Raw genomic sequence first — 70,931 nt, forward strand, 5'->3', positions numbered from 1 at the left:
TGAATGGATGGGTGAATGGAGCGGTGAATGGAGGGGTGAATGGAGCGGTAAAATGGAGCGGTGACTGAAGCGGTGAATGGAGCGGTGAATGGAGGGGTGAATTGAGCAGTCAATGGAGCGGTGAATGGAGCAGTGAATAGAGCAGTGAATGGAGCGGTGAATGGAGCGGTGAATATGGCGTTGAATGGAGCGGTGAATGGAGAAGTGAATGCATTGGTGAATGGAGCGGTGAGAATGGAGCGGTGAATGGAGCGGTAAATAGAGCAGTGAAAGGAGTGATGAATGGAGCGCTGAGAATGGAGCGGTGAATGGAGCGGTGAATGGAGCGGTAAATAGAGCGGTGAATGGAGTGGTGAATGGAGTGGTGAATGGAGCAGTGAATGGAGCGGTGAATGAAGCGGTGAATGGGGCAGAAAATTGAGTGGTGAATGGAGGGTGAATGGAGCGGTGAATGGAGCGGTGAATGGAGCGGCGAATGGAGCGGCGAATGGAGCGGTGAATGGTGCGGCGAATGGAGCGGCGAATGCAGCGGTGACTGGAGCGGTGAATGGGGTGGTGAATGGGGTGGTGAATGGAGCGGTGAATGGAGCGGTGAAAGGAGCTGTGAATGGAGCGGTAAAATGGAGTGGTGAATGGAGCAGTGAATGGAGCGATGAATGGAGCGGTGAATGGAGCGGTGAATGGAGTGGTGAATGGAGTGGTGAATGCAGTGGTGAATGGAGCGGTGAATATGGCGGTGAATGGAGCGGTGAATAGAGCGGTGAATGGAGCAGTGAATAGAGCGGGGAATGGAGCGGTGAATGGAGCGGTGACTGATTTGGTGAATGGAGCGGTGAATGGAGCAGCGAATGGAGCGCTGAATGGAGCGGTGAATGGAGCGGTGAATGGAGCGGTGAATGGTGCGGTGAATGGAGCAGAGAATGGAGCGGTGAATGGAGCGGTGAATGGAGCGGTGAATGGAGCGGAGAATAGAGTGGTGAATGGAGTCGTGATTGGAGTGGTGAATGAAGCGGTAAATGGAGGATGAATGGAGTGGTGAATGGAGCGGTGAATGGAGTGGTGAATGGAGCGGTGAATGGAGCGGTGAATTGATCGGTGAATGAATCGGTGAATGGAGCAGTGAATGGAGTGGTGAATGGAGCGGTGAATGGAGTGGTGAATGGAGCGGTGAATGGAGCGGTGAATTGATCGTTGAATGAATCGGTGAATGGAGCAGTGAATGGAGTGGTGAATGGAGCGGTGAATGGAGCGGTGACTGGAGCGGTGAATGGAGCGGTGAATGGAGCATTGAATGCAGCAGTGAATGGAGCGAGGAATGGAGCGGTGAATGGAGCGGTGAATGGAGCGGTGCATGGAGCGGTGAATGGAGCGGTGAATGGAGCGGTGAATAGAGCGGTGAATGGAGCGGTGAATGATGCGGTAAATGGAGGATGAATGGAGAGGTGAATGGAGCGGTGAATGGAGCAGTGAATGGAGCGAGGAATGGAGCGCTGAATGGAGCGGTGAATGGACCGGTGAATGGAGTGGTGAATAGAGCGGTGAGTGGAGCGGTGAATGGAGTGGTGAATGAAGCGGTAAATGGAGGGGTGAATGGAGCGGTGAATGGAGCGGTGAATGGAGGGGTGAATGGAGCGGTGAATGGAGCAGTGAATGGAGGGGTGAATGGAGCGGTGAATGGAACGGTGAATGGAGCGGTGAATGGAGTGGTGATTGGAGCGGTGAATGGAGCGGTGAATGGAGCGGTGAATGGAGCAGTGAGAATGGAGCGGTGAATGGAGCGGTGAATGGAGCGGTGAATAAAGTGGTGAATGGGGCGGTGAATTGAGCGGTGAATGGAGCGGTGAATGGAGTGGTGAATGGAGCGGTGAATGGAGCGGTGAATGAAGCGGTAAATGGAGAATGAATGGAGCGGTGAATGGAGCGGTGAATGGAGCGGTGAATGGAGCGTTGAATGGAGCTGTGAACGGAGCGGTGAACGGTGCGGTGAATGGAATGGTGAATGTTGCAGTGAATGGTGCGGTGAATGGAGCGCTGAATGGAGCGCTGAATGGAGCGGTGAACGGTGCGGTGAATGGTGCGGTGAATGGTGCGGTGAATGCAGCGGTGAATATGGTGGTGAATGGAGCAGTGAATGCATCGGTGAATGGAGCGGTGAATGAAGTGGTGAATGGGGCGGTGAATTGAGCAATGAATGGAGCAGTGAATGGAGCGGTGAATGGAGCGGTGAATGGAGCGGTGAATGGAGCGGTGAATATAGCGGTGAATAGAGCGGTGAATTGAGCGGTGAATGGAATGGTGAATGGTGCGGTGAATGGAGCGGTGTTTGGAGTGGTGAATAGAGCGGTGAGTGGAGGGGTGAATGGAGCGGTGAATGGAGCGGTGAATGGAGGGGTGAAAGGAGCGGTGAATGGAGCGGTGAATGGAGGGGTGAATGGAGGGGTGAATGGAGCGGTGAAAGGAATGGTGAATGGAGCGGTGAATGGAGTGGTGATTGAAGCAGTGAATGGAGCGGTGAATAAAGTGGTGAATGGGGCGGTGAATTGAGCGGTGAATGGAGCGGTGAATGGAGCGGTGAAAGGAGCGGTGAAAGAAGCGGTAAATGGAGGATGAATGGAGCGGTGAATGGAGCGGTGAATGGAGCGTTGAATGGAGATGTGAAAGGAGCGGTGAATGGTGCGGTGAATGGAGCGGTGAATGGAGCGGTGAACGGAGCGGTGAATGGTGCGGTGAATGGTGCGGTGAATGCAGCGGTGAATATGGCGGTGAATGGAGCAGTGAATGCATCGGTGAATGGAGCAGTGAATGGAGTGGTGAATGGAGCAGTGAATGGAGCGGTGAATGGAGCGGTGAATGATGCGGTGAATATAGCGGTGAATAGAGTGGTGAATTGAGCGGTGAATGGAATGGTGAATGGTGCGGTGAATGGAGCGTTGAATGGAGAGTTGAATGGAGCGGTGAATGGAGCAGTGAATGGAGCGGTGAATGGAGCGGTGAATGGAGCGGTGAATGGAGTGGTGAATGGAGCGTTGAATATAGCGGTGAATAGAGTGGTGAATTGAGCGGTGAATGGAATGGTGAATGGTGCGATGAATGGAGCGGTGAATGGAGCGGCGAATGAAGCGGTGAATAAAGTGGTGAATGGAGCGGTGAATGGAACGGTGAATGGAGCAGTGAATGGAGCGGTGAATGGAGCGGTGAATCGAGAGGTGAATGGAGCGGTGAATGGAGCGGTGAATGGATCGGTGAATGGAGCGGTGAATGGAGCGGTGAATGGAGCGGTGAATCGAGAGGTGAATGGAGCGGTGAATGGAGCGGTGAATAGTGCGGTGAATGGAGCGGTGAATGGAGTGGTGAGAATGTAGTGGTGAATCGAGAGGTGAATGGAGCGGTGAATGGAGCGATGAATGGAGCGGTGAATTCAGCGGTGAATGGAGCGGTGAATGGAGCGGTCAATAGTGCGGTGAATGGAGCGGTGAATGGACTGGTGAGAATGGAGCGGTGAATCAAGAGGTGAATGGAGCGGTGAATGGAGCTGTGAATGGAGTGGTGAATGGAGCGGTGAATATAGCGGTGAATAAAGTGGTGAATGGAGCGGTGAATGGAACGGTGAATGGAGCGGGGTGAATGGCGAGGTGAATGGATCGGTGAATATGGCGGTGAATAGAGCGGTGAATTGAGCGGTCAATGGAATGGTGAATGGAGCGGTGAATGGAGCAGTGAATGGAGCGATGAATGGAGCGGTGAGAATGGAGCGGTGAATGGAGTGGTGAATGTAGCGGTGAATGGAGCGGTGAATGCAGCGGTGAATGGAGCAGTGAATGGAGCGGTAAATGGAGCGGTGAATGGAGTGGCGAATGTAGCGGTGAGTGGAGCGGTGAGAATGGAGCGGTGAGAATGGAGCGGTGAATGGAGTGGTGAATGTAGCGGTGAGTGGAGCGGTGAATGGAGTGGTGAATGGTGCAGTGAATGGAGCGGTGAATGGAGTGGTGAGAATGGAGCGGTGAATCAAGAGGTGAATGGAGCGGTGAATGGAGCGGTGAATGGAGCAGTGAATATAGCGGTGAATAAAGTGGTGAATGGAGCGGTGAATGGAACGGTGAATGGAGTGGGGTGAATGGCGAGGTGAATGGATCGGTGAATATAGCGGTGAATAGAGCGGTGAATTGAGCGGTGAATGGAAAGGTGAATGGAGCGGTGAATGGAACAGTGAGAATGGAGCGGTGAATGGAGCGGTGAATGCAGCGGTGAATGGAGCAGTGAATGGAGCGGTGAATGGAGCGGGGAGAATGGAGCGGTGAATGGAGTGGTGAATGGAGCGGTGAATGGAGCGGTGAATGGTGCGTTGAATGGTGCGGTGAATGCAGCGGTGAATATGGCGGTGAATGGAGCAGTGAATGCATCGGTGAATGGAGCGGTGAATGCAGCAATGAGAATGGAGCTGTGAGTTGAGCGGTGAATTGAGCGGTGAATGGAGCAGTGAATGGAGCGGTGAATGGAGCAGTGAATGGAGTGGCAAATGAAGCGGTGAAAGATGCGGTGAATGGAGGGTGAATGGAGTGGTGAATGGAGAGGTGAATGGAGCGGTGAATGGAGCGGTGAAAGGAGCGGTGAATGGAGCGGTGAATGGAGCGGTGAATGCAGCGGTGAATGCAGCGGTGAATGCAGCGGTGAATGGAGCGGTGAATGGAGCGGTGAATGGAGCGGTGAATAGAGCGGTGAATTGAGCAGTGAATGGAATGGTGAATGGCGCGGTGAATGGAGCGGTGAATATAGTGGTGAATATAGTGGTGAATGGAGCGGTGAATGGAACAGTGAATGGAGCGGGGTGAATGGAGAGGTGAATGGATCGGTGAATATAGCGGTGAATAGAGCGGCTAATTGAGCGGTGAATGGAAAGGTGAATGCAGCGGTGAATGGAGCAGTGAATGGAGCGGTGAATGGAGCGGTGAATGGAGAGGTGAATGGAGCGGTGAATGGTGCGGTGAATGGAGTGGTGAATGTTGCGGTGAATGGAGTGGTGAATGGAGCGGTGAATGGAGCGGTGAATGGAGTGGTGAATAGTGCGGTGAATGGAGCGGTGAATGGAGTGGTGAGAATGGAGTCATGAATCGAGTGGCGAATGGAGCAGTGAATGGAGTGGTGAATCGAGAGGTGAATGGAGCGGTGAATGGAGCGGTGAATGGAGCGGTGAATGGAGCGGTGAGAATGGAGCGGTGAATGGAGTGTTGAATGGAGCGGTGAATGGAGCGGTGAATGGAGCGGTGAATATAGCGGTGAATAAAGGGGTGAATGGAGCGGTGAATGGAACGGTGAATGGAGTGGGGTGAATGGCAAGGTGAATGGATCGCTGAATATAGCGGTGAATAGAGCGGTGAATTGAGCGGTGAATGGAAAGGTGAATGGAGCGGTGAATGGAGCAGTGAGAATGGAGCGGTGAATGGAGTGGTGAATGCAGCGGTGAATGGAGCAGTGAATGGCGCGGTGAATGGAGCGGTGAGAATGGAGCGGTGAATGGAGTGTTGAATGGAGCGGTGAATGGAGCGGTGAATGGAGTGGTGAATGGTGTGGTGAATGGAGCGGTGAATGGAGCCGTGAATGGAATGGTGAATGGATCGGTGAATGGAGCAGTGAATGGAGTGGTGAATGGAGCGGTGAATCGAGAGCTGAATGGAGCGGTGAGAATGTAGCGGTGAATCGAGAGGTGAATGGAGCGGTGAATGGAGCGATGAATGGAGCGGTGAATTGAGCGGTGAATGCAGCAATGAATGCAGCGGTGAATCGAGAGGGGAATGGAGCAGTGAATGGAGTGGTGAGAATGGAGCGGTGAATCAAGAGTTGAATGGAGCAGTGAATGGAGCTGTGAATGGAGCGATGAATGGAGCGGTGAATGGAGCGGCGAATGGAGCGGTGAATGGCGTGGTGAATGGAGCGGAGAATGGAGCGGTGAATGGAGCGGTGAATGAAGCGGTGAATGGAGCAGTGAATGGATGGGTGAATGGAGCGGTGAATGGAGGGGTGAATGGAGCGGTAAAATGGAGCGGTGACTGAAGCGGTGAATGGAGCGGTGAATGGAGGGGTGAATTGAGCAGTCAATGGAGCGGTGAATGGAGCAGTGAATAGAGCAGTGAATGGAGCGGTGAATGGAGCGGTGAATATGGCGTTGAATGGAGCGGTGAATGGAGAAGTGAATGCATTGGTGAATGGAGCGGTGAGAATGGAGCGGTGAATGGAGCGGTGAATGGAGCGGTAAATAGAGCAGTGAAAGGAGTGATGAATGGAGCGCTGAGAATGGAGCGGTGAATGGAGCGGTGAATGGAGCGGTAAATAGAGCGGTGAATGGAGTGGTGAATGGAGTGGTGAATGGAGCAGTGAATGGAGCGGTGAATGAAGCGGTGAATGGGGCAGAAAATTGAGTGGTGAATGGAGGGTGAATGGAGCGGTGAATGGAGCGGTGAATGGAGCGGCGAATGGAGCGGCGAATGGAGCGGTGAATGGTGCGGCGAATGGAGCGGCGAATGCAGCGGTGACTGGAGCGGTGAATGGGGTGGTGAATGGGGTGGTGAATGGAGCGGTGAATGGAGCGGTGAAAGGAGCTGTGAATGGAGCGGTAAAATGGAGTGGTGAATGGAGCAGTGAATGGAGCGATGAATGGAGCGGTGAATGGAGCGGTGAATGGAGTGGTGAATGGAGTGGTGAATGCAGTGGTGAATGGAGCGGTGAATATGGCGGTGAATGGAGCGGTGAATAGAGCGGTGAATGGAGCAGTGAATAGAGCGGGGAATGGAGCGGTGAATGGAGCGGTGACTGATTTGGTGAATGGAGCGGTGAATGGAGCAGCGAATGGAGCGCTGAATGGAGCGGTGAATGGAGCGGTGAATGGAGCGGTGAATGGTGCGGTGAATGGAGCAGAGAATGGAGCGGTGAATGGAGCGGTGAATGGAGCGGTGAATGGAGTGGAGAATAGAGTGGTGAATGGAGTCGTGATTGGAGTGGTGAATGAAGCGGTAAATGGAGGATGAATGGAGTGGTGAATGGAGCGGTGAATGGAGTGGTGAATGGAGCGGTGAATGGAGCGGTGAATTGATCGGTGAATGAATCGGTGAATGGAGCAGTGAATGGAGTGGTGAATGGAGCGGTGAATGGAGTGGTGAATGGAGCGGTGAATGGAGCGGTGAATTGATCGTTGAATGAATCGGTGAATGGAGCAGTGAATGGAGTGGTGAATGGAGCGGTGAATGGAGCGGTGACTGGAGCGGTGAATGGAGCGGTGAATGGAGCATTGAATGCAGCAGTGAATGGAGCGAGGAATGGAGCGGTGAATGGAGCGGTGAATGGAGCGGTGCATGGAGCGGTGAATGGAGCGGTGAATGGAGCGGTGAATAGAGCGGTGAGTGGAGCGGTGAATGGAGCGGTGAATGATGCGGTAAATGGAGGATGAATGGAGAGGTGAATGGAGCGGTGAATGGAGCAGTGAATGGAGCGAGGAATGGAGCGCTGAATGGAGCGGTGAATGGACCGGTGAATGGAGTGGTGAATAGAGCGGTGAGTGGAGCGGTGAATGGAGTGGTGAATGAAGCGGTAAATGGAGGGGTGAATGGAGCGGTGAATGGAGCGGTGAATGGAGGGGTGAATGGAGCGGTGAATGGAGCGGTGAATGGAGGGGTGAATGGAGCGGTGAATGGAACGGTGAATGGAGCGGTGAATGGAGTGGTGATTGGAGCGGTGAATGGAGCGGTGAATGGAGCGGTGAATGGAGCAGTGAGAATGGAGCGGTGAATGGAGCGGTGAATGGAGCGGTGAATAAAGTGGTGAATGGGGCGGTGAATTGAGCGGTGAATGGAGCGGTGAATGGAGTGGTGAATGGAGCGGTGAATGGAGCGGTGAATGAAGCGGTAAATGGAGAATGAATGGAGCGGTGAATGGAGCGGTGAATGGAGCGGTGAATGGAGCGTTGAATGGAGCTGTGAACGGAGCGGTGAACGGTGCGGTGAATGGAATGGTGAATGTTGCAGTGAATGGTGCGGTGAATGGAGCGCTGAATGGAGCGCTGAATGGAGCGGTGAACGGTGCGGTGAATGGTGCGGTGAATGGTGCGGTGAATGCAGCGGTGAATATGGTGGTGAATGGAGCAGTGAATGCATCGGTGAATGGAGCGGTGAATGAAGTGGTGAATGGGGCAGTGAATTGAGCAATGAATGGAGCAGTGAATGGAGCGGTGAATGGAGCGGTGAATGGAGCGGTGAATGGAGCGGTGAATATAGCGGTGAATAGAGCGGTGAATTGAGCGGTGAATGGAATGGTGAATGGTGCGGTGAATGGAGCGGTGTTTGGAGTGGTGAATAGAGCGGTGAGTGGAGCGGTGAATGGAGCGGTGAATGAAGTGGTAAATGGAGGGGTGAATGGAGCGGTGAATGGAGCGGTGAATGGAGGGGTGAAAGGAGCGGTGAATGGAGCGGTGAATGGAGGGGTGAATGGAGGGGTGAATGGAGCGGTGAATGGAATGGTGAATGGAGCGGTGAATGGTGCGGCGAATGGAGCGGCGAATGCAGCGGTGACTGGAGCGGTGAATGGGGTGGTGAATGGGGTGGTGAATGGAGCGGTGAATGGAGCGGTGAAAGGAGCTGTGAATGGAGCGGTAAAATGGAGTGGTGAATGGAGCAGTGAATGGAGCGATGAATGGAGCGGTAAATGGAGCGGTGAATGGAGTGGTGAATGGAGTGGTGAATGCAGTGGTGAATGGAGCGGTGAATATGGCGGTGAATGGAGCGGTGAATAGAGCGGTGAATGGAGCAGTGAATAGAGCGGGGAATGGAGCGGTGAATGGAGCGGTGACTGATTTGGTGAATGGAGCGGTGAATGGAGCAGCGAATGGAGCGCTGAATGGAGCGGTGAATGGAGCGGTGAATGGAGCGGTGAATGGTGCGGTGAATGGAGCAGAGAATGGAGCGGTGAATGGAGCGGTGAATGGAGCGGTGAATGGAGTGGAGAATAGAGTGGTGAATGGAGTCGTGATTGGAGTGGTGAATGAAGCGGTAAATGGAGGATGAATGGAGTGGTGAATGGAGCGGTGAATGGAGTGGTGAATGGAGCGGTGAATGGAGCGGTGAATTGATCGGTGAATGAATCGGTGAATGGAGCAGTGAATGGAGTGGTGAATGGAGCGGTGAATGGAGTGGTGAATGGAGCGGTGAATGGAGCGGTGAATTGATCGTTGAATGAATCGGTGAATGGAGCAGTGAATGGAGTGGTGAATGGAGCGGTGAATGGAGCGGTGACTGGAGCGGTGAATGGAGCGGTGAATGGAGCATTGAATGCAGCAGTGAATGGAGCGAGGAATGGAGCGGTGAATGGAGCGGTGAATGGAGCGGTGCATGGAGCGGTGAATGGAGCGGTGAATAGAGCGGTGAGTGGAGCGGTGAATGGAGCGGTGAATGATGCGGTAAATGGAGGATGAATGGAGAGGTGAATGGAGCGGTGAATGGAGCAGTGAATGGAGCGAGGAATGGAGCGCTGAATGGAGCGGTGAATGGACCGGTGAATGGAGTGGTGAATAGAGCGGTGAGTGGAGCGGTGAATGGAGTGGTGAATGAAGCGGTAAATGGAGGGGTGAATGGAGCGGTGAATGGAGCGGTGAATGGAGGGGTGAATGGAGCGGTGAATGGAGCGGTGAATGGAGGGGTGAATGGAGCGGTGAATGGAACGGTGAATGGAGCGGTGAATGGAGTGGTGATTGGAGCGGTGAATGGAGCGGTGAATGGAGCGGTGAATGGAGCAGTGAGAATGGAGCGGTGAATGGAGCAGTGAGAATGGAGCGGTGAATGGAGCGGTGAATGGAGCGGTGAATAAAGTGGTGAATGGGGCGGTGAATTGAGCGGTGAATGGAGCGGTGAATGGAGTGGTGAATGGAGCGGTGAATGGAGCGGTGAATGAAGCGGTAAATGGAGAATGAATGGAGCGGTGAATGGAGCGGTGAATGGAGCGGTGAATGGAGCGTTGAATGGAGCTGTGAACGGAGCGGTGAACGGTGCGGTGAATGGAATGGTGAATGTTGCAGTGAATGGTGCGGTGAATGGAGCGCTGAATGGAGCGCTGAATGGAGCGCTGAACGGTGCGGTGAATGGTGCGGTGAATGGTGCGGTGAATGCAGCGGTGAATATGGTGGTGAATGGAGCAGTGAATGCATCGGTGAATGGAGCGGTGAATGAAGTGGTGAATGGGGCGGTGAATTGAGCAATGAATGGAGCAGTGAATGGAGCGGTGAATGGAGCGGTGAATGGAGCGGTGAATGGAGCGGTGAATATAGCGGTGAATAGAGCGGTGAATTGAGCGGTGAATGGAATGGTGAATGGTGCGGTGAATGGAGCGGTGTTTGGAGTGGTGAATAGAGCGGTGAGTGGAGCGGTGAATGGAGCGGTGAATGAAGTGGTAAATGGAGGGGTGAATGGAGCGGTGAATGGAGCGGTGAATGGAGGGGTGAAAGGAGCGGTGAATGGAGCGGTGAATGGAGGGGTGAATGGAGGGGTGAATGGAGCGGTGAATGGAATGGTGAATGGAGCGGTGAATAAAGTGGTGAATGGGGCGGTGAATTGAGCGGTGAATGGAGCGGTGAATGGAGCGGTGAAAGGAGCGGTGAAAGAAGCGGTAAATGGAGGATGAATGGAGCGGTGAATGGAGCGGTGAATGGAGCGTTGAATGGAGCTGTGAAAGGAGCGGTGAACGGTGCGGTGAATGGAGCGGTGAATGGAGCGGTGAACGGAGCGGTGAATGGTGCGGTGAATGGTGCGGTGAATGCAGCGGTGAATATGGCGGTGAATGGAGCAGTGAATGCATCGGTGAATGGAGCAGTGAATGGAGTGGTGAATGGAGCAGTGAATGGAGCGGTGAATGGAGCGGTGAATGATGCGGTGAATATAGCGGTGAATAGAGTGGTGAATTGAGCGGTGAATGGAATGGTGAATGGTGCGGTGAATGGAGCGGTGAATGGAGAGTTGAATGGAGCGGTGAATGGAGCAGTGAATGGAGCGTTGAATGGAGCGGTGAATGGAGCGGTGAATGGAGTGGTGAATGGAGCGTTGAATATAGCGGTGAATAGAGTGGTGAATTGAGCGGTGAATGGAATGGTGAATGGTGCGATGAATGGAGCGGTGAATGGAGCGGCGAATGAAGCGGTGAATAAAGTGGTGAATGGAGCGGTGAATGGAACGGTGAATGGAGCAGTGAATGGAGCGGTGAATGGAGCGGTGAATCGAGAGGTGAATGGAGCGGTGAATGGAGCGGTGAATGGAGCGGTGAATGGATCGGTGAATGGAGCGGTGAATGGAGCGGTGAATGGAGCGGTGAATCGAGAGGTGAATGGAGCGATGAATGGAGCGGTGAATAGTGCGGTGAATGGAGCGGTGAATGGAGTGGTGAGAATGTAGTGGTGAATCGAGAGGTGAATGGAGCGGTGAATGGAGCGATGAATGGAGCGGTGAATTCAGCGGTGAATGGAGCGGTGAATGGAGCGGTCAATAGTGCGGTGAATGGAGCGGTGAATGGACTGGTGAGAATGGAGCGGTGAATCAAGAGCTGAATGGAGCGGTGAATGGAGCTGTGAATGGAGTGGTGAATGGAGCGGTGAATATAGCGGTGAATAAAGTGGTGAATGGAGCGGTGAATGGAACGGTGAATGGAGCGGGGTGAATGGCGAGGTGAATGGATCGGTGAATATGGCGGTGAATAGAGCGGTGAATTGAGCGGTGAATGGAATGGTGAATGGAGCGGTGAATGGAGCAGTGAATGGAGCGATGAATGGAGCGGTGAGAATGGAGCGGTGAATGGAGTGGTGAATGTAGCGGTGAATGGAGCGGTGAATGCAGCGGTGAATGGAGCAGTGAATGGAGCGGTAAATGGAGCGGTGAATGGAGTGGCGAATGTAGCGGTGAGTGGAGCGGTGAGAATGGAGCGGTGAGAATGGAGCGGTGAATGGAGTGGTGAATGTAGCGGTGAGTGGAGCGGTGAATGGAGTGGTGAATGGTGCAGTGAATGGAGCGGTGAATGGAGTGGTGAGAATGGAGCGGTGAATCAAGAGGTGAATGGAGCGGTGAATGGAGCGGTGAATGGAGCAGTGAATATAGCGGTGAATAAAGTGGTGAATGGAGCGGTGAATGGAACGGTGAATGGAGTGGGGTGAATGGCGAGGTGAATGGATCGGTGAATATAGCGGTGAATAGAGCGGTGAATTGAGCGGTGAATGGAAAGGTGAATGGAGCGGTGAATGGAACAGTGAGAATGGAGCGGTGAATGGAGCGGTGAATGCAGCGGTGAATGGAGCAGTGAATGGAGCGGTGAATGGAGCGGTGAGAATGGAGCGGTGAATGGAGTGGTGAATGTAGCGGTGAATGGAGCGGTGAATGGAGTGGTGAATGGTGCGGTGAGTGGAGTGGTGAATGGAGCGGTGAATGGAGCGGTGAATGGAGCAGTGAGAATGGAGTGGTGAATCGAGAGGTGAATGGAGAGGTGAATGGAGCGGCGAAAGGAGCGGTGAATGGAGCGGTGAAAGAAATGGTGAATGGATCGGTGAATTGAGCAGTGAATGCAGCAGTGAATGGAGCGGTGAATCGAGAGAGGAATGGAGCGGTGAATGGAGCGGTCAATAGTGCGGTGAATGGAGCGGTGAATGGAGTGGTGAGAATGGAGCGGTGAATCAAGAGGTGAATGGAGCGGTGAATGGAGCTGTGAATGGAGCGATGAATGGAGCGGTGAATGGAGCGGCGAATGGAGTGGTGAATGGCGTGGTGAATGGAGCGGAGAATGGCGCGGTGAATGGAGCGGTGAATGGAGCGGTGAATGGAGCAGTGAATGGATGGGTGAATGGAGCGGTGAATGGAGGGGTGAATGGAGCGGTAAAATGGAGCGGTGACTGAAGCGGTGAATGGAGCGGTGAATGGAGCGGTGAATTGAGCAGTGAATGAATCAGTGAATGGAGCAGTGAATGGAGCGGTGAATGGAGCGGTGAATGGAGCGGTGACTGGAGTGCTGAATGGAGCGGTGAATGGAGCGGTGAATGGAGCAGTGAATGGAGCGAGGAACGGAGCGGTGAATGGAGCGGTGAATGGAGCGGTGAATGGAGCGGTGAATGGAGCGTTGAATAGAGCGGTGAGTGGAGCGGTGAATGGAGCGGTGAATAGAGCGGTGAGTGGAGCGGTGAATGGAGCGGTGAATGAAGCGGTAAATGGAGAGGTGAATGGAGCGGTGAATGGAGCAGTGAATGGAGCGGTGAATGGAGCGGTGAATGGAGCAGTGAATGGAGCGGTGAATGGAGCGGTGAATGGAGCGGTGAATGGAGCGGTGAATAGAGCGGTGAGTGGAGCGTTGAATGGAGCGGTGAATGAAGCGGTAAATGGAGGATGAATGGAGCGGTGAATGGAGCGGTGAATGGAGCGGTGCATGGAGAGGTGAATGGAGCGGTGAATGGAGCGGTGAATGGAGCGGTGAATAGAGCGGTGAGTGGAGCGGTGAATGGAGCGGTGAATGAAGCGGTAAATGGAGGATGAATGGAGCGGTGAATGGAGCGGTGAATGGAGCGGTGAATGGAGCGGTGAATGGAGCGGTGAATAGAGCAGTGAGTGGAGCGGTGAATGGAGCGGTGAATGAAGCGGTAAATGGAGGATGAATGGAGCGGTGAATGGAGAGTTGAATGGAGCGGTGAATGGAGCGGTGAATGTAGCGGTGAATGGAGGGGTGAATGGAGCGATGAATGGAGGGGTGAATGGAGCGATGAATGAAGGGGTGAATGGAGCGGTGAATGGAGGGGTGAATGGAGCGATGAATGGAGGGGTGAATGGAGCGGTGAATGGAGTGGTGAATGGAGGGGGGAATGGAGCAGTGAATGGAGTGGTGATTGGAGCGGTGAATGGAGCGGCGAATGGAGCAGTGAATGGAGCAGTGAGAATGGAGCGGTGAATGGAGCGGTGAATGGAGCGGTGAATGAAGTGGTGAATGGGGCGGTGAATTGAGCGGTGAATGGAGCGGTGAATGGAGCGGTGAATGAAGCAGTAAATGGAGGATGAATGGAGCGGTGAATGGAGCGGTGAATAGAGCGGTGAATGGAGCGGTGAATGGAGCTGAGAACGGAGCGCTGAATGGTGCGGTGAATGGAACGGTGAATGTTGCGGTGAATGGTGCCGTGAATGGAGCGGTGAATGGAGCGTTGAATGGAGCGGTGAACGGAGCGGTAAATAGTGCGGTGAATGGAGCGGTGAATGGAGTGGTGAGAATGGAGCGGTGAATCAAGAGGTGAATGGAGCGATGAATGGAGCTGTGAATGGAGCGATGAATGGAGCGGTGAATGGAGCGGCGAATGGAGTGGTGAATGGAGCGGAGAATGGAGCGGTGAATGGAGCGGTGAATGGAGCGGTGAATGGAGCAGTGAATGGATGGGTGAATGGAGCAGTGAATGGAGGGGTGAATGGAGCGGTAAAATGGAGCGGTGACTGAAGCGGTGAATGGAGCGGTGAATGGAGCGGTGAATTGAGCGGTGAATGAATCGGTGAATGGAGCAGTGAATGGAGCGGTGAATGGAGCGGTGAATGGAGCTGTGACTGGAGTGCTGAATGGAGCGGTGAATGGAGCGGTGAATGGAGCAGTGAATGGAGCGAGGAATGGAGCGGTGAATGGAGCGGTGAATGGAGCGGTGCATGGAGCGGTGAATAGAGCGGTGAGTGGAGCGGTGAATGGAGCGGTGAATGGAGCGGTGAATAGAGCGGTGAGTGGAGCGGTGAATGGAGCGGTGAATGGAGCGGTGAATAGAGCGGTGAGTGGAGCGGTGAATGGAGCGGTGAATGAAGCGGTAAATGGAGAGGTGAATGGAGCGGTGAATGGAGCAGTGAATGGAGCACTGAATGGAGCGGTGAATGGAGCAGTGAATGGAGCGGTGAATGGAGCGGTGAATGGAGCGGTGAATGGAGCGGTGAATAGAGTGGTGAGTGGAGCGGTGAATGAAGCGGTGAATGAAGCGGTAAATGGAGGATGAATGGAGCGGTGAATGGAGCGGTGAGTGGAGCGGTGAATGGAGCGGTGAATGAAGCGGTAAATGGAGGATGAATGGAGCGGTGAATGAAGCGGTGAATGGAGCGGTGAATGGAGCGGTGCATGGAGAGGTGAATGGATGGGTGAATGGAGCGGTGAATGGAGGGGTGAATGGAGCGGTAAAATGGAGCGGTGACTGAAGCGGTGAATGGAGCGGTGAATGGAGCGGTGAATTGAGCGGTGAATGAATCGGTGAATGGAGCAGTGAATGGAGCGGTGAATTGAGCGGTGAATGGAGCGGTGACTGGAGTGCTGAATGGAGCGGTGAATGGAGCAGTGAATGGAGCGAGGAATGGAGCGGTGAATGGAGCGGTGAATGGAGTGGTGCATGGAGCGGTGAATGGAGCAGTCAATGGAGCGGTCAATGGAGCGGTGAATGGAGCGGTGAATAGAGCGGTGAGTGGAGCGGTGAATGGAGCGGTGAATGGAGCGGTGAATAGAGCGGAGAGTGGAGCAGTGAATGGAGCGGTGAATGAAGTGGTAAATGGAGAGGTGAATGGAGCGGTGAATGGAGCGGTGAATGGAGCAGTGAATGGAGCGGTGAATGGAGCGGTGAATGGAGCGGTGAATGGAGCGGTGAATGGAGCAGTGAGAATGGAGCGGTGAATGGAGTGGTGAATGGAGCGGTGAATGAAGTGGTGAATGGGGCGGTGAATTGAGCGGTGAATGGAGCGGTGAATGGAGCGGTGAATGAAGCGGTAAATGGAGGATGAATGGAGCAGTGAATGGAGCGGTGAATGGAGCGGTGAATGGAGCGGTGAATGTAGCAGTGAATGGAGCGGTGAATTGAGCGGTGAATGGAGCGGTGAATGGAGCGGTGAATAGAGCGGTGAGTGGAGCGGTGAATGGAGCGGTGAATGAAGCGGTAAATGGAGGATGAATGGAGCGGTGAATGGAGCGGTGAGTGGAGCGGTGAATGGAGCGGTGAATGAAGCGGTAAATGGAGGATGAATGGAGCGGTGAATGGAGCAGTGAATGGAGCGGTGAATGAAGCGGTAAATGGAGGATGAATGGAGCGGTGAATGGAGCGGTGAGTGGAGCGGTGAATGGAGCGGTGAATGAAGCGGTAAATGGAGGATGAATGGAGCGGTGAATGGAGCAGTGAATGGAGTGGTGAATAGAGCGGTGAGTGGAGCGGTGAATGGAGCAGTGAATGAAGCGGTAAATGGAGGATGAATGGAGCGGTGAATGGCGCGGTGAATGGAGAGTTGAATGGAGCGGTGAATGCAGCGGCGAATGGAGCGGTGAATGGAGCGGTGAATAGAGCGGTGAGTGCAGCGGTGAATGGAGGATGAATGGAGCGGTGAATGGAGCGGTGAATGGAGAGTTGAATGGAGCGGTGAATGGAGCGGTGAAAGTAGCGGTGAATGGAGGGGTGAATGGAGCGATGAATGGAGGGGTGAATGGAGCGATGAATGGAGGGGTGAATGGAGCGGTGAATGGAGGGGTGAATGGAGCGATGAATGGAGGGGTGAATGGAGCGGTGAATGGAGCGGTGAATGGAGGGGTGAATGGAGCGGTGAATGGAGTGGTGATTGGAGCGGTGAATGGAGCGGTGAATGGAGCGGTGAATGGAGCAGTGAGAATGGAGCGGTGAATGGAGCGGTGAATGGGGCGGTGAATGAAGTGGTGAATGGGGCGGTGAATTGAGCGGTGAATGGAGCGGTGAATGGAGCGGTGAATGAAGCGGTAAATGGAGGATGAATGGAGCAGTGAATGGAGCGGTGAATGGAGCGGTGAATGGAGCATTGAATGGAGCTGTGAACGGAGCGGTGAATGGTGCGGTGAATGGAACGGTGAATGTTGCGGTGAATGGTGCCGTGAATGGAGCGGTGAATGGAGCGTTGAATGGAGCGGTGAACGGAGCAGTGAATGGTGCGGTGAATGGTGCGGTGAATGGAGCGATGAATGAAGTGGTGAATGGAGCAGTGAATGGAGCGGTGAGAATGGAGCGGTGAATGAAGTGGTGAATGGAGCGGTGAATGGAGCGGTGAATATAGCGGTGAATAGAGCGGTGAATTGAGCAGAGAATGGAATGGTGAATGGAGCAGTAAATGGAGCGGTGAATGGAGCGGTGAATATAACGGTGAATAAAGTGGTGAATGGAGCGGTGAATGGAACAGTGAATGGAGCGGGGTGAATGGAGAGGTGAATGGATCGGTGAATATAGCGGTGAATAGAGCGGTAAATTGAGCGGTGAATGGAAAGGTGAATGGAGCGGCGAATGGAGCAGTGAGAATGGAGCGGTCAATGGAGCAGTGAATGCCGCGGTGAATGGAGCAGTGAATGGAGCGGTGAATGGAGCGGTGAGAATGGAGCGGTGAATGGAGAGGTGAATGGAGCGGTGAATGGAGAGGTGAATGGAGCGGTGAATGGAGCGGTGAATGGAGCGGTGAATGGAGGGGTGAATGGAGCGATGAATGGAGCGGTGAATGGAGGGGTGAATGGAGGGGTGAATGGAGGGATGAATGGAGCAGTGAATGGAGGGGTGAATGGAGCGGTGAATGGAGCGGTGAAAGGAGCGGTGAATGGAGCGGTGAATGGAGGGGTGAATGGAGGGGTGAATGGAGCGGTGAATGGAGCAGTGAATGGAATGGTGAATGGAGCGGTGAATGGAGCGGTGAATGGAGTGGTGAATTTAGCGGTGAATAAAGTGGTGAATGGAGCGGTGACTGGAACAGTGAATGGAGCAGGGTGAATGGAGAGGTGAATGGATCGGTGAATATAGCGGTGAATAGAGCGGTTAATTGAGTGGTGAATGGAAAGGTGAATGGAGCGGTGAATGGAGCAGTGAGAATGGAGCGGTGAATGGAGAGGTGAATGGAGCAGTGAATGGAGCGGTGAATGGAGAGGTGAATGGAGCGGTGAATGGAGCGGTGAATGGAGCGGTGAATGGAGGGGTGAATGGAGCGATGAATGGAGCGGTGAATGGAGGGGTGAATGGAGGGGTGAATGGAGGGATGAATGGAGGGGTGAATGGAGCGGTGAATGGAGCAGTGAATGGAGGGGTGAATGGAGCGGTGAATGGAGCGGTGAAAGGAGCGGTGAATGGAGCGGTGAATGGAGGGGTGAATGGAGGGGTGAATGGAGGGGTGAATGGAGCGGTGAATGGAGCAGTGAATGGAATGGTGAATGGAGCGGTGAATGGAGCGGTGAATGGAGTGGTGAATATAGCGGTGAATAAAGTGGTGAATGGAGCGGTGACTGGAACAGTGAATGGAGCAGGGTGAATGGAGAGGTGAATGGATCGGTGAATATAGCGGTGAATAGAGCGGTTAATTGAGTGGTGAATGGAAAGGTGAATGGAGCGGTGAATGGAGCAGTGAGAATGGAGCGGTGAATGGAGAGGTGAATGGAGCAGTGAATGGAGCGGTGAATGGAGAGGTGAATGGAGCGGTGAATGGAGCGGTGAATGGAGCGGTGAATGGAGGGGTGAATGGAGCGATGAATGGAGCGGTGAATGGAGGGGTGAATGGAGGGGTGAATGGAGGGATGAATGGAGGGGTGAATGGAGCGGTGAATGGAGCAGTGAATGGAGGGGTGAATGGAGCGGTGAATGGAGCGGTGAAAGGAGCGGTGAATGGAGCGGTGAATGGAGGGGTGAACGGAGGGGTGAACGGAGGGGTGAATGGAGCGGTGAATGGAGCGGTGAATGGAGCGGTGAATGGAGCGGTGAATGGAGCGGTGAATGGAGCGGTGAATGGAGCAGTGAGAATGGAGCGGTGAATGGAGCGGTGAATGGAGCGGTGAATGCAGTGGTGAATTGGGCGGTGAATTGAGCGGTGAATGGAGCGGTGAATGGAGCGCTGAATGAAGCGGTAAATGGAGGATGAATGGAGCGGTGAATGGAGCGGTGAATGGAGCGGTGAATGGAGCGTTGAATGGAGCGGTGAACGGAGCGGTGAACGGTGCGGTAAATGGAATGGTGAATGTTGCGGTGAATGGTGCGGTGAATGGAGCGGTGAATGGAGTGTTGAATGGAGCGGTGAACGGAGCGGTGAATGGTGCGTTGAATGGTGCGGTGAATGCAGCGGTGAATATGGCGGTGAATGGAGCAGTGAATGCATCGGTGAATGGAACGGTGAATGGAGCAATGAGAATGGAGCTGTGAATTGAGCGGTGAATTGAGCGGTGAATGGAGCAGTGAATGGAGCGGTGAATGGAGCAGTGAATGGAGTGGCAAATGAAGCAGTGAAAGATGCGGTGAATGGAGGGTGAATGGAGTGGTGAATGGAGAGGTGAATGGAGCGGTGAATGGAGCGGTGAAAGGAGCGGTGAATGGAGCGGTGAATGCAGCGGTGAATGCAGCGGTGAATGCAGCGGTGAATGGAGCGGTGAATGGAGCGGTGAATAAAGCAGTGAATTGAGCAGTGAATGGAATGGTGAATGGAGCGGTGAATGGAGCGGTGAATATAGCGGTGAATATAGTAGCGAATGGAGCGGTGAATGGAGCGGTGACTGAATTGGTGAATGGAGCGGTGAATGGAGCAGCGAATGGAGCGGTGAATGGAGCGGTGAATGGTGCGGTGAATGGAGCGGTGAATGGTGCGGTGAATGGAGCGGAGAATGGAGCGGTGAATGATGCGGTGAATGGAGCGGTGAATGGAGCGGTGAATAGAGTGGTGAATGGAGCGGTGAATGAAGCGGTAAATGGAGGATGAATGGAGCGGTGAATGGAGCGGTGAATTGAGGGTTGATTGGAGCGGTGAATGGAGCGGTGAATGGAGCGGGGAATTGAGCGGTGAATGAATCGGTGAATGGAGCAGTGAATGGAGTGGTGAATGGAGCGAGGAATGGAGCAGTGAATGGAGCGGTGAATGGAGCGGGGAATGGAGCTGTGACTGGAGCGGTGAATGAGGCGGTGAATGGAGCATTGAATGGAGCAGTGAATGGAGCGAGGAATGGAGTGGTGCATGGAGCGGTGAATGGAGCGGTGAATGGAGCGGTGAATGGAGCGGTGAATGGAGCGGTGAATAGAGCGGTGAGTGGAGCGGTGAATGGAGCGGTGAATGAAGCGGTAAATGGAGGATGAATGGAGCGGTGAAAGGAGCGGTGAATGGAGAGGTGAATGGACCGGTCAATGGAGCAGTGAATGGAGCGAGGAATGGAGCGGTGAATGGAGCGGTGAATGTAGCGGTGCATGGAGCGGTGAATGGAGCGGTGAAAGGAGCGTTGAATGGAGCGGGGAATGGAGCGGTGAATAGAGCGGTGAGTGGAGCGGTGAATGGAGCGGTGAATGAAACGGTAAATGGAGGATGAATGGAGCGGTGAATGGAGCGGTGAATGGAGAGGTGAATGGAGCGGTGAATGGAGCGGTGAATTGAGCGATGAATGGAGGGGTGAATGGAGCGGTGAATGGAGCGGTGAATGGAGGGGTGAATGGAGGGGTGAATGGAGGGATGAATGGAGGGGTGAATGGAGCGGTGAATGGAGCAGTGAATGGAGGGGTGAATGGAGGGGTGAATGGAGCGGGGAATGGAGCGGTGAATGGAGCGGTGAATGGAGCGGTGAATGGAGCGGTGATTGGAGCGGTGAATGGAGCGGTGAATGGAGCGGTGAATGGAGCAGTGAGAATGGAGCGATGAATGGAGCGGTGAATGGAGCGGTGAATGGAGCACTGAATGAAGCGGTAAATGGAGGATGAATGGAGCGGTGACTGGAGCGGTGAATTGAGCGGTGAATGGAGCGTTGAATGGAGCGGTGAACGGAGCGGTGAACGGTGCGGTGAATGGAACGGTGAATGTTGCGGTGAATGGTGCAGTGAATGGAGCGGCGAATGGAGTGGTGAATGCAGCTGTGAATGAAGCGGTGAATGGAGGGTGAATGGAGCGGTGAATGGAGCGGTGAATGGAACAGTGAATGGAGCGGGGTGAATGGAGAGGTGAATGGATCGGTGAATATAGCGGTGAATAGAGTGGTAAATTGAGCGGTGAATGGAAAGGTGAATGGAGCGGTGAATGGAGCAGTGAGAATGGAGCGGTCAATGGAGCAGTGAATGCAGCGGTGAATGGAGCAGTGAATGGAGCGGTGAATGGAGCGGTGAGAATGGAGCGGTGAATGGAGAGGTGAATGGAGCGGTGAATGGAGCGGTGAATGGAGAGGTGAATGGAGCGCTGAATGGAGCGGTGAATGGAGCGGTGAATGGAGGGGTGAATGGAGCGATGAATGGAGCGGTGAATGGAGGGGTGAATGGAGGGGTGAATGGAGGGATGAATGGAGGGGTGAATGGAGCGGTGAATGGAGCAGTGAATGGAGGGGTGAATGGAGCGGTGAATGGAGCGGTGAAAGGAGCGGTGAATGGAGCGGTGAATGGAGGGGTGAATGGAGCGGTGAATGGAGCGGTGAATGGAGCAGTGAGAATGGAGCGGTGAATGGAGCGGTGAATGGAGCGGTGAATGCAGTGGTGAATTGGGCGGTGAATTGAGCGGTGAATGGAGCGGTGAATGGAGCGGTGAATGGAGCGCTGAATGAAGCGGTAAATGGAGGATGAATGGAGCGGTGAATGGAGCGGTGAATGGAGCGGTGAATGGAGCGTTGAATGGAGCGGTGAACGGAGCGGTGAACAGTGCGGTAAATGGAATGGTGAATGTTGCGGTGAATGGTGCGGTGAATGGAGCGGTGAATGGAGTGTTGAATGGAGCGGTGAACGGAGCGGTGAATGGTGCGTTGAATGGTGCGGTGAATGCAGCGGTGAATATGGCGGTGAATGGAGCAGTGAATGCATCGGTGAATGGAACGGTGAATGGAGCAATGAGAATGGAGCTGTGAATTGAGCGGTGAATTGAGCGGTGAATGGAGCAGTGAATGGAGCGGTGAATGGAGCAGTGAATGGAGTGGCAAATGAAGCAGTGAAAGATGCGGTGAATGGAGGGTGAATGGAGTGGTGAATGGAGAGGTGAATGGAGCGGTGAATGGAGCGGTGAAAGGAGCGGTGAATGGAGCGGTGAATGCAGCGGTGAATGCAGCGGTGAATGCAGCGGTGAATGGAGCGGTGAATGGAGCGGTGAATAAAGCGGTGAATTGAGCAGTGAATGGAATGGTGAATGGAGCGGTGAATGGAGCGGTGAATATAGCGGTGAATATAGTAGCGAATGGAGCGGTGAATGGAGCGGTGACTGAATTGGTGAATGGAGCGGTGAATGGAGCAGCGAATGGAGCGGTGAATGGAGCGGTGAATGGTGCGGTGAATGGAGCGGTGAATGGTGCGGTGAATGGAGCGGAGAATGGAGCGGTGAATGATGCGGTGAATGGAGCGGTGAATGGAGCGGTGAATAGAGTGGTGAATGGAGCGGTGAATGAAGCGGTAAATGGAGGATGAATGGAGCGGTGAATGGAGCGGTGAATTGAGGGTTGATTGGAGCGGTGAATGGAGCGGTGAATGGAGCGGTGAATTGAGCGGTGAATGAATCGGTGAATGGAGCAGTGAATGGAGTGGTGAATGGAGCGAGGAATGGAGCAGTGAATGGAGCGGTGAATGGAGTGGGGAATGGAGCTGTGACTGGAGCGGTGAATGGGGCGGTGAATGGAGCATTGAATGGAGCAGTGAATGGAGCGAGGAATGGAGTGGTGCATGGAGCGGTGAATGGAGCAGTGAATGGAGCGAGGAATGGAACGGTGAATGGAGCGGTGAATGTAGCGGTGCATGGAGCGGTGAATGGAGCGGTGAAAGGAGCGTTGAATGGAGCGGGGAATGGAGCGGTGAATAGAGCGGTGAGTGGAGCGGTGAATGGAGCGGTGAATGAAGCGGTAAATGGAGGATGAATGGAGCGGTGAATGGAGCGGTGAATGGAGAGGTGAATGGAGCGGTGAATGGAGCGGTGAATTGAGCGATGAATGGAGGGGTGAATGGAGCGGTGAATGGAGCGGTGAATGGAGGGGTGAATGGAGGGGTGAATGGAGGGATGAATGGAGGGGTGAATGGAGCGGTGAATGGAGCAGTGAATGGAGGGGTGAATGGAGGGGTGAATGGAGCGGGGAATGGAGCGGTGATTGGAGCGGTGAATGGAGCGGTGAATGGAGCGGTGAATGGAGCAGTGAGAATGGAGCGATGAATGGAGCGGTGAATGGAGCGGTGAATGGAGCACTGAATGAAGCGGTAAATGGAGGATGAATGGAGCGGTGACTGGAGCGGTGAATTTAGCGGTGAATGGAGCGTTGAATGGAGCGGTGAACGGAGCGGTGAACGGTGCGGTGAATGGAACGGTGAATGTTGCGGTGAATGGTGCAGTGAATGGAGCGGCGAATGGAGTGGTGAATGCAGCGGTGAATGAAGCGGTGAATGGAGGGTGAATGGAGCGGTGAATGGAGCGGTGAATGGAACAGTGAATGGAGCGGGGTGAATGGAGAGGTGAATGGATCGGTGAATATAGCGGTGAATAGAGTGGTAAATTGAGCGGTGAATGGAAAGGTGAATGGAGCGGTGAATGGAGCAGTGAGAATGGAGCGGTCAATGGAGCAGTGAATGCAGCGGTGAATGGAGCAGTGAATGGAGCGGTGAATGGAGCGGTGAGAATGGAGCGGTGAATGGAGAGGTGAATGGAGCGGTGAATGGAGCGGTGAATGGAGAGGTGAATGGAGCGCTGAATGGAGCGGTGAATGGAGCGGTGAATGGAGGGGTGAATGGAGCGATGAATGGAGCGGTGAATGGAGGGGTGAATGGAGGGGTGAATGGAGGGATGAATGGAGGGGTGAATGGAGCGGTGAATGGAGCAGTGAATGGAGGGGTGAATGGAGCGGTGAATGGAGCGGTGAAAGGAGCGGTGAATGGAGCGGTGAATGGAGGGGTGAATGGAGGGGTGAATGGAGCAGTGAATGGAGCAGTGAATGGAATGGTGAATGGAGCGGTGAATGGAGCGGTGAATGGAGCGGTGAATATAGCGGTGAATAAAGTGGTGAATGGAGCGGTGACTGGAACAGTGAATGGAGCGGGGTGAATGGAGAGGTGAATGGATCGGTGAATATAGCGGTGAATAGAGCGGTTAATTGAGTGGTGAATGGAAAGGTGAATGGAGCGGTGAATGGAGCAGTGAGAATGGAGCGGTGAATGGAGAGGTGAATGGAGCGGTGAATGGAGCGGTGAATGGAGAGGTGAATGGAGCGGTGAATGGAGCGGTGAATGGAGTGGTGAATGGAGGGGTGAACGGAGGGGTGAATGGAGCGGTGAATGGAGCGGTGAATGGAGCGGTGAATGGAGCGGTGAATGGAGCGGTGATTGGAGCGGTGAATGGAGCGGTGAATGGAGCGGTGAATGGAGCAGTGAGAATGGAGCGGTGAATGCAGTGGTGAATTGGGCGGTGAATTGAGCGGTGAATGGAGCGGTGAATGGAGCGGTGAATGGAGCGGTGAATGGAGCGCTGAATGAAGCGGTAAATGGAGGATGAATGGAGCGGTGAATGGAGCGATGAATGGAGCGGTGAATGGAGTGTTGAATGGAGCGGTGAACGGAGCGGTGAACGGTGCGGTAAATGGAATGGTGAATGTTGCGGTGAATGGTGCGGTGAATGGAGCGGTGAATGGAGTGTTGAATGGAGCGGTGAATGGAGCGGTGAATGGTGCGTTGAATGGTGCGGTGAATGCAGCGGTGAATATGGCGATGAATGGAGCAGTGAATGCATCGGTGAATGGAGCGGTGAATGGAGCAATGAGAATGGAGCTGTGAATTGAGCGGTGAATTGAGCGGTGAATGGAGCAGTGAATGGAGCGGTGAATGGAGCAGTGAATGGAGTGGCAAATGAAGCGGTGAAAGATGCGGTGAATGGAGGGTGAATGGAGTGGTGAATGGAGAGGTGAATGGAGCGGTGAATGGAGCGGTGAAAGGAGCGGTGAATGGAGCGGTGAATGCAGCGGTGAATGCAGCGGTGAATGCAGCGGTGAATGGAGCGGTGAATGGAGCGGTGAATGGAGCGGTGAATAGAGCGGTGAATTGAGCAGTGAATGGAATGGTGAATGGCGCGGTGAATGGAGCGGTAAATGGAGCGGTGAATATAGCGGTGAATATAGTGGTGAATGGAGCGGTGAATGGAACAGTGAATGGAGCGGAGTGAATGGAGAGGTGAATGGATCGGTGAATATAGCGGTGAATAGAGCGGCTAATTGAGCGGTGAATGGAAAGGTGAATGCAGCGGTGAATGGAGCAGTGAATGGAGCGGTGAATGGAGCGGTGAATGGAGAGGTGAATGGAGCGGTGAATGGTGCGGTGAATGGAGTGGTGAATGATGCGGTGAATGGAGTGGTGAATGGAGCGGTGAATGGAGCGGTGAATGGAGTGGTGAATAGTGCGGTGAATGGAGCGGTGAATGGAGTGGTGAGAATGGAGTCATGAATCGAGTGGCGAATGGAGCAGTGAATGGAGTGGTGAATCGAGAGGTGAATGGAGCGGTGAATGGAGCGGTGAATGGAGCGGTGAATGGAGCGGTGAGAATGGAGCGGTGAATGGAGTGTTGAATGGAGCGGTGAATGGAGCGGTGAATGGAGCGGTGAATATTGCGGTGAATAAAGGGGTGAATGGAGCGGTGAATGGAACGTTGAATGGAGCGGGGTGAATGGCAAGGTGAATGGATCGCTGAATATAGCGGTGAATAGAGCGGTGAATTGAGCGGTGAATGGAAAGGTGAATGGAGCGGTGAATGGAGCAGTGAGAATGGAGCGGTGAATGGAGTGGTGAATGCAGCGGTGAATGGAGCAGTGAATGGCGCGGTGAATGGAGCGGTGAGAATGGAGCGGTGAATGGAGTGTTGAATGGAGCGGTGAATGGAGCGGTGAATGGAGTGGTGAATGGTGTGGTGAATGGAGCGGTGAATGGAGCCGTGAATGGAATGGTGAATGGATCGGTGAATGGAGCGGTGAATGGAGTGGTGAATGGAGCGGTGAATCGAGAGCTGAATGGAGCGGTGAGAATGTAGCGGTGAATCGAGAGGTGAATGGAGCGGTGAATGGAGCGATGAATGGAGCGGTGAATTGAGCGGTGAATGCAGCAATGAATGCAGCGGTGAATCGAGAGGGGAATGGAGCAGTGAATGGAGTGGTGAGAATGGAGCGGTGAATCAAGAGTTGAATGGAGCAGTGAATGGAGCTGTGAATGGAGCGATGAATGGAGCGGTGAATGGAGCGGCGAATGGAGCGGTGAATGGCGTGGTGAATGGAGCGGAGAATGGAGCGGTGAATGGAGCGGTGAATGAAGCGGTGAATGGAGCAGTGAATGGATGGGTGAATGGAGCGGTGAATGGAGGGGTGAATGGAGCGGTAAAATGGAGCGGTGACTGAAGCGGTGAATGGAGCGGTGAATGGAGGGGTGAATTGAGCAGTCAATGGAGCGGTGAATGGAGCAGTGAATAGAGCAGTGAATGGAGCGGTGAATGGAGCGGTGAATATGGCGTTGAATGGAGCGGTGAATGGAGAAGTGAATGCATTGGTGAATGGAGCGGTGAGAATGGAGCGGTGAATGGAGCGGTGAATGGAGCGGTAAATAGAGCAGTGAAAGGAGTGATGAATGGAGCGCTGAGAATGGAGCGGTGAATGGAGTGGTGAATGGAGCGGTAAATAGAGCGGTGAATGGAGTGGTGAATGGAGTGGTGAATGGAGCAGTGAATGGAGCGGTGAATGAAGCGGTGAATGGGGCGGAAAATTGAGTGGTGAATGGAGGGTGAATGGAGCGGTGAATGGAGCGGTGAATGGAGCGGCGAATGGAGCGGCGAATGGAGCGGCGAATGGAGCGGCGAATGGAGCGGTGAATGGTGCGGCGAATGGAGCGGCGAATGCAGCGGTGACTGGAGCGGTGAATGGGGTGGTGAATGGGGTGGTGAATGGAGCGGTGAATGGAGCGGTGAAAGGAGCTGTGAATGGAGCGGTAAAATGGAGTGGTGAATGGAGCAGTGAATGGAGCGATGAATGGAGCGGTGAATGGAGCGGTGAATGGAGTGGTGAATGGAGTGGTGAATGCAGTGGTGAATGGAGCAGTGAATAGAGCGGGGAATGGAGCGGTGAATGGAGCGGTGACTGATTTGGTGAATGGAGCGGTGAATGGAGCAGCGAATGGAGCGCTGAATGGAGCGGTGAATGGAGCGGTGAATGGAGCGGTGAATGGTGCGGTGAATGGAGCAGAGAATGGAGCGGTGAATGGAGCGGTGAATGGAGCGGTGAATGGAGTGGAGAATAGAGTGGTGAATGGAGTCGTGATTGGAGTGGTGAATGAAGCGGTAAATGGAGGATGAATGGAGTGGTGAATGGAGCGGTGAATGGAGTGGTGAATGGAGCGGTGAATGGAGCGGTGAATTGATCAGTGAATGAATCGGTGAATGGAGCAGTGAATGGAGTGGTGAATGGAGCGGTGAATGGAGTGGTGAATGGAGCGGTGAATGGAGCGGTGAATTGATCGGTGAATGAATCGGTGAATGGAGCAGTGAATGGAGTGGTGAATGGAGCGGTGAATGGAGCGGTGACTGGAGCGAGGAATGGAGCGGTGAATGGAGCGGTGAATGGAGCGGTGCATGGAGCGGTGAATGGAGCGGTGAATGGAGCGGTGAATAGAGCGATGAGTGGAGCGGTGAATGGAGCGGTGAATGATGCGGTAAATGGAGGATGAATGGAGAGGTGAATGGAGCGGTGAATGGAGCAGTGAATGGAGCGAGGAATGGAGCGCTGAATGGAGCGGTGAATGGACCGGTGAATGGAGTGGTGAATAGAGCGGTGAGTGGAGCGGTGAATGGAGTGGTGAATGAAGCGGTAAATGGAGGGGTGAATGGAGCGGTGAATGGAGCGGTGAATGGAGGGGTGAATGGAGCGGTGAATGGAGCGGTGAATGGAGGGGTGAATGGAGCGGTGAATGGAGCAGTGAGAATGGAGCGGTGAATGGAGCGGTGAATGGAGCGGTGAATAAAGTGGTGAATGGGGCGGTGAATTGAGCGGTGAATGGAGCGGTGAATGGAGTGGTGAATGGAGCGGTGAATGGAGCGGTGAATGAAGCGGTAAATGGAGAATGAATGGAGCGGTGAATGCAGCGGTGAATGGAGCGGTGAATGGAGCGTTGAATGGAGCTGTGAACGGAGCGGTGAACGGTGCGGTGAATGGAATGGTGAATGTTGCAGTGAATGGTGCGGTGAATGGAGCGCTGAATGGAGCGCTGAATGGAGCGGTGAACGGTGCGGTGAATGGTGCGGTGAATGGTGCGGTGAATGCAGCGGTGAATATGGCGGTGAATGGAGCAGTGAATGCATCGGTGAATGGAGCGGTGAATGAAGTGGTGAATGGGGCGGTGAATTGAGCAATGAATGGAGCAGTGAATGGAGCGGTGAATGGAGCGTTGAATGGAGCTGTGAACGGAGCGGTGAACGGTGCGGTGAATGGAATGGTGAATGTTGCAGTGAATGGTGCGGTGAATGGAGCGCTGAATGGAGCGCTGAATGGAGCGGTGAACGGTGCGGTGAATGGTGCGGTGAATGGTGCGGTGAATGCAGCGGTGAATATGGCGGTGAATGGAGCAGTGAATGCATCGGTGAATGGAGCGGTGAATGAAGTGGTGAATGGGGCGGTGAATTGAGCAATGAATGGAGCAGTGAATGGAGCGGTGAATGGAGCGGTGAATGGAGCGGTGCATGGAGCGGTGAATGGAGCGGTGAATGGAGCGGTGAATAGAGCGATGAGTGGAGCGGTGAATGGAGCGGTGAATGATGCGGTAAATGGAGGATGAATGGAGAGGTGAATGGAGCGGTGAATGGAGCAGTGAATGGAGCGAGGAATGGAGCGCTGAATGGAGCGGTGAATGGACCGGTGAATGGAGTGGTGAATAGAGCGGTGAGTGGAGCGGTGAATGGAGTGGTGAATGAAGCGGTAAATGGAGGGGTGAATGGAGCGGTGAATGGAGCGGTGAATGGAGGGGTGAATGGAGCGGTGAATGGAGCGGTGAATGGAGGGGTGAATGGAGCGGTGAATGGAGCAGTGAGAATGGAGCGGTGAATGGAGCGGTGAATGGAGCGGTGAATAAAGTGGTGAATGGGGCGGTGAATTGAGCGGTGAATGGAGCGGTGAATGGAGTGGTGAATGGAGCGGTGAATGGAGCGGTGAATGAAGCGGTAAATGGAGAATGAATGGAGCGGTGAATGCAGCGGTGAATGGAGCGGTGAATGGAGCGTTGAATGGAGCTGTGAACGGAGCGGTGAACGGTGCGGTGAATGGAATGGTGAATGTTGCAGTGAATGGTGCGGTGAATGGAGCGCTGAATGGAGCGCTGAATGGAGCGGTGAACGGTGCGGTGAATGGTGCGGTGAATGGTGCGGTGAATGCAGCGGTGAATATGGCGGTGAATGGAGCAGTGAATGCATCGGTGAATGGAGCGGTGAATGAAGTGGTGAATGGGGCGGTGAATTGAGCAATGAATGGAGCAGTGAATGGAGCGGTGAATGGAGCGTTGAATGGAGCTGTGAACGGAGCGGTGAACGGTGCGGTGAATGGAATGGTGAATGTTGCAGTGAATGGTGCGGTGAATGGAGCGCTGAATGGAGCGCTGAATGGAGCGGTGAACGGTGCGGTGAATGGTGCGGTGAATGGTGCGGTGAATGCAGCGGTGAATATGGCGGTGAATGGAGCAGTGAATGCATCGGTGAATGGAGCGGTGAATGAAGTGGTGAATGGGGCGGTGAATTGAGCAATGAATGGAGCAGTGAATGGAGCGGTGAATGGAGCGGTGAATGGAGCGGTGAATGGAGTGGTGAATGGTGTGGTGAATGGAGCGGTGAATGGAGCCGTGAATGGAATGGTGAATGGATCGGTGAATGGAGCGGTGAATGGAGTGGTGAATGGAGCGGTGAATCGAGAGCTGAATGGAGCGGTGAGAATGTAGCGGTGAATCGAGAGGTGAATGGAGCGGTGAATGGAGCGATGAATGGAGCGGTGAATTGAGCGGTGAATGCAGCAATGAATGCAGCGGTGAATCGAGAGGGGAATGGAGCAGTGAATGGAGTGGTGAGAATGGAGCGGTGAATCAAGAGTTGAATGGAGCAGTGAATGGAGCTGTGAATGGAGCGATGAATGGAGCGGTGAATGGAGCGGCGAATGGAGCGGTGAATGGCGTGGTGAATGGAGCGGAGAATGGAGCGGTGAATGGAGCGGTGAATGAAGCGGTGAATGGAGCAGTGAATGGATGGGTGAATGGAGCGGTGAATGGAGGGGTGAATGGAGCGGTAAAATGGAGCGGTGACTGAAGCGGTGAATGGAGCGGTGAATGGAGGGGTGAATTGAGCAGTCAATGGAGCGGTGAATGGAGCAGTGAATAGAGCAGTGAATGGAGCGGTGAATGGAGCGGTGAATATGGCGTTGAATGGAGCGGTGAATGGAGAAGTGAATGCATTGGTGAATGGAGCGGTGAGAATGGAGCGGTGAATGGAGCGGTGAATGGAGCGGTAAATAGAGCAGTGAAAGGAGTGATGAATGGAGCGCTGAGAATGGAGCGGTGAATGGAGTGGTGAATGGAGCGGTAAATAGAGCGGTGAATGGAGTGGTGAATGGAGTGGTGAATGGAGCAGTGAATGGAGCGGTGAATGAAGCGGTGAATGGGGCGGAAAATTGAGTGGTGAATGGAGGGTGAATGGAGCGGTGAATGGAGCGGTGAATGGAGCGGCGAATGGAGCGGCGAATGGAGCGGCGAATGGAGCGGCGAATGGAGCGGTGAATGGTGCGGCGAATGGAGCGGCGAATGCAGCGGTGACTGGAGCGGTGAATGGGGTGGTGAATGGGGTGGTGAATGGAGCGGTGAATGGAGCGGTGAAAGGAGCTGTGAATGGAGCGGTAAAATGGAGTGGTGAATGGAGCAGTGAATGGAGCGATGAATGGAGCGGTGAATGGAGCGGTGAATGGAGTGGTGAATGGAGTGGTGAATGCAGTGGTGAATGGAGCAGTGAATAGAGCGGGGAATGGAGCGGTGAATGGAGCGGTGACTGATTTGGTGAATGGAGCGGTGAATGGAGCAGCGAATGGAGCGCTGAATGGAGCGGTGAATGGAGCGGTGAATGGAGCGGTGAATGGTGCGGTGAATGGAGCAGAGAATGGAGCGGTGAATGGAGCGGTGAATGGAGCGGTGAATGGAGTGGAGAATAGAGTGGTGAATGGAGTCGTGATTGGAGTGGTGAATGAAGCGGTAAATGGAGGATGAATGGAGTGGTGAATGGAGCGGTGAATGGAGTGGTGAATGGAGCGGTGAATGGAGCGGTGAATTGATCAGTGAATGAATCGGTGAATGGAGCAGTGAATGGAGTGGTGAATGGAGCGGTGAATGGAGTGGTGAATGGAGCGGTGAATGGAGCGGTGAATTGATCGGTGAATGAATCGGTGAATGGAGCAGTGAATGGAGTGGTGAATGGAGCGGTGAATGGAGCGGTGACTGGAGCGAGGAATGGAGCGGTGAATGGAGCGGTGAATGGAGCGGTGCATGGAGCGGTGAATGGAGCGGTGAATGGAGCGGTGAATAGAGCGATGAGTGGAGCGGTGAATGGAGCGGTGAATGATGCGGTAAATGGAGGATGAATGGAGAGGTGAATGGAGCGGTGAATGGAGCAGTGAATGGAGCGAGGAATGGAGCGCTGAATGGAGCGGTGAATGGACCGGTGAATGGAGTGGTGAATAGAGCGGTGAGTGGAGCGGTGAATGGAGTGGTGAATGAAGCGGTAAATGGAGGGGTGAATGGAGCGGTGAATGGAGCGGTGAATGGAGGGGTGAATGGAGCGGTGAATGGAGCGGTGAATGGAGGGGTGAATGGAGCGGTGAATGGAGCAGTGAGAATGGAGCGGTGAATGGAGCGGTGAATGGAGCGGTGAATAAAGTGGTGAATGGGGCGGTGAATTGAGCGGTGAATGGAGCGGTGAATGGAGTGGTGAATGGAGCGGTGAATGGAGCGGTGAATGAAGCGGTAAATGGAGAATGAATGGAGCGGTGAATGGAGCGGTGAATGGAGCGGTGAATGGAGCGTTGAATGGAGCTGTGAACGGAGCGGTGAACGGTGCGGTGAATGGAATGGTGAATGTTGCAGTGAATGGTGCGGTGAATGGAGCGCTGAATGGAGCGCTGAATGGAGCGGTGAACGGTGCGGTGAATGGTGCGGTGAATGCAGCGGTGAATATGGCGGTGAATGGAGCAGTGAATGGAGCGGTGAATGAAGTGGTGAATGGGGCGGTGAATTGAGCAATGAATGGAGCAGTGAATGGAGCGGTGAATGGAGCGTTGAATGGAGCTGTGAACGGAGCGGTGAACGGTGCGGTGAATGGAATGGTGAATGTTGCAGTGAATGGTGCGGTGAATGGAGCGCTGAATGGAGCGCTGAATGGAGCGGTGAACGGTGCGGTGAATGGTGCGGTGAATGGTGCGGTGAATGCAGCGGTGAATATGGCGGTGAATGGAGCAGTGAATGCATCGGTGAATGGAGCGGTGAATGAAGTGGTGAATGGGGCGGTGAATTGAGCAATGAATGGAGCAGTGAATGGAGCGGTGAATGGAGCGGTGAATGGACCGGTGAATGGAGCGGTGAATATAGCGGTGAATAGAGCGGTGAATTGAGCGGTGAATGGAATGGTGAATGGTGCGGTGAATGGAGCGGTGTTTGGAGTGGTGAATAGAGCGGTGAGTGGAGCGGTGAATGGAGCGGTGAATGAAGTGGTAAATGGTGGGGTGAATGGAGCGGTGAATGGAGCGGTGAATGGAGGGGTGAAAGGAGCGGTGAATGGAGCGGTGAATGGAGGGGTGAATGGAGGGGTGAATGGAGCGGTGAATGGAATGGTGAATGGAGCGGTGAATGGAGTGGTGATTGGAGCAGTGAATGGAGCGGTGAATAAAGTGGTGAATGGGGCGGTGAATTGAGCGGTGAATGGAGCGGTGAATGGAGCGGTGAAAGGAGCGGTGAAAGAAGCGGTAAATGGAGGATGAATGGAGCGGTGAATGGAGCGGTGAATGGAGCGTTGAATGGAGCTGTGAAAGGAGCGGTGAACGGTGCGGTGAATGGTGCGGTGAATGGTGCGGTGAATGCAGCGGTGAATATGGCGGTGAATGGAGCAGTGAATGCATCGGTGAATGGAGCAGTGAATGGAGTGGTGAATGGAGCAGTGAATGGAGCGGTGAATGGAGCGGTGAATGGAGCGGTGAATGGAGCGGTGAATATAGCGGTGAATAGAGTGGTGAATTGAGCGGTGAATGGAATGGTGAATGGTGCGGTGAATGGAGCGGTGAATGGAGAGTTGAATGGAGCGGTGAATGGAGCAGTGAATGGAGCGGTGAATGGAGCGGTGAATGGAGCGGTGAATGGAGCGGTGAATGGAGTGGTGAATGGAGCGTTGAATATAGCGGTGAATAGAGTGGTGAATTGAGCGGTGAATGGAATGGTGAATGGTGCGGTGAATGGAGCGGTGAATGGAGCGGCGAATGAAGCGGTGAATAAAGTGGTGAATGGAGCGGTGAATGGAACGGTGAATGGAGCAGTGAATGGAGCGGTGAATGGAGCGGTGAATCGAGAGGTGAATGGAGCGGTGAATGGAGCGGTGAATGGAGCGGTGAATGGATCGGTGAATGGAGCGGTGAATGGAGCGGTGAATGGAGCGGTGAATCGAGAGGTGAATGGAGCGGTGAATGGAGCGGTGAATAGTGCGGTGAATGGAGCGGTGAATGGAGTGGTGAGAATGTAGTGGTGAATCGAGAGGTGAATGGAGCGGTGAATGGAGCGATGAATGGAGCGGTGAATTCAGCGGTGAATGGAGCGGTGAATGGAGCGGTCAATAGTGCGGTGAATGGAGCGGTGAATGGACTGGTGAGAATGGAGCGGTGAATCAAGAGGTGAATGGAGCGGTGAATGGAGCTGTGAATGGAGTGGTGAATGGAGCGGTGAATATAGCGATGAATAAAGTGGTGAATGGAGCGGTGAATGGAACGGTGAATGGAGCGGGGTGAATGGCGAGGTGAATGGATCGGTGAATATGGCGGTGAATAGAGCAGTGAATTGAGCGGTGAATGGAATGGTGAATGGAGCGGTGAATGGAGCAGTGAATGGAGCGATGAATGGAGCGGTGAGAATGGAGCGGTGAATGGAGTGGTGAATGTAGCGGTGAATGGAGCGGTGAATGCAGCGGTGAATGGAGCAGTGAATGGAGCGGTGAATGGAGCGGTGAATGGAGTGGCGAATGTAGCGGTGAGTGGAGCGGTGAGAATGGAGCGATGAGAATGGAGCGGTGAATGGAGTGGTGAATGTAGCGGTGAGTGGAGCGCTGAATGGAGCGGTGAACGGTGCGGTGAATGGTGCGGTGAATGGTGCGGTGAATGCAGCGGTGAATATGGCGGTGAATGGAGCAGTGAATGCATCGGTGAATGGAGCGGTGAATGAAGTGGTGAATGGGGCGGTGAATTGAGCAATGAATGGAGCAGTGAATGGAGCGGTGAATGGAGCGGTGAATGGACCGGTGAATGGAGCGGTGAATATAGCGGTGAATAGAGCGGTGAATTGAGCGGTGAATGGAATGGTGAATGGTGCGGTGAATGGAGCGGTGTTTGGAGTGGTGAATAGAGCGGTGAGTGGAGCGGTGAATGGAGCGGTGAATGAAGTGGTAAATGGAGGGGTGAATGGAGCGGTGAATGGAGCGGTGAATGGAGGGGTGAAAGGAGCGGTGAATGGAGCGGTGAATGGAGGGGTGAATGGAGGGGTGAATGGAGCGGTGAATGGAATGGTGAATGGAGCGGTGAATGGAGTGGTGATTGGAGCAGTGAATGGAGCGGTGAATAAAGTGGTGAATGGGGCGGTGAATTGAGCGGTGAATGGAGCGGTGAATGGAGCGGTGAAAGGAGCGGTGAAAGAAGCGGTAAATGGAGGATGAATGGAGCGGTGAATGGAGCGGTGAATGGAGCGTTGAATGGAGCTGTGAAAGGAGCGGTGAACGGTGCGGTGAATGGAGCGGTGAATGGAGCGGTGAACGGAGCGGTGAATGGTGCGGTGAATGGTGCGGTGAATGCAGCGGTGAATATGGCGGTGAATGGAGCAGTGAATGCATCGGTGAATGGAGCAGTGAATGGAGTGGTGAATGGAGCAGTGAATGGAGCGGTGAATGGAGCGGTGAATGGAGCGGTGAATGGAGCGGTGAATATAGCGGTGAATAGAGTGGTGAATTGAGCGGTGAATGGAATGGTGAATGGTGCAGTGAATGGAGCGGTGAATGGAGAGTTGAATGGAGCGGTGAATGGAGCAGTGAATGGAGCGGTGAATGGAGCGGTGAATGGAGCGGTGAATGGAGTGGTGAATGGAGCGTTGAATATAGCGGTGAATAGAGTGGTGAATTGAGCGGTGAATGGAATGGTGAATGGTGTGGTGAATGGAGCGGTGAATGGAGCGGCGAATGAAGCGGTGAATAAAGTGGTGAATGGAGCGGTGAATGGAACGGTGAATGGAGCAGTGAATGGAGCGGTGAATGGAGCGGTGAATCGAGAGGTGAATGGAGCGGTGAATGGAGCGGTGAATGGAGCGGTGAATGGATCGGTGAATGGAGCGGTGAATGGAGCGGTGAATGGAGCGGTGAATCGAGAGGTGAATGGAGCGGTGAATGGAGCGGTGAATAGTGCGGTGAATGGAGCGGTGAATGGAGTGGTGAGAATGTAGTGGTGAATCGAGAGGTGAATGGAGCGGTGAATGGAGCGATGAATGGAGCGGTGAATTCAGCGGTGAATGGAGCGGTGAATGGAGCGGTCAATAGTGCGGTGAATGGAGCGGTGAATGGACTGGTGAGAATGGAGCGGTGAATCAAGAGGTGAATGGAGCGGTGAATGGAGCTGTGAATGGAGTGGTGAATGGAGCGGTGAATATAGCGGTGAATAAAGTGGTGAATGGAGCGGTGAATGGAACGGTGAATGGAGCGGGGTGAATGGCGAGGTGAATGGATCGGTGAATATGGCGGTGAATAGAGCAGTGAATTGAGCGGTGAATGGAATGGTGAATGGAGCGGTGAATGGAGCAGTGAATGGAGCGATGAATGGAGCGGTGAGAATGGAGCGGTGAATGGAGTGGTGAATGTAGCGGTGAATGGAGCGGTGAATGCAGCGGTGAATGGAGCAGTGAATGGAGCGGTGAATGGAGCGGTGAATGGAGTGGCGAATGTAGCGGTGAGTGGAGCGGTGAGAATGGAGCGATGAGAATGGAGCGGTGAATGGAGTGGTGAATGTAGCGGTGAGTGGAGCGGTGAATGGAGTGGTGAATGGTGCAGTGAATGGAGCGGTGAATGGAGTGGTGAGAATGGAGCGGTGAATCAAGAGGTGAATGGAGCGGTGAATGGAGCGGTGAATGGAGCGGTGAATATACCGGTGAATAAAGTGGTGAATGGAGCGGTGAATGGAACGGTGAATGGAGCGGGGTGAATGGCGAGGTGAATGGATCGGTGAATATAGCGGTGAATAGAGCGGTGAATTGAGCGGTGAATGGAAAGGTGAATGGAGCGGTGAATGGAACAGTGAGAATGGAGCGGTGAATGGAGCGGTGAATGCAGCGGTGAATGAAGCAGTGAATGGAGCGGTGAATGGAGCGGTGAGAATGGAGCGGTGAATGGAGTGGTGAATGTAGCGGTGAATGGAGCGGTGAATGGAGTGGTGAATGGTGCGGTGAGTGGAGTGGTGAATGGAGCGGTGAATGGAGCAGTGAGAATGGAGTGGTGAATCGAGAGGTGAATGGAGAGGTGAATGGAGCGGCGAAAGGAGCGGTGAATGGAGCGGTGAAAGAAATGGTGAATGGATCGGTGAATTGAGCAGTGAATGCAGCAGTGAATGGAGCGGTGAATCGAGAGAGGAATGGAGCGGTGAATGGAGCGGTCAATAGTGCGGTGAATGGAGCGGTGAATGGAGTGGTGAGAATGGAGCGGTGAATCAAGTGGTGAATGGAGCGGTGAATGGAGCTGTGAATGGAGCGATGAATGGAGCGGTGAATGGAGCGGCGAATGGAGTGGTGAATGGCGTGGTGAATGGAGCGGAGAATGGCGCGGTGAATGGAGCGGTGAATGGAGCGGTGAATGGAGCAGTGAATGGATGGGTGAATGGAGCGGTGAATGGAGGGGTGAATGGAGCGGTAAAATGGAGCGGTGACTGAAGCGGTGAATGGAGCGGTGAATGGAGCGGTGAATTGAGCAGTGAATGAATCAGTGAATGGAGCAGTGAATGGAGCGGTGAATGGAGCGGTGAATGGAGCGGTGACTGGAGTGCTGAATGGAGCGGTGAATGGAGCGGTGAATGGAGCAGTGAATGGAGCGAGGAACGGAGCGGTGAATGGAGCGGTGAATGGAGCGGTGCATGGAGCGGTGAATGGAGCGGTGAATGGAGCGGTGAATGGAGCGTTGAATAGAGCGGTGAGTGGAGCGGTGAATGGAGCTGTGAATAGAGCGGTGAGTGGAGCGGTGAATGGAGCGGTGAATGAAGCGGTAAATGGAGAGGTGAATGGAGCGGTGAATGGAGCAGTGAATGGAGCGGTGAATGGAGCGGTGAATGGAGCAGTGAATGGAGCGGTGAATGGAGCAGTGAATGGAGCGGTGAATGGAGCGGTGAATAGAGCGGTGAGTGGAGCGTTGAATGGAGTGGTGAATGAAGCGGTAAATGGAGGATGAATGGAGCGGTGAATGGAGCGGTGAGTGGAGCGGTGAATGGAGCGGTGAATGAAGCGGTAAATGGAGGATGAATGGAGCGGTGAATGGAGCGGTGAATGGAGCGGTGCATGGAGAGGTGAATGGAGCGGTGAATGGAGCGGTGAATGGAGCGGTGAATAGAGCGGTGAGTGGAGCGGTGAATGGAGCGGTGAATGAAGCGGTAAATGGAGGATGAATGGAGCGGTGAATGGAGCGGTGAATGGAGCGGTGAATGGAGCGGTGAATGGAGCGGTGAATAGAGCGGTGAGTGGAGCGGTGAATGGAGCGGTGAATGAAGCGGTAAATGGAGGATGAATGGAGCGGTGAATGGAGAGTTGAATGGAGCGGTGAATGGAGCGGTGAATGTAGCGGTGAATGGAGGGGTGAATGGAGCGATGAATGGAGGGGTGAATGGAGCGATGAATGAAGGGGTGAATGGAGCGGTGAATGGAGGGGTGAATGGAGCGATGAATGGAGAGGTGAATGGAGCGGTGAATGGAGTGGTGAATGGAGGGGGGAATGGAGCAGTGAATGGAGTGGTGATTGGAGCGGTGAATGGAGCGGCGAATGGAGCGGTGAATGGAGCAGTGAGAATGGAGCGGTGAATGGAGCGGTGAATGGAGCGGTGAATGAAGTGGTGAATGGGGCGGTGAATTGAGCGGTGAATGGAGCGGTGAATGGAGCGGTGAATGAAGTGGTAAATGGAGGATGAATGGAGCGGTGAATGGAGCGGTGAATGGAGCGGTGAATAAAGCTGAGAACGGAGCGGTGAATGGTGCGGTGAATGTAACGGTGAATGTTGCGGTGAATGGTGCCGTGAATGGAGCGGTGAATGGAGTGTTGAATGGAGCGGTGAACGGAGCGGTAAATAGTGCGGTGAATGGAGCGGTGAATGGAGTGGTGAGAATGGAGCGGTGAATCAAGAGGTGAATGGAGCGGTGAATGGAGCTGTGAATGGAGCGATGAATGGAGCGGTGAATGGAGCGGCGAATGGAGTGGTGAATGGAGCGGAGAATGGAGCGGTGAATGGAGCGGTGAATGGAGCGGTGAATGGAGCAGTGAATGGATGGGTGAATGGAGCGGTGAATGGAGGGGTGAATGGAGCGGTAAAATGGAGCGGTGACTGAAGCGGTGAATGGAGCGGTGAATGGAGCGGTGAATTGAGCGGTGAATGAATCGGTGAATGGAGCAGTGAATGGAGCGGTGAATGGAGCGGTGAATGGAGCGGTGAATGGAGCAGTGAATGGAGCGAGGAATGGAGCGGTGAATGGAGCGGTGAATGGAGCGGTGCATGGAGCGGTGAATAGAGCGGTGAGTGGAGCGGTGAATGGAGCGGTGAATGGAGTGGTGAATAGAGCGGTGAGTGGAGCGGTGAATGGAGCGGTGAATGGAGCGGTGAATAGAGTGGTGAGTGGAGCGGTGAATGGAGCGGTGAATGAAGCGGTAAATGGAGAGGTGAATGGAGCGGTGAATGGAGTGGTGAATGGAGCGGTGAATAGAGTGGTGAGTGGAGCGGTGAATGAAGCGGTGAATGAAGCGGTAAATGGAGGATGAATGGAGCGGTGAATGGAGCGGTGAGTGGAGCGGTGAATGGACCGGTGAATGAAGCGGTAAATGGAGGATGAATGGAGCGGTGAATGAAGCGGTGAATGGAGCGGTGCATGGAGAGGTGAATGGATGGGTGAATGGAGCGGTGAATGGAGGGGTGAATGGAGCGGTAAAATGGAGCGGTGACTGAAGCGGTGAATGGAGCGGTGAATGGAGCGGTGAATTGAGCGGTGAATGAATCGGTGAATGGAGCAGTGAATGGAGCGGTGAATTGAGCGGTGAATGGAGCGGTGACTGGAGTGCTGAATGGAGCGGTGAATGGAGCAGTGAATGGAGCGAGGAATGGAGCGGTGAATGGAGCGGTGAATGGAGCGGTGCATGGAGCGGTGAATGCAGCAGTCAATGGAGCGGTCAATGGAGCGGTGAATGGAGCGGTGAATAGAGCGGTGAGTGGAGCGGTGAATGGAGCGGTGAATGGAGCGGTGAATAGAGCGGTGAGTGGAGCGGTGAATGGAGCGGTGAATGAAGTGGTAAATGGAGAGGTGAATGGAGCGGTGAATGGAGCGGTGAATGGAGCAGTGAATGGAGCGGTGAATGGAGCGGTGAATGGAGCGGTGAATGGAGCGGTGAATGGAGCAGTGAGAATGGAGCGGTGAATGGAGCGGTGAATGGAGCGGTGAATGAAGTGGTGAATGGGGCGGTGAATTGAGCGGTGAATGGAGCGGTGAATGGAGCGGTGAATGGAGCGGTGAATGAAGCGGTAAATGGAGGATGAATGGAGCAGTGAATGGAGCGGTGAATGGAGCGGTGAATGGAGCGGTGAATGTAGCAGTGAATGGAGCGGTGAATTGAGCGGTGAATGGAGCGGTGAATGGAGCGGTGAATAGAGCGGTGAGTGGAGCGGTGAATGGAGCGGTGAATGAAGCGGTAAATGGAGGATGAATGGAGCGGTGAATGGAGCGGTGAGTGGAGCGGTGAATGGAGCGGTGAATGAAGCGGTAAATGGAGGATGAATGGAGCGGTGAATGGAGCAGTGAATGGAGCGGTGAATGGAGCGGTGCATGGAGAGGTGAATGGAGCGGTGAATGGAGCGGTGAATGGAGCGGTGAATAGAGCGGTGAGTGGAGCGATGAATGGAGCAGTGAATGAAGCGGTAAATGGAGGATGAATGGAGCGGTGAATGGCGCGGTGAATGGAGAGTTGAATGGAGCGGTGAATGGAGCGGCGAATGGAGCGGTGAATGGAGCGGTGAATAGAGCGGTGAGTGCAGCGGTGAATGGAGGATGAATGGAGCGGTGAATGGAGCGGTGAATGGAGAGTTGAATGGAGCGGTGAATGGAGCGGTGAAAGTAGCGGTGAATGGAGGGGTGAATGGAGCGATGAATGGAGGGGTGAATGGAGCGATGAATGGAGGGGTGAATGGAGCGGTGAATGGAGGGGTGAATGGAGCGATGAATGGAGGGGTGAATGGAGCGGTGAATGGAGCGGTGAATGGAGGGGTGAATGGAGCGGTGAATGGAGTGGTGATTGGAGCGGTGAATGGAGCGGTGAATGGAGCGGTGAATGGAGCAGTGAGAATGGAGCGGTGAATGGAGCGGTGAATGGGGCGGTGAATGAAGTGGTGAATGGGGCGGTGAATTGAGCGGTGAATGGAGCGGTGAATGGAGCGGTGAATGGAGCGGTGAATGAAGCGGTAAATGGAGGATGAATGGAGCAGTGAATGGAGCGGTGAATGGAGCGGTGAATGGAGCATTGAATGGAGCTGTGAACGGAGCGGTGAACGGTGCGGTGAATGGAACGGTGAATGTTGCGGTGAATGGTGCCGTGAATGGAGCGGTGAATGGAGCGTTGAATGGAGCGGTGAACGGAGCAGTGAATGGTGCGGTGAATGGTGCGGTGAATGGAGCGATGAATGAAGTGGTGAATGGAGCAGTGAATGGAGCGGTGAGAATGGTGCGGTGAATGAAGTGGTGAATGGAGCAGTTAATGGAGCGGTGAGAATGGAGCGGTGAATGGAGTGGTGAATGTAGCGGTGAATGGAGCGGTGAATGGAGTGGTGAATGGTGCGGTGAGTGGAGTGGTGAATGGAGAGTTGAATGGAGCGATGAATGGAGCGGTGAATGGAGCGGTGAATGGAGCGGTGAATATAGCGGTGAATAGAGCGGTGAATTGAGCGGTGAATGGAATGGTGAATGGAACGGTGAATGGAGCGGTGAATGGAGCGGTGAATGGAGCGGTGAATGGAATGGTGAATGGATCGGTGAATGGAGCGGTGAATGGAGCGGTGAATGGAGCGGTGAATCGATGGTGAATGGAGTGGTGAATGGAGCGGTGAATAGTGCTTGAATGGAGCGATGAATGGAGCGGTGAATTGAGCGGTGAATGGAGCGGTGAATCGAGAGGTGAATGGAGCGGTGAATGGAGCGTTCAATAGTGCGGTGAATGGAGCGGTGAATGGAGTGGTGAGAATGGAGCGGTGAATGGAGCGGTGAATGGAGCGGTGAATATAGCGGTGAATAAAGTGGTGAATGGAGCGGTGAATGGAACGGTGAATTGAGCGGGGTGAATGGCGAGGTGAATGGATCGGTGAATATAGCGGTGAATAGAGCGATGAATTGAGCGGTGAATGGAAAGGTGAATGGAGCGGTGAATGGATCAGTGAGAATAGAGCGGTGAATGGAGCGGTGAATATAGCGGTGAATGGAGCAGTGAGAATGGAGCAGTGAATGGAGTGGTGAATGGTGGGGTGAATGGAGCGGTGAATAGTGCAGTGAATGGAGCAGTGAATGGAGCGGTGAATGGAGCGGTGAAAGAAATGGTGAATGGATCGGTGAATGGAGCGGTGAATGGAGCGGTGAATGGAGCGGTGAATGGAGCGGCGAATATAGTGGTGAATAGAGCGGTGAATTGAGCGGTGAATGGAATGGTGAATGGTGCGGTGAATGGAGCGGTGAATGGAACGGTGAATGGAGCGGTGAATGGAGCGGTGAATGGAGTGGTGAATAGTGCGCTGAATGGAGCAGTGAATGGAGTGGTGAGAATGTAGCGGTGAATCGAGAGGTGAATGGAGCGGTGAATGGAGCGGTGAATTGAGCGGTGAATGGAGCGGTGAATTGAGCGGTGAATTGAGCGGTGAATCGAGAGGTGAATGGAGCGGTGAATGGAGCGGTCAATAGTTCGGTGAATGGAGCGGTGTATGGAGTGGTGAGAATGGAGCGGTGAATCAAGAGGTGAATGGAGCGGTGAATGGAGCTGTGAATGGAGCGGTGAATGGAGCGGTGAATATAGCGGTGAGTAAAGCGGTGAATGGAGCGGCGAATGGAGCGGTGAATGCAGTGGTGAATGGAGCAGTGAATGGAGCGGTGAATGGAGCGGTGAATGGAGTGGTGAATGTAGCGGTGAATGGAGCGGTGAATGGAGTGGTGAATGGAGTGGTGAATGGAGTGGTGAATGGAGCGGTGAATTGCGCGGTGAATGGAGCGGTGAAAGAAATGGTGAATGGATCAGTGAATGGAGCGATGAATGGAGCGGTGAATGGAGCGGTGAATGGAGCGGTGAATGGAGTGGTGAGAATGGAGTGGTGAATCGAGAGGTGAATGGAGCGGTGAATGGAGCGGCGAATGGAGCGGTGAATGGAGCGGTGAAAGAAATGGTGAATGGATCAGTGAATGGAGCGGTGAATGGAGCGGTGAATGGAGCGGTGAATGGAGCGGTGAATGGAGTGGTGAGAATGGAGTGGTGAATCGAGAGGTGAATGGAGCAGTGAATGGAGCGGCGAATGGAGCGGAGAATGGAGGGGTGAATGGAGCGGTGAATGGAGCAGTGAATGGAGGGGTGAAGGGAGTGGTAAAATGGAGCGGTGACTGAAGCGATGAATGGAGCGGTGAATGGAGGGGTGAATTGAGCAGTCAATGGAGCGGTGAATGGAGCAGTGAATAGAGCGGTGAATGGAGCGGTGAATATGGCTTTGAATGGAGCGGTGAATGGAGAAGCGAATGCATCGGTGAATGAAGCGGTGAGAATGGAGCGTTGAATGGAGCGGTGAATGGAGCGATAAATAGAGCAGTGAAAGGAGTGATGAATGGAGCGCTGAGAATGCAGCGGTGAATGGAGCGGTGAATAGAGCGGTGAATGGAGGATGAATGGAGTGGTGAATGGGGCGGAGAATTGAGCGGTGAATGGAGAGGTGCATGGAGCAGTGAATGGAGCGGTGAATGGAGCGGTGAATGGAGTGGTGAATAGAGCGGTGAGTGGAGCGGTGAATGGAGCGGTGAATGGAGCGGAGAAAGGAGCGGTGAATGGAGCAGTGAATGGAGCGGTGAATGGAGCAGTGAATGGATGGTTGAATGGAGCGGTGAATGGAGGGGTGAATGGAGCGGTGAATGGAGGGGTGAATGGAGCGGTAAAATGGAGCGGTGACTGAAGCGGTGAATGGAGCGGTGAATGGAGGGGTGAATTGAGCAGTCAATGGAGCGGTGAATGGAGCAGTGAATAGAGCGGTGAATGGAGCGGTGAATGGAGTGGTGAATGGAGCGGTAAAATGGAGCGGTGACTGAAGCGGTGAATGGAGCGGTGAATGGAGGGGTGAATTGAGCAGTCAATGGAGCGGTGAATGGAGCAGTGAATAGAGCGGTGAATGGAGCGGTGAATGCATCGGTGAATGGAGCAGTGAGAATGGAGCGGTGAATGGAGCGGTGAATGGAGCGGTGAATGGAGAAGTGAATGCATCGGAGAATGGAGCAGTGAGAATGGAGCGCTGAGAATGGAGCGGTGAATGGAGCGGTAAATAGAGCAGTGAATGGAGCGGTGAATGAAGTGGTGAATGGGGCGGAGAATTGAGCGGTGAATGGAGGGTGAATGGAGCGGTGAATGGAGCGGTGAATAGAGCAGTGAATGGAGCGGTGAATGAAGTGGTGAATGGGGCGGAGAATTGAGCGGTGAATGGAGGGTGAATGGAGCGGTGAATGGAGCGGTGAATGGAGCGGCGAATGGAGCGGCGAATGGAGCGGCGAATGCAGCGGCGAATGGAGCAGTGAATGGAGCAGTGAATGGAGCGGTGAATGGAGCGGTGAATGGAACAGTGAATGGAGCGAAGAATGGCGCGGTGAATGGACCGGTGAATGGAGCGGTGAATGGAGCGGTGAATGGAGAGGTGCATGGAGCAGCGAATGAAGCGGTGAAAGGAGCGGTGAATGGAGAGGTGCATGGAGCGGTGAATGGAGCGTTGAATGGAGCGGTGAATGGAGCGGTGAATGGAGCGGTGAATGGAGCGGTGAATGGAGCGGTGAAAGGAGAGGTGAATGGAGCGGTGAATGAAGCGGTGAATGGAGCGGTGAATGGAGAGGTGAATGGAGCGGTGAATGGAGCGGTGAATGGAGCGGTGAATGAAGCGGTAAATGGAGGGTGAATGGAGCGGTGAATGGAGCATTGAATGGAGAGGTGAATGGAGGGGTGAATGGAGCGTTGAATGGAGCGGTGAGAATGGAGCGGTGAATGGAGCGGTGAATGGAGTGGCAAATGGAGCGGTGAATGGAACGGTGAATGGAGTGGCAAATGGAGCGGTGAATGGAGCGGTGAATGATGCGGTGAATGGAGGGTGAATGGAGCGGTGAATGGAGAGGTGAATGGACCGGTGAATGGAGCGTTGAATGGAGCGGTGAATGGAGCAGTGAATGGAGCGATGAATGCAGCGGTGAATGCAGCGGTGAATGGAACGGTGAATGGAGCAGTGAATGGAGCGGTAAATGGAGCAGTGAATGGAGTTGTGAATGGAGCGGTGAATGTAGCGGTGAATGGAGCGGCGAATGGAGCAGCGAATGGAGCGGTGAATGAAGCGGTGAATGGAGCGGTAAATTGAGCGGTGAATGGAGCGGTAAATTGAGCGGTGAATGGAGTGGTGAGAATGGAGCGGTGAATCAAGAGGTGAATGGAGCGGTGAATGGAGCTGTGAATGGAGCGGTGAATGGAGCGGTGAATCGAGAGGTGAATGGAGTGGTGAGAATGTAGCGGTGAATCGAGAGGTGAATGGAGCGGTGAATGGAGCGGTGAATGGAGCGTTGAATGGAGCGGTGAATTGAGCGGTGAATCGAGAGGTGAATGGAGCGGTGAATGGAGCGGTCAATAGTTCGGTGAATGGAGCGGTGAATGGTGTGATGAGAATGGAGTGGTGAATCAAGAGGTGAATGGAGCGGTGAATATAACGGTGAATAAAGTGGTGAATGGAGCGGTGAATGGAACGGTGAATGGATCGGGGTGAATGGCGAGGTGAATGGATCGGTGAATATAGCGGTGAATAGAGCAGTGAATTGAGCGGTGAATGGAAAGGCGAATGGAGCGGTGAATGGAGCAGTGAGAATGGAGCGGTGAATGGAGCAGTGAATGCAGCGGTGAATGGAGCAGTGAATGGAGCGGTGAATGGAGCGGTGAGAATGGAGTGGTGAATGGAGTGGTGAATGTAGCGGTGAATGGAGCGGTGAATGGAGTGGTGAATGGTGCGGTGAGTGGAGTGGTGAATGGAGCGGTGAAAGAAGCGGTGAATGGAGTGGTGAATAGTGCAGTGAATGGAGCGGTGAATGGAGTGGTGAGAATGGAGCGGTGAATGGAGCGGTGAAAGAAATGGTGAATAGATCGGTGAATGGAGCGGTGAATCGAGAGGTGAATGGAGCGGTGAATGGAGCGGTGAATCGAGAGGTGAATGGAGCGGTGAATGGAGCGGTGAATAGTGCGGTGAATGGAGCGGTGCATCAAGAGGTGAATGGAGCGGTGAATGGAGCTGTGAATGGAGTGGTGAATGGAGCAGTGAATGGAGCGGTGAATGGAGCAGTGAATGGAGCGGTGAATGGAGCGGTGAGAATGGAGCGCTGAGAATGGAGTGGTGAATGGGGCGGAGAATTGAGCGGTGAATGGAGGGTGAATGAAGTGGTGAATGGGGCGGAGAATTGAGCGGTGAATGGAGGATGAATGGAGCGGTGAATGGAGCGGTGAATGGAGCAGTGAATGGAGCAGTGAATGGAGCGGTGAATGAAGTGGTGAATGGGGCGGAGAATTGAGCGGTGAATGGAGGGTGAATGGAGCGGTGAATGGAGCGGCGAATGGAGCGGCGAATGGAGCGGCGAATGGAGCGGTGAATGGAGCAGTTAATGGAGCGGTGAATGGAGCGGTGAATGGAACAGTGAATGGAGCGAAGAATGGCGCGGTGAATGGACCGGTGAATGGAGCGGTGAATGGAGCGGTGAATGGAGAGGTGCATGGAGCAGTGAATGAAGCGGTGAAAGGAGCGGTGAATGGAGAGGTGCATGGAGCGGTGAATGGAGTGGTGAATGGAGAGGTGAATGGAGCAGTTAATGGAGCAGTGAATGGAGCGGTGAATGGAGCGGTGAATGGAGCGGTGAATGGAGCGGTGAATGGAGCAGTTAATGGAGCGGTGAATGGAGCGGTGAATGGAACAGTGAATGGAGCGAAGAATGGTGCGGTGAATGGACCGGTGAATGGAGCGGTGAATGGAGCGGTGAATGGAGCGGTGAATGGAGAGGTGCATGGAGCAGTGAATGAAGCGGTGAAAGGAGCGGTGAATGGAGAGGTGCATGGAGCGGTGAATGGAGCGTTGAATGGAGCGGTGAATGGAGCGGTGAATGGAGCGGTGAATGGAGCAGTGAATGGAGCGGTGAAAGGAGCGGTGAATGGAGAGGTGCATGGAGCGGTGAATGGAGCGTTGAATGGAGCGGTGAATGGAGCGGCGAATGGAGCGGTGAATGGAGCGGTATGGAGCAGTGAATGGAGCGCTGAATGGAGCGGTGAATGGAGCGGTGAATGGAAAGGTGAATGGAGCGGTGAATGGAGAGGTGAATGGAGCGGTGAATGAAGCGGTGAATGGAGCGGTGAATGGAGAGGTGAATGGAGCAGTGAATGGAGCGGTGAATGGAGCGGTGAATGAAGCGGTAAATGGAGGGTGAATGGAGCGGTGAATGGAGCATTGAATGGAGAGGTGAATGGAGGGGTGAATGGAGCGTTGAATGGAGCGGTGAGAATGGAGCGGTGAATGGAGCGGTGAATGGAGTGGCAAATGGAGCGGTGAATGGAACGGTGAATGATGCGGTGAATGGAGGGTGAATGGAGCGGTGAATGGAGAGGTGAATGGAGCGGTGAATGGACCGGTGAATGGAGCGTTGAGTGGAGCGGTGAATGGAGCAGTGAATGGAGCGGTAAATGGAGCAGTGAATGGAGTTGTGAATGGAGCGGTGAATGGAGCGGTGAATGGAGCGGCGAATGGAGCGGCGAATGGAGCGGTGAATGAAGCGGTGAATGGAGCGGTGAATCGAGAGGTGAATGGAGTGGTGAGAATGTAGCGGTGAATCGAGAGGTGAATGGAGCGGTGAATGGAGCTGTGAATGGAGCGGTGAATGGAGCGGTGAATGGAGTGGTGAGAATGTAGCGGTGAATCGAGAGGTGAATGGAGCGGTGAATGGAGCGGTGAATGGAGCGTTGAATGGAGCGGTGAATTGAGCGGTGAATCGAGAGGTGAATGGAGCGGTGAATGGAGCGGTCAATAGTTCGGTGAATGGAGCGGTGAATGGTGTGATGAGAATGCAGTGGTGAATCAAGAGGTGAATGGAGCGGTGAATATAACGGTGAATAAAGTGGTGAATGGAGCGGTGAATGGAACGGTGAATGGATCGGGGTGAATGGCGAGGTGAATGGATCGGTGAATATAGCGGTGAATAGAGCGGTGAATTGAGCGGTGAATGGAAAGGCGAATGGAGCGGTGAATGGAGCAGTGAGAATGGAGCGGTGAATGGAGCAGTGAATGCAGCGGTGAATGGAGCAGTGAATGGAGCGGTGAATGGAGCGGTGAGAATGGAGTGGTGAATGGAGTGGTGAATGTAGCGGTGAATGGAGCGATGAATGGAGTGGTGAATGGTGCGGTGAGTGGAGTGGTGAATGGAGCGGTGAATGGAGCGGTGAATGGAGTGGTGAATAGTGCAGTGAATGGAGCGGTGAATGGAGTGGTGAGAATGGAGCGGTGAATGGAGCGGTGAAAGAAATGGTGAATAGATCGGTGAATGGAGCGGTGAATCGAGAGGTGAATGGAGCGGTGAATGGAGCGTTGAATCGAGAGGTGAATGGAGCGGTGAATGGAGCGGTGAATAGTGCGGTGAATGGAGCGGTGCATCAAGAGTTGAATGGAGCGGTGAATGGAGCTGTGAATGGAGTGGTGAATGGAGCAGTGAATGGAGCGGTGAATGGAGCAGTGAATGGAGCGGTGAATGGAGCGGTGAGAATGGAGCGCTGAGAATGGAGTGGTGAATGGGGCGGAGAATTGAGCGGTGAATGGAGGGTGAATGAAGTGGTGAATGGGGCGGAGAATTGAGCGGTGAATGGAGGGTGAATGGAGCGGTGAATGGAGCGGTGAATGGAGCATTGAATGGAGTGGTGAATGAAGTGGTGAATGGGGCGGAGAATTGAGCGGTGAATGGAGGGTGAATGGAGCGGTGAATGGAGCGGCGAATGGAGCGGCGAATGGAGCGGCGAATGGAGCGGTGAATGGAGCGGTGAATGGAGCAGTTAATGGAGCGGTGAATGGAACGGTGAATGGAACAGTGAATGGAGCGAAGAATGGCGCGGTGAATGGACCGGTGAATGGAGCGGTGAATGGAGCGGTGAATGGAGAGGTGCATGGAGCAGTGAATGAAGCGGTGAAAGGAGCGGTGAATGGAGAGGTGCATGGAGCGGTGAATGGAGCGGTGAATGGAGCGGTGAATGGAGCAGTTAATGGAGCGGTGAATGGAGCGGTGAATGGAGCGGTGAATGGAGCGGTGAATGGAGCGGTGAATGGAGCAGTTAATGGAGCGGTGAATGGAGCGGTGAATGGAACAGTGAATGGAGCGAAGAATGGCGCGGTGAATGGACCGGTGAATGGAGTGGTGAATGGAGCGGTGAATGGAGAGGTGCATGGAGCAGTGAATGAAGCGGTGAAAGGAGCGGGGAATGGAGAGGTGCATGGAGCGGTGAATGGAGCGTTGAATGGAGCGGTGAATGGAGCGGTGAATGGAGCGGTGAATGGAGCGGTGAATGGAGCAGTGAATGGAGCGGTGAAAGGAGCGGTGAATGGAGAGGTGCATGGAGCGGTGAATGGAGCGTTGAATGGAGCGGTGAATGGAGCGGCGAATGGAGCGGTGAATGGAGCGGTATGGAGCGGTGAATGGAGCGGTGAATGGAGCGGTGAATGGAAAGGTGAATGGAGCGGTGAATGGAGAGGTGAATGGAGCGGTGAATGAAGCGGTGAATGGAGCGGTGAATGGAGAGGTGAATGGAGCGATGAATGGAGCGGTGAATGGAGCGGTGAATGAAGCGGTAAATGGAGGGTGAATGGAGCGGTGAATGGAGCATTGAATGGAGAGGTGAATGGAGGGGTGAATGGAGCGTTGAATGGAGCGGTGAGAATGGAGCGGTGAATGGAGCGGTGAATGGAGTGGCAAATGGAGCGGTGAATGGAACGGTGAATGATGCGGTGAATGGAGGGTGAATGGAGCGGTGAATGGAGAGGTGAATGGAGCGGTGAATGGACCGGTGAATGGAGCGTTGAGTGGAGCGGTGAATGGAGCAGTGAATGGAGCGGTAAATGGAGCAGTGAATGGAGTTGTGAATGGAGCGGTGAATGGAGCGGTGAATGGAGCGGCGAATGGAGCGGCGAATGGAGCGGTGAATGAAGCGGTGAATGGAGCGGTGAATCGAGAGGTGAATGGAGTGGTGAGAATGTAGCGGTGAATCGAGAGGTGAATGGAGCGGTGAATGGAGCTGTGAATGGAGCGGTGAATGGAGCGGTGAATGGAGTGGTGAGAATGTAGCGGTGAATCGAGAGGTGAATGGAGCGGTGAATGGAGCGGTGAATGGAGCGTTGAATGGAGCGGTGAATTGAGCGGTGAATCGAGAGGTGAATGGAGCGGTGAATGGAGCGGTCAATAGTTCGGTGAATGTAGCGGTGAATGGTGTGATGAGAATGGAGTGGTGAATCAAGAGGTGAATGGAGCGGTGAATATAACGGTGAATAAAGTGGTGAATGGAGCGGTGAATGGAACGGTGAATGGATCGGGGTGAATGGCGAGGTGAATGGATCGGTGAATATAGCGGTGAATAGAGCGGTGAATTGAGCGGTGAATGGAAAGGCGAATGGAGCGGTGAATGGAGCAGTGAGAATGGAGCGGTGAATGGAGCAGTGAATGCAGCGGTGAATGGAGCAGTGAATGGAGCGGTGAATGGAGCGGTGAGAATGGAGTGGTGAATGGAGTGGTGAATGTAGCGGTGAATGGAGCGGTGAATGGAGTGGTGAATGGTGCGGTGAGTGGAGTGGTGAATGGAGCGGTGAATGGAGCGGTGAATGGAGTGGTGAGAATGGAGCGGTGAATGGAGCGGTGAAAGAAATGGTGAATAGATCGGTGAATGGAGCGGTGAATCGAGAGGTGAATGGAGCGGTGAATGGAGCGGTGAATCGAGAGGTGAATGGAGCGGTGAATGGAGCGGTGAATAGTGCGGTGAATGGAGCGGTGCATCAAGAGGTGAATGGAGCGGTGAATGGAGCTGTGAATGGAGTGGTGAATGGAGCAGTGAATGGAGCAGTGAATGGAGCAGTGAATGGAGCGGTGAATGGAGCAGTGAGAATGGAGCGCTGAGAATGGAGTGGTGAATGGGGCGGAGAATTGAGCGGTGAATGGAGGGTGAATGAAGTGGTGAATGGGGCGGAGAATTGAGCGGTGAATGGAGGGTGAATGGAGCGGTGAATGGAGCGGTGAATGGAGCAGTGAATGGAGCGGTGAATGAAGTGGTGAATGGGGCGGAGAATTGAGCGGTGAATGGAGGGTGAATGGAGCGGTGAATGGAGCGGTGAATTGAGCGGCGAATGGAGCGGCGAATGGAGCGGCGAATGGAGCGGCGAATGGAGCGGTGAATGGAGCGGTGAATGGAGCGGTGAATGGAGCAGTTAATGGAGCGGTGAATGGAGCGGTGAATGGAACAGTGAATGGAGCGAAGAATGGCGCGGTGAATGGACCGGTGAATGGAGCGGTGAATGGAGCGGTGAATGGAGAGGTGCATGGAGCAGTGAATGAAGCCGTGAAAGGAGCGGTGAATGGAGAGGTGCATGGAGCGGTGAATGGAGCGGTGAATGGAGCAGTTAATGGAGCGGTGAATGGAGCGGTGAATGGAGCGGTGAATGGAGCGGTGAATGGAGCAGTTAATGGAGCGGTGAATGGAGCGGTGAATGGAACAGTGAATGGAGCGAAGAATGGCGCGCTGAATGGACCGGTGAATGGAGCGGTGAATGGAGCGGTGAATGGAGAGGTGCATGGAGCAGTGAATGAAGCGGTGAAAGGAGCGGTGAATGGAGAGGTGCATGGAGCGGTGAATGGAGCGTTGAATGGAGCGGTGAATGGAGCGGTGAATGGAGCGGTGAATGGAGCAGTGAATGGAGCGGTGAAAGGAGCGGTGAATGGAGAGGTGCATGGAGCGGTGAATGGAGCGTTGAATGGAGCGGTGAATGGAGCGGCGAATGGAGCGGTGAATGGAGCGGTATGGAGCGGTGAATGGAGCGGTGAATGGAGCGGTGAATGGAAAGGTGAATGGAGCGGTGAATGGAGAGGTGAATGGAGCGGTGAATGAAGCGGTGAATGGAGCGGTGAATGGAGAGGTGAATGGAGCGGTGAATGGAGCAGTGAATGGAGCGGTGAATGAAGCGGTAAATGGAGGGTGAATGGAGCGGTGAATGGAGCATTGAATGGAGAGGTGAATGGAGGGGTGAATGGAGCGTTGAATGGAGCGGTGAGAATGGAGCGGTGAATGGAGCGGTGAATGGAGTGGCAAATGGAGCGGTGAATGGAACGGTGAATGATGCGGTGAATGGAGGGTGAATGGAGCGGTGAATGGAGAGGTGAATGGAGCGGTGAATGGACCGGTGAATGGAGCGTTGAGTGGAGCGGTGAATGGAGCAGTGAATGGAGCGGTAAATGGAGCAGTGAATGGAGTTGTGAATGGAGCGGTGAATGGAGCGGTGAATGGAGCGGCGAATGGAGCGGCGAATGGAGCGGTGAATGAAGCGGTGAATGGAGTGGTGAGAATGTAGCGGTGAATCGAGAGGTGAATGGAGCGGTGAATGGAGCGGTGAATGGAGCGGTGAATGGAGCGGTGAATTGAGCGGTGAATGGAGTGGTGAGAATGGAGCGGTGAATGAAGCGGTGAATGGAGTGGTGAGAATGGAGCGGTGAATCAAGAGGTGAATGGAGCGGTGAATGGAGCTGTGAATGGAGCCGTGAATGGAGCGGTGAATCGAGAGGTGAATGGAGTGGAGAGAATGTAGCGGTGAATCGAGAGATGAATGGAGCGGTGAATGGAGCGGTGAATCGAGAGGTGAATGGAGTGGTGAGAATGTAGCGGTGAATCGAGAGGTGAATGGAGCTGTGAATGGAGCGGTGAATGGAGTGGTGAGAATGTAGCGGTGAATCGAGAGGTGAATGGAGCGGTGAATGGAGCGGTGAATGGAGCGGTGAATGGAGCGGTGAATTGAGCGGTGAATGGAGTGGTGAGAATGGAGCGGTGAATCAAGAGGTGAATGGAGCGGTGAATGGAGCTGTGAATGGAGCGGTGAATGGAGCGGTGAATCGAGAGGTGAATGGAGTGGTGAGAATGTAGCGGTGAATCGAGAGGTGAATGGAGCGGTGAATGGAGCGGTGAATGGAGCGGTGAATCAAGAGGTGAATGGAGCGGTGAATGGAGCGGTCAATAGTTCGGTGAATGGAGCGGTGAATGGTGTGATGAGAATGGAGTGGTGAATCAAGAGGTGAATGGAGCGGTGAATATAACGGTGAATAAAGTGGTGAATGGAGCGGTGAATGGAACGGTGAATGGATCGGGGTGAATGGCGAGGTGAATGGATCGGTGAATATAGCGGTGAATAGAGCGGTGAATTGAGCGGTGAATGGAAAGGTGAATGGAGCAGTGAGAATGGAGCGGTGACTGGAGCAGTGAATGCAGCGGTGAATGGAGCAGTGAATGGAGCGGTGAATGGAGCGGTGAGAATGGAGTGCTGAATGGAGTGGTGAATGGAGCAGTGAGAATGGAGTGGTGAATGGAGTGGTGAATGTAGCGGTGAATGGAGCGGTGAATGGAGTGATGAATGGAGTGGTGAATGTAGCGGTGAATGGAGCGGTGAATGGAGTGGTGAATGGAGTGGTGAATGTAGCGGTGAATGGAGCGGTGAATGGAGTGGTGAATGGAGTGGTGAATGTAGCGGTGAATGGAGCGGTGAATGGAGTGGTGAATGGTGCGGTGAATAGTGCAGTGAATGGAGCGGTGAATGGAGTGGTGAATCGAGAGGTGAATGGAGCGGTGAATGGAGCGGTGAATCGAGAGGTGAATGGAGCGGTGAATAGTGCGGTGAATGGAGCGGTGCATCAAGAGGTGAATGGAGCGGTGAATGGAGCTGTGAATGGAGTGGTGAATGGAGCAGTGAATGGTGCGGTGAATGGAGCGGTGAGAATGGAGCGGTGAATGGAGCAGTGAATGGAGCAGTGGTGAATGGGGTGGAGAATGGAGCGGTGAATGGAGCGGTGAATGGAGAGGTGAATGGAGCAGTGAATGGAGCGGAGAATGGAGCGGTGAATGGAGGGGTGAATGGAGCGGTGAATGGAGCGGTGAATGGAGCGGTGAGTGGAGGGGTGAATGGAGCGGTAAAATGGAGCGGTGACTGAAGCGGTGAATTGAGCGGTGAATGGAGTGGTGAGAATGGAGCGGTGAATCAAGAGGTGAATGGAGCGGTGAATGGAGCTGTGAATGGAGCGGTGAATGGAGCGGTAAATCGAGAGGTGAATGGAGTGGTGAGAATGTAGCGGTGAATCGAGAGGTGAATGGAGCGGTGAATGGAGCGGTGAATGGAGCGGTGAATTGAGCGGTGAATCGAGAGGTGAATGGAGCGGTGAATGGAGCGGTCAATAGTTCGGTGAATGGAGCGGTGAATGGTGTGATGAGAATGGAGCGGTGAATCAAGAGGTGAATGGAGCGGTGAATATAACAGTGAATAAAGTGGTGAATGGAGCGGTGAATGGAACGGTGAATGGATCGGGGTGAATGGCGAGGTGAATGGATCGGTGAATATAGCGGTGAATAGAGCGGTGAATTGAGCGGTGAATGGAAAGGTGAATGGAGCGGTGAATGGAGCAGTGAGAATGGAGCGGTGAATGGAGCAGTGAATGGAGCGGTGAATGGAGCGGTGAGAATGGAGTGGTGAATGGAGTGGTGAATGTAGCGGTGAATGGAGCGGTGAATGTAGTGGTGAATGGTGCGGTGAATGGAGCGGTGAATGGAGTGGTGAGAATGGAGCGGTGAATGGAGCGGTGAAAGAAATGGTGAATAGATCGGTGAATGGAGCGGTGAATCGAGAGGTGAATGGAGCGGTGAATGGAGCGGTGAATAGTGCGGTGAATGGAGCGGTGAGAATGGAACGGTGAATGCAGTGGTGAATGGAGCAGTGAATGGAGCGGTGAATGGAGCAGTGAATGGAGCAGTGAATGGAGCGGTGAGAATGGAACGGTGAATGGAGTGGTGAATGGAGCAGTGAGAATGGAGCGGTGAATGGAGCAGTGAATGGAGCGGTGAATGAAGTGGTGAATGGGGTGGAGAATGGAGCGGTGAATGGAGCGGTGAATGGAGAGGTGAATGGAGCAGTGAATGGAGCGGAGAATGGAGCGGTGAATGGAGCGATGAATGGAGCGGTGAATGGAGGGGTGAATGGAGCGGTGAGTGGAGGGGTGAATGGAGCGGTAAAATGGAGCGGTGACTGAAGCGGTGAATGGAGGGTTGAATTGAGCAGTCAATGGAGCGGTGAATGCAGCGGTGAATATGGCGTTGAATGGAGCGGTGCGTGGAGAAGTGAATGCATTGGTGAATGGAGCGGTGAGAATGGAGCGGTGAATGGAGCGGTAAATAGAGCAGTGAATGGAGCAGCGAATGGAGCGGTGAATGGAGCGGCGAATGGAGCGGCGAATGGAGCGGTGAATGGAGCGGCGAATGGAGCGGCGAATGGAGCGGCGAATGGAGCGGTGAATGGAGCGGCGAATGGAGCGGTGAATGGAACGGTGAATGGAACAGTGAATGGAGCGGTGAATGGAGCGGTATGGAGCGGTGAATGGAACGGTGAATGGAGCGGCGAATGGAGGGGTGAATGGAGCGGCGAATGGAGCGGTGAATGGAGCGGTATGGAGCGGTGAATGGAGCGGTGAATGGAGCGGTGAATGGAACGGTGAATGGAGCGGTGAATGGAGCGGTGAATGGAGCGGTGAATGAAGCGGTGAATGGAGCGGTGAATGGAGCGGTGAATGGAGCGGTGAATGGAGCGGTGAATTGAGCGGCGAATGGAGCGGCGAATGGAGCGGCGAATGGAGCGGCGAATGGAGCGGTGAATGGAGCGGTGAATGGAGCGGTGAATGGAGCAGTTAATGGAGCGGTGAATGGAGCGGTGAATGGAACAGTGAATGGAGCGAAGAATGGCGCGGTGAATGGACCGGTGAATGGAGCGGTGAATGGAGCGGTGAATGGAGAGGTGCATGGAGCAGTGAATGAAGCCGTGAAAGGAGCGGTGAATGGAGAGGTGCATGGAGCGGTGAATGGAGCGGTGAATGGAGCAGTTAATGGAGCGGTGAATGGAGCGGTGAATGGAGCGGTGAATGGAGCGGTGAATGGAGCAGTTAATGGAGCGGTGAATGGAGCGGTGAATGGAACAGTGAATGGAGCGAAGAATGGCGCGCTGAATGGACCGGTGAATGGAGCGGTGAATGGAGCGGTGAATGGAGAGGTGCATGGAGCAGTGAATGAAGCGGTGAAAGGAGCGGTGAATGGAGAGGTGCATGGAGCGGTGAATGGAGCGTTGAATGGAGCGGTGAATGGAGCGGTGAATGGAGCGGTGAATGGAGCAGTGAATGGAGCGGTGAAAGGAGCGGTGAATGGAGAGGTGCATGGAGCGGTGAATGGAGCGTTGAATGGAGCGGTGAATGGAGCGGCGAATGGAGCGGTGAATGGAGCGGTATGGAGCGGTGAATGGAGCGGTGAATGGAGCGGTGAATGGAAAGGTGAATGGAGCGGTGAATGGAGAGGTGAATGGAGCGGTGAATGAAGCGGTGAATGGAGCGGTGAATGGAGAGGTGAATGGAGCGGTGAATGGAGCAGTGAATGGAGCGGTGAATGAAGCGGTAAATGGAGGGTGAATGGAGCGGTGAATGGAGCATTGAATGGAGAGGTGAATGGAGGGGTGAATGGAGCGTTGAATGGAGCGGTGAGAATGGAGCGGTGAATGGAGCGGTGAATGGAGTGGCAAATGGAGCGGTGAATGGAACGGTGAATGATGCGGTGAATGGAGGGTGAATGGAGCGGTGAATGGAGAGGTGAATGGAGCGGTGAATGGACCGGTGAATGGAGCGTTGAGTGGAGCGGTGAATGGAGCAGTGAATGGAGCGGTAAATGGAGCAGTGAATGGAGTTGTGAATGGAGCGGTGAATGGAGCGGTGAATGGAGCGGCGAATGGAGCGGCGAATGGAGCGGTGAATGAAGCGGTGAATGGAGTGGTGAGAATGTAGCGGTGAATCGAGAGGTGAATGGAGCGGTGAATGGAGCGGTGAATGGAGCGGTGAATGGAGCGGTGAATTGAGCGGTGAATGGAGTGGTGAGAATGGAGCGGTGAATGAAGCGGTGAATGGAGTGGTGAGAATGGAGCGGTGAATCAAGAGGTGAATGGAGCGGTGAATGGAGCTGTGAATGGAGCCGTGAATGGAGCGGTGAATCGAGAGGTGAATGGAGTGGAGAGAATGTAGCGGTGAATCGAGAGATGAATGGAGCGGTGAATGGAGCGGTGAATCGAGAGGTGAATGGAGTGGTGAGAATGTAGCGGTGAATCGAGAGGTGAATGGAGCTGTGAATGGAGCGGTGAATGGAGTGGTGAGAATGTAGCGGTGAATCGAGAGGTGAATGGAGCGGTGAATGGAGCGGTGAATGGAGCGGTGAATGGAGCGGTGAATTGAGCGGTGAATGGAGTGGTGAGAATGGAGCGGTGAATCAAGAGGTGAATGGAGCGGTGAATGGAGCTGTGAATGGAGCGGTGAATGGAGCGGTGAATCGAGAGGTGAATGGAGTGGTGAGAATGTAGCGGTGAATCGAGAGGTGAATGGAGCGGTGAATGGAGCGGTGAATGGAGCGGTGAATCAAGAGGTGAATGGAGCGGTGAATGGAGCGGTCAATAGTTCGGTGAATGGAGCGGTGAATGGTGTGATGAGAATGGAGTGGTGAATCAAGAGGTGAATGGAGCGGTGAATATAACGGTGAATAAAGTGGTGAATGGAGCGGTGAATGGAACGGTGAATGGATCGGGGTGAATGGCGAGGTGAATGGATCGGTGAATATAGCGGTGAATAGAGCGGTGAATTGAGCGGTGAATGGAAAGGTGAATGGAGCAGTGAGAATGGAGCGGTGACTGGAGCAGTGAATGCAGCGGTGAATGGAGCAGTGAATGGAGCGGTGAATGGAGCGGTGAGAATGGAGTGCTGAATGGAGTGGTGAATGGAGCAGTGAGAATGGAGTGGTGAATGGAGTGGTGAATGTAGCGGTGAATGGAGCGGTGAATGGAGTGATGAATGGAGTGGTGAATGTAGCGGTGAATGGAGCGGTGAATGGAGTGGTGAATGGAGTGGTGAATGTAGCGGTGAATGGAGCGGTGAATGGAGTGGTGAATGGAGTGGTGAATGTAGCGGTGAATGGAGCGGTGAATGGAGTGGTGAATGGTGCGGTGAATAGTGCAGTGAATGGAGCGGTGAATGGAGTGGTGAATCGAGAGGTGAATGGAGCGGTGAATGGAGCGGTGAATCGAGAGGTGAATGGAGCGGTGAATAGTGCGGTGAATGGAGCGGTGCATCAAGAGGTGAATGGAGCGGTGAATGGAGCTGTGAATGGAGTGGTGAATGGAGCAGTGAATGGTGCGGTGAATGGAGCGGTGAGAATGGAGCGGTGAATGGAGCAGTGAATGGAGCAGTGGTGAATGGGGTGGAGAATGGAGCGGTGAATGGAGCGGTGAATGGAGAGGTGAATGGAGCAGTGAATGGAGCGGAGAATGGAGCGGTGAATGGAGGGGTGAATGGAGCGGTGAATGGAGCGGTGAATGGAGCGGTGAGTGGAGGGGTGAATGGAGCGGTAAAATGGAGCGGTGACTGAAGCGGTGAATTGAGCGGTGAATGGAGTGGTGAGAATGGAGCGGTGAATCAAGAGGTGAATGGAGCGGTGAATGGAGCTGTGAATGGAGCGGTGAATGGAGCGGTAAATCGAGAGGTGAATGGAGTGGTGAGAATGTAGCGGTGAATCGAGAGGTGAATGGAGCGGTGAATGGAGCGGTGAATGGAGCGGTGAATTGAGCGGTGAATCGAGATGTGAATGGAGCGGTGAATGGAGCGGTCAATAGTTCGGTGAATGGAGCGGTGAATGGTGTGATGAGAATGGAGCGGTGAATCAAGAGGTGAATGGAGCGGTGAATATAACAGTGAATAAAGTGGTGAATGGAGCGGTGAATGGAACGGTGAATGGATCGGGGTGAATGGCGAGGTGAATGGATCGGTGAATATAGCGGTGAATAGAGCGGTGAATTGAGCGGTGAATGGAAAGGTGAATGGAGCGGTGAATGGAGCAGTGAGAATGGAGCGGTGAATGGAGCAGTGAATGGAGCGGTGAATGGAGCGGTGAGAATGGAGTGGTGAATGGAGTGGTGAATGTAGCGGTGAATGGAGCGGTGAATGTAGTGGTGAATGGTGCGGTGAATGGAGCGGTGAATGGAGTGGTGAGAATGGAGCGGTGAATGGAGCGGTGAAAGAAATGGTGAATAGATCGGTGAATGGAGCGGTGAATCGAGAGGTGAATGGAGCGGTGAATGGAGCGGTGAATAGTGCGGTGAATGGAGCGGTGAGAATGGAACGGTGAATGCAGTGGTGAATGGAGCAGTGAATGGAGCGGTGAATGGAGCAGTGAATGGAGCAGTGAATGGAGCGGTGAGAATGGAACGGTGAATGGAGTGGTGAATGGAGCAGTGAGAATGGAGCGGTGAATGGAGCAGTGAATGGAGCGGTGAATGAAGTGGTGAATGGGGTGGAGAATGGAGCGGTGAATGGAGCGGTGAATGGAGAGGTGAATGGAGCAGTGAATGGAGCGGAGAATGGAGCGGTGAATGGAGCGATGAATGGAGCGGTGAATGGAGGGGTGAATGGAGCGGTGAGTGGAGGGGTGAATGGAGCGGTAAAATGGAGCGGTGACTGAAGCGGTGAATGGAGGGTTGAATTGAGCAGTCAATGGAGCGGTGAATGCAGCGGTGAATATGGCGTTGAATGGAGCGGTGCGTGGAGAAGTGAATGCATTGGTGAATGGAGCGGTGAGAATGGAGCGGTGAATGGAGCGGTAAATAGAGCAGTGAATGGAGCAGCGAATGGAGCGGTGAATGGAGCGGCGAATGGAGCGGCGAATGGAGCGGCGAATGGAGCGGCGAATGGAGCGGCGAATGGAGCGGCGAATGGAGCGGTGAATGGAGCGGCGAATGGAGCGGTGAATGGAACGGTGAATGGAACAGTGAATGGAGCGGTGAATGGAGCGGTATGGAGCGGTGAATGGAACGGTGAATGGAGCGGCGAATGGAGGGGTGAATGGAGCGGCGAATGGAGCGGTGAATGGAGCGGTATGGAGCGGTGAATGGAGCGGTGAATGGAGCGGTGAATGGAACGGTGAATGGAGCGGTGAATGGAGCGGTGAATGGAGCGGTGAATGAAGCGGTGAATGGAGCGGTGAATGGAGCGGTGAATGGAGCGGTGAATGGAGCGGTGAATGAAGCGGTAAATGGAGGGTGAATGCAGCGGTGAATGGAGCGGTGAATAGAGCGGTGAATGGAGGGGCGAATGGAGAGGTGAATGGAGGGGTGAATGGAGCGGTGAATGGAGCGGTGAATGGAGCGTTGAATGGAGCAGTGAGAATGGAGCGGTGAATGGAGCGGTGAATGCAGTGGCAAATGGAACGGTGAATGGAACGGTGAATGGAGTGGCAAATGGAGCAGTGAATGGAGCGGTGGATGAAGCGGTGAATGGAGGGTGAATGGAGCGGTGAATGGAGAGGTGAATGGAGAGGTGAATGGAGCGGTGAATGGACCGGTGAATGGAGCATTGAATGGAGCGCTGAATGGAGCGGTGAATGCAGCGGTGAATGCAGTGATGAATGGAACGGTGAATGGAGCAGTGAATGGAGCGGTGAATGGAGCAGTGAATGGAGTTGTGAATGGAGGGTGAATGGAGCGGTGAATGGAGCGTTGAATGTAGCGGTGAATGGAGCGGTGAATGGAGCGATGAATGCAGCAGTGAATGGAGCGGTGAATCGAGAGGGGAATGGAGCGGTGAATGGAGCTGTGAATGGAGCGATGAATGGAGTGGTGAATGGAGCGGCGAATGGAGCGGTGAATGGCGTGGTGAATGGAGCGGAGAATGGAGCGGTGAATGGAGCGGTGAATGGAGCAGTGAATGGATGGGTGAATGGAGCGGTGAATGGAGGGGTGAATGGAGCGGTGAATGGAGCGGTGAATATGGCGTTGAATGGAGCGGTGAATGGAGAAGTGAATGCATCGGTGAATGGAGCGGTGAGAATGGAGCGGTGAATGGAGCGGTGAATGGAGCGGTAAATAGAGCGGTGAATGGAGTGGTGAATGGAGCGCTGAGAATGGAGCGGTGAATGGAGCGGTGAATGGAGTGGTGAATGGAGCAGTGAATGGAGCGGTGAATGAAGTGGTGAATGGGGCGGAGAATTGAGCGGTGAATGGAGCGGTGAATGGAGCGGTGAATGGAGCGGAGAATGGAGCGGTGAATGGAGCGGTGAATGGAGCGGTGAATGGAGCGGTGAATGGAGGGGTGAAGGGAGCGGTAAAATGGAGCGGTGACTGAAGCGGTGAATGGAGCGGTGAATGGAGGGGTGAATTGAGCAGTCAATGGAGCGGTGAATGGAGCAGTGAATAGAGCGGTGAATGGAGCGGTGAATGGAGCCGTGAATATGGCGTTGAATGGAGCGGTGAATGGAGAAGTGAATGCATCGGTGAATGGAGTGGTGAGAATGGAGCGGTGAATGGAGCGGTGAATGGAGCGGTCAATAGAGCAGTGAATGGAGCGGTGAATGAAGTGGTGAATGGGGCGGAGAATTGAGCGGTGAATGGAGGGTGAATGGAGCGGTGAATGGAGCGGTGAATGGAGAGGTGAATGGAGCGGCGAATGGAGCGGCGAATGGAGCGGAGAATGGAGCGGCGAATGGAGCGCTGAATACAGCGGTGAATGGAGCGTCGAATGGAGCAGTTAATGGAGCGGTGAATGGAGCGGTGAATGGAGCGGTGAATGGAACAGTGAATGGAGCGAAGAATGGCGCGGTAAATGGAGCGGTGAATGGAGCGGTGAATGGAGCGGTGAATGGAGCGGTGAAAGGAGCGGTGAATGGAGAGGTGCATGGAGCAGTGAAGGAAGCGGTGAATGGAGCAGTGAAAGGAGCGGTGAATGGAGAGGTGCATGGAGCAGTGAATGAAGCGGTGAATGGAGCGGTGAATGGAGCGGTATGGAGCGGTGAATGGAGCGGTGAATGGAACGGTAAATGGAGCGGTGAATGGAGAGGTGAATGGAGCGATGAATGGAGCGGTGAATGGAGCGGTGAATAGAGCAGTGAATGGAGGGGTGAATGGAGAGGTGAATGGAGGGGTGAATGGAGCGGTGAATGAAGCGGTGAGAATGGAGCAGTGAATGGAGCGGTGAATGGAGTGTTGAATGGAGCGGTGAGAATGGAGCAGTGAATGGAGCGGAGAATGGAGCGGCGAATGGAGTGGCGAATGGAGCGGTGAATGGAGCGGCGAATGGAGCGGTGAATGGAACGGTGAATGGAACAGTGAATGGAGCGGTGAATGGAGCGGTATGGAGCGGTGAATGGAACGGTGAATGGAGCGGCGAATGGAGGGGTGAATGGAGCGGCGAATGGAGCGGTGAATGGAGCGGTATGGAGCGGTGAATGGAGCGGTGAATGGAGCGGTGAATGGAACGGTGAATGGAGCGGTGAATGGAGCGGTGAATGGAGCGGTGAATGAAGCGGTGAATGGCGCGGTGAATGGAGCGGTGAATGGAGCGGTGAATGAAGCGGTAAATGGAGGGTGAATGCAGCGGTGAATGGAGCGGTGAATAGAGCGGTGAATGGAGGGGCGAATGGAGAGGTGAATGGAGGGGTGAATGGAGCGGTGAATGGAGCGGTGAATGGAGCGTTGAATGGAGCAGTGAGAATGGAGCGGTGAATGGAGCGGTGAATGCAGTGGCAAATGGAACGGTGAATGGAACGTTGAATGGAGTGGCAAATGGAGCAGTGAATGGAGCGGTGGATGAAGCGGTGAATGGAGGGTGAATGGAGCGGTGAATGGAGAGGTGAATGGAGCGGTGAATGGACCGGTGAATGGAGCGTTGAATGGAGCGGTGAATGGAGCGGTGAATGGAGCGGTGAATGGAGCAGTGAATGCAGCGGTGAATGCAGTGATGAATGGAACGGTGAATGGAGCAGTGAATGGAGCGGTGAATGGAGCAGTGAATGGAGTTGTGAATGGAGGGTGAATGGAGCGGTGAATGGAGCGTTGAATGTAGCGGTGAATGGAGTGGTGAATGGAGCGATGAATGCAGCAGTGAATGGAGCGGTGAATCGAGAGGGGAATGGAGCGGTGAATGGAGCTGTGAATGGAGCGATGAATGGAGTGGTGAATGGAGCGGCGAATGGAGCGGTGAATGGCGTGGTGAATGGAGCGGAGAATGGAGCGGTGAATGGAGCGTTGAATGGAGCAGTGAATGGATGGGTGAATGGAGCGGTGAATGGAGGGGTGAATGGAGCGGTGAATGGAGCGGTGAATATGGCGTTGAATGGAGCGGTGAATGGAGAAGTGAATGCATCGGTGAATGGAGCGGTGAGAATGGAGCGGTGAATAGAGCGGTGAATGGAGCGGTAAATAGAGCGGTGAATGGAGTGGTGAATGGAGCGCTGAGAATGGAGCGGTGAATGGAGTGGTGAATGGAGCAGTGAATGGAGCGGTGAATGAAGTGGTGAATGGGGCGGAGAATTGAGCGGTGAATGGAGCGGTGAATGGAGTGGTGAATGGAGCGGAGAATGGAGCGGTGAATGGAGCGGTGAATGGAGCGGTGAATGGAGCGGTGAATGGAGGGTTGAAGGGAGCGGTAAAATGGAGCGGTGACTGAAGCGGTGAATGGAGCAGTGAATGGAGGGGTGAATTGAGCAGTCAATGGAGCGGTGAATGGAGCAGTGAATAGAGCGGTGAATGGAGCGGTGAATGGAGCCGTGAATATGGCGTTGAATGGAGCGGTGAATGGAGAAGTGAATGCATCGGGGAATGGAGTGGTGAGAATGGAGCGGTGAATGGAGCGGTGAATGGAGCGGTCAATAGAGCAGTGAATGGAGCGGTGAATGAAGTGGTGAATGGGGCGGAGAATTGAGCGGTGAATGGAGGGTGAATGGAGCGGTGAATGGAGCGGTGAATGGAGAGGTGAATGGAGCGGCGAATGGAGCGGCGAATGGAGCGGAGAATGGAGCGGCGAATGGAGCGCTGAATACAGCGGTGAATGGAGCGTCGAATGGAGCAGTTAATGGAGCGGTGAATGGAGCGGTGAATGGAGCGGTGAATGGAACAGTGAATGGAGCGAAGAATGGCGCGGTAAATGGAGCGGTGAATGGAGCGGTGAATGGAGCGGTGAATGGAGCGGTGAAAGGAGCGGTGAATGGAGAGGTGCATGGAGCAGTGAAGGAAGCGGTGAATGGAGCGGTGAAAGGAGCGGTGAATGGAGAGGTGCATGGAGCAGTGAATGAAGCGGTGAATGGAGCGGTGAATGGAGCGGTATGGAGCGGTGAATGGAGCGGTGAATGGAACGGTAAATGAAGCGGTGAATGGAGAGCTAAATGGAGCGATGAATGGAGTGGTGAATGGAGCGGTGAATAGAGCAGTGAATGGAGGGGTGAATGGAGAGGTGAATGGAGGGGTGAATGGAGCGGTGAATGAAGCGGTGAGAATGGAGCAGTGAATGGAGCGGTGAATGGAGTGTTGAATGGAGTGGTGAGAATGGAGCAGTGAATGGAGCGGTGAATGGAGCGGTGAATGGAACGGTGAATGGAGCGGTGAATGGAGCGGTGAATGGAGCGGTGAATGGAGAGGTGAATGGAGCGGTGAATGGAGCGGTGAATGGAGCGGTGAATGGAGAGGTGAATGGAGCGGTGAATGAAGCGGTGAATGGAGCGGTGAATGGAGAGGTGAATGGAGCGGTGAATGGAGCGGTGAATGGAGCGGTGAATGGAGCGGTGAATGAAGCGGTAAATGGAGGGTGAATGGAGAGGTGAATGGAGGGGTGAATGGAGCAGTGAATGGAGCGGTGAATGGAGCGTTGAATGGAGCAGTGAGAATGGAGCGGTGAATGGAGCGGTGAATGGAGTGGCAAATGGAGCGGTGAATGGAGTGGCAAATGGAGCGGTGAATGGAACTGTGAATGGAGTGGAAAATGGAGCGGTGAATGGAGCGGTGGATGAAGCGGTGAATGGAGGGTGAATGGAGCGGTGAATGGAGAGGTGAATGGAGCGGTGAATGGACCGGTGAATGGAGCGTTGAATGGAGCGGTGAATGGACCAGTGAATGGAGCGGTGAATGCAGCGGTGAATGCAGCGGTGAATGGAACGGTGAATGGAGCAGTGAATGGAGCGGTGAATGGAGCAGTGAATGGAGGGTGAATGGTGCGGTGAATGGAGAGGTGAATGGAGCGGTGAATGGAGCGGTGAATGGAGCGGCGAATGGAGCGGCGAATGGAGCGGTGAATAAAGCGGTGAATGGAGGGTGAATGGTGCGGTGAATGGAGCGGTGAATGGAGCATTGAATGGAGCGGTGAATGGAGCGGTGAATGGAGCAGTGAATGGAGCGGTGAATGGAGTGGTGAATGCAGCGGTGAATGGAGCGGTGAATGGAATGGTGAATGGAGCGGTGAATGGAGTGGTGAATGGAGCGATGAATGGAGTGGTGAATGGAGCGGTGAATTGAGCGATGAATGCAGCAGTGAATGGAGTGGTGAATCGAGAGGGGATTGGAGCGGTGAATGGAGTGGTGAGAATGGAGCGGTGAATCAAGAGGTGAATGGAACGGCGAATGGAGCGGTGAATGGCGTGGTGAATGGAGCGGAGAATGGAGCGGTGAATGGAGCGGTGAATGGAGCAGTGAATGGAGCGGTGAATGGAGGGGTGAATGGAGCGGTGAATGGAGCGGTGAATATGGCGTTGAATGGAGCGGTGAATGGAGAAGTGAATGCATCGGTGAATGGAGCGGTGAGAATGGAGCGGTGAATGGAACGGTGAATGGAGCGGTAAATAGAGCAGTGAAAGGAGTGGTGAATGGAGCACTGAGAATGGAGCGGTGAATGGAGCAGTGAATGGAGCGGTGAATGAAGTGGTGAATGGGGCGGAGAATTGAGCGGTGAATGGATGGTGAATGGAGCGGTGAATGGTTCGGTGAATGGAGAGGTGAATGGAGCAGTGAATGGAGCGGTGAATGGAGCGGTGAATGGAGCGGTGAATGGAGCGGTGAATGGAGCGGAGAATGGAGCGGTGAATGGAGGGGTGAAGGGAGCGGTAAAATGGAGCGATGACTGAAGCGGTGAATGGAGGGGTGAATGGAGGGGTGAATTGAGCAGTCAATGGAGCGGTGAATGGAGCGGTGAATGGAGCGGAGAATGGAGCGGTGAATGGAGGGGTGAAGGGAGCGGTAAAATGGAGCGATGACTGAAGCGGTGAATGGAGCGGTGAATGGAGGGGTGAATTGAGCAGTCAATGGAGCGGTGAATGGAGCAGTGAATAGAGCGGTGAATGGAGCGGTGAATGGAGCGGTGAATATGGCGTTGAATGGAGCGGTGAATGGAGAAGTGAATGCATCGGTGAATGGAGTGGTGAGAATGGAGCGGTGAATGGAGCGGTGAATGGAGCGGTAAATAGAGCAGTGAAAGGAGTGATGAATGGAGCGCTGAGAATGGAGCGGTGAATGGAGTGGAGAATGGAGCGGTAAATAGAGCAGTGAATGGAGCGGTGAATGAAGTGGTGAATGGGGCGGAGAATTGAGCGGTGAATGGAGGGTGAATGGAGCGGCGAATGGAGCGCTGAATGCAGCGGTGAATGGAGCGGCGAATGGAGCATTTAATGGAGCGGTGAATGGAGCGTTGAATGGAACAGTGAATGGAGCGAAGAATGGCGGGGTGAATGGAGCGGTGAATGGAGCAGTGAATGGAGCGGTGAATGGAGTGGTGAAAGGAGCGGTGAATGGAGAGGTGCATGGAGCGGTGAATGGAGCGGCGAATGGAGCGGTGAATGGAGAGGTGAATGGAGAGGTGCATGGAGCAGTGAATGAAGCGGTGAATGGAGCGGTGAATGGAGAGGTGCATGGAGCAGTGAATGAAGCGGTGAATGGAGAGGTGCATGGAGCGGTGAATGGAGCGGCGAATGGAGCGGCGAATGGAGCGGTGAATGGAGCGGCGAATGGAGCGGTGAATGGAGCGGTATGGAGTGGTGAATGGAGCGGTGAATGGAGCGGTGAATGGAACGGTGAATGGAGCGGTGAATGGAGAGGTGAATGGAGCGATGAATGGAGCAGTGAATGGAGAGTTGAATGGAGCGGTGAATGAAGCGGTAAATGGAGGGTGAATGGAGCGGTGAATGGAGCGTTGAATGGAGCGGTAAATGGAGCGGTGAATGGAGCAGTGAATAGAGCGGTGAATGGAGGGGTGAATGGAGAGGTGAATGGAGGGGTGAATGGAGCGGTGAATGAAGCGGTGAATGGAGCGTTGAATGGAGCGGTGAGAATGGAGTGGTGAATGGAGAGGTGAATGGAGCAGTGAATGGAGCGATGAATGGAGCAGTGAATGGAGCGTTGAATGGAGCGGTGAATGGAACGGTGAATGGAGCGGTGAATGGAGCGGTGAATGCAGCGGTGAATGGAGCGGTGAATGGAATGGTGAATGGAGCGGTGAATGGAGCGGTGAATAGGACGGTGAATTGAGCGGAGAATGGAAAGGTGAATCGAGCGGTGAATGGAGCGGTGAATGGAGCAGTGAATATAGCGGTGAATATAGCGGTGAATAGAGCGGTGAATAGAGCGGTGAATGGAATGGTGAATGGAGCGGTGAATGGGGCGGTGAATGGAGCGGTGAATATAGCGTTGAATAGCGCGGTGAATGGAAAGGTGAATGGAGCGGTGAATGGAGCGGTGAATGGAGTGGTGAATATAGCGGTGAATAGAGCGGTGAATTGAGCGGTGAATGGAAAGGTGAATGGAGCAGTGAATGGAGCAGTGAGAATGGAGCGGTGAATGCAGCGGTGAATGGAGCGGTGAATGCAGCGGTGTGTGGAGTGGTGAGAATGGAGAGGTGAATGGAGCAGTGAATGGAGTGGTGAATAGTGCGGTGATTGGAGCGGTGAATGGAGTGGTGAGAATGAAGCGGTGAATCGAGAGGCGAATGGAGCCGTGAATGGAGCATTGAATGGAGCGGTGAATGGAGCGGTGAATGGAGCGTTGAATGGAGCGGTGAATGGAGCGGTGAATGGAGCGGCGAATGGAGCGGTGAATTGAGCGGTGAATGGAGTGGTGAATGGCGCGGTGAATGGAGCGGTGAATGGAGCGGTGAATGGAGCGTTGAATATTGCGATGAATTGAGCGGTGAATGGAGCGGTGAATATAGCGGTGAATGGAGCGGTGAATGGAGCGGTGAATGGAGCGGTGAAAGGAGCGGTGAATGGAGCGAGGAATGGTGCGGTGAATGGAGCGGTGAATGGAGCGGTGAATGGAGCGGTGAATGGAGCGGTGAATGGAGCGAGGAATGGAGCAGTGAATGGAGCGGTGAATCGAGCGGTGAATGGAGCGAGGAATGGAGCGGTGAATGGAGTGGTGAATGGAACGGTGAATGGAGCGGTGAATGAAGTGGTGAATTGAGCGGTGAATGGAGCGGTGAATGGAGCGGTGAATGGAGCGGTGAATATGGCGTTGAATGGAGCGGTGAATGGAGAAGTGAATGCATCGGTGAATGGAGCGGTGAGAATGGAGCGGTGAATGGAACGGTGAATGGAGCGGTAAATAGAGCAGTGAAAGGAGTGGTGAATGGAGCACTGAGAATGGAGCGGTGAATGGAGCAGTGAATGGAGCGGTGAATGAAGTGGTGAATGGGGCGGAGAATTGAGCGGTGAATGGATGGTGAATGGAGCGGTGAATGGTTCGGTGAATGGAGAGGTGAATGGAGCAGTGAATGGAGCGGTGAATGGAGCGGTGAATGGAGCGGTGAATGGAGCGGTGAATGGAGCGGAGAATGGAGCGGTGAATGGAGGGGTGAAGGGAGCGGTAAAATGGAGCGATGACTGAAGCGGTGAATGGAGGGGTGAATGGAGGGGTGAATTGAGCAGTCAATGGAGCGGTGAATGGAGCGGTGAATGGAGCGGAGAATGGAGCGGTGAATGGAGGGGTGAAGGGAGCGGTAAAATGGAGCGATGACTGAAGCGGTGAATGGAGCGGTGAATGGAGGGGTGAATTGAGCAGTCAATGGAGCGGTGAATGGAGCAGTGAATAGAGCGGTGAATGGAGCGGTGAATGGAGCGGTGAATATGGCGTTGAATGGAGCGGTGAATGGAGAAGTGAATGCATCGGTGAATGGAGTGGTGAGAATGGAGCGGTGAATGGAGCGGTGAATGGAGCGGTAAATAGAGCAGTGAAAGGAGTGATGAATGGAGCGCTGAGAATGGAGCGGTGAATGGAGTGGAGAATGGAGCGGTAAATAGAGCAGTGAATGGAGCGGTGAATGAAGTGGTGAATGGGGCGGAGAATTGAGCGGTGAATGGAGGGTGAATGGAGCGGCGAATGGAGCGCTGAATGCAGCGGTGAATGGAGCGGCGAATGGAGCATTTAATGGAGCGGTGAATGGAGCGTTGAATGGAACAGTGAATGGAGCGAAGAATGGCGGGGTGAATGGAGCGGTGAATGGAGCAGTGAATGGAGCGGTGAATGGAGTGGTGAAAGGAGCGGTGAATGGAGAGGTGCATGGAGCGGTGAATGGAGCGGCGAATGGAGCGGTGAATGGAGAGGTGAATGGAGAGGTGCATGGAGCAGTGAATGAAGCGGTGAATGGAGCGGTGAATGGAGAGGTGCATGGAGCAGTGAATGAAGCGGTGAATGGAGAGGTGCATGGAGCGGTGAATGGAGCGGCGAATGGAGCGGCGAATGGAGCGGTGAATGGAGCGGCGAATGGAGCGGTGAATGGAGCGGTATGGAGTGGTGAATGGAGCGGTGAATGGAGCGGTGAATGGAACGGTGAATGGAGCGGTGAATGGAGAGGTGAATGGAGCGATGAATGGAGCAGTGAATGGAGAGTTGAATGGAGCGGTGAATGAAGCGGTAAATGGAGGGTGAATGGAGCGGTGAATGGAGCGTTGAATGGAGCGGTAAATGGAGCGGTGAATGGAGCAGTGAATAGAGCGGTGAATGGAGGGGTGAATGGAGAGGTGAATGGAGGGGTGAATGGAGCGGTGAATGAAGCGGTGAATGGAGCGTTGAATGGAGCGGTGAGAATGGAGTGGTGAATGGAGAGGTGAATGGAGCAGTGAATGGAGCGATGAATGGAGCAGTGAATGGAGCGTTGAATGGAGCGGTGAATGGAGCGGTGAATGGAGCGGTGAATGGAGCGGTGAATGCAGCGGTGAATGGAGCGGTGAATGGAATGGTGAATGGAGCGGTGAATGGAGCGGTGAATAGGACGGTGAATTGAGCGGAGAATGGAAAGGTGAATCGAGCGGTGAATGGAGCGGTGAATGGAGCAGTGAATATAGCGGTGAATATAGCGGTGAATAGAGCGGTGAATAGAGCGGTGAATGGAATGGTGAATGGAGCGGTGAATGGGGCGGTGAATGGAGCGGTGAATATAGCGTTGAATAGCGCGGTGAATGGAAAGGTGAATGGAGCGGTGAATGGAGCGGTGAATGGAGTGGTGAATATAGCGGTGAATAGAGCGGTGAATTGAGCGGTGAATGGAAAGGTGAATGGAGCAGTGAATGGAGCAGTGAGAATGGAGCGGTGAATGCAGCGGTGAATGGAGCGGTGAATGCAGCGGTGTGTGGAGTGGTGAGAATGGAGAGGTGAATGGAGCAGTGAATGGAGTGGTGAATAGTGCGGTGATTGGAGCGGTGAATGGAGTGGTGAGAATGAAGCGGTGAATCGAGAGGCGAATGGAGCCGTGAATGGAGCATTGAATGGAGCGGTGAATGGAGCGGTGAATGGAGCGTTGAATGGAGCGGTGAATGGAGCGGTGAATGGAGCGGCGAATGGAGCGGTGAATTGAGCGGTGAATGGAGTGGTGAATGGCGCGGTGAATGGAGCGGTGAATGGAGCGGTGAATGGAGCGTTGAATATTGCGATGAATTGAGCAGTGAATGGAGCGGTGAATATAGCGGTGAATGGAGCGGTGAATGGAGCGGTGAATGGAGCGGTGAAAGGAGCGGTGAATGGAGCGAGGAATGGTGCGGTGAATGGAGCGGTGAATGGAGCGGTGAATGGAGCGGTGAATGGAGCGGTGAATGGAG

This window comes from Somniosus microcephalus, chromosome 4 (assembly GCF_052327205.1).
Source record: "Somniosus microcephalus isolate GS21.2 chromosome 4, FLI_Smic_1.0, whole genome shotgun sequence".
NCBI classification, from domain to species: domain Eukaryota; kingdom Metazoa; phylum Chordata; class Chondrichthyes; order Squaliformes; family Somniosidae; genus Somniosus; species Somniosus microcephalus.